Source organism: Arachis stenosperma, chromosome 9 (assembly GCF_014773155.1).
Source record: "Arachis stenosperma cultivar V10309 chromosome 9, arast.V10309.gnm1.PFL2, whole genome shotgun sequence".
NCBI lineage: Eukaryota > Viridiplantae > Streptophyta > Magnoliopsida > Fabales > Fabaceae > Arachis > Arachis stenosperma.
In genome coordinates this window covers 136,199,602-136,271,690 of record NC_080385.1, presented here as the reverse complement: position 1 = coordinate 136,271,690, position 72,089 = coordinate 136,199,602, and the positions used below count along the sequence as shown (strand labels likewise).

General features: G+C 36.1%; 2 protein-coding genes and 1 long non-coding RNA gene across 5 annotated transcripts; all 3 read left to right on the top strand.

The window, feature by feature from the left end:
- The first annotated feature begins 34,187 nt into the window (after positions 1-34,187).
- LOC130947517 (low affinity inorganic phosphate transporter 1-like) lies at positions 34,188-37,800 on the top strand. Of its 3 annotated transcripts, none has more exons than XM_057876211.1 (3): positions 34,188-34,393; positions 35,593-36,025; positions 36,227-37,794. In XM_057876211.1, the coding sequence occupies exons 2-3, from the start codon at positions 35,628-35,630 to the stop codon at positions 37,374-37,376; spliced, it is 1,548 nt and encodes a 515-aa protein (XP_057732194.1). In that variant the 5' UTR covers positions 34,188-34,393; positions 35,593-35,627; the 3' UTR covers positions 37,377-37,794. The 3 variants fall into 3 exon arrangements, with proteins under 3 accessions (XP_057732194.1, XP_057732195.1, XP_057732196.1); XM_057876212.1 differs by having other exon boundaries at positions 34,193-34,393; positions 35,625-36,025; positions 36,227-37,795; XM_057876213.1 differs by having other exon boundaries at positions 34,237-34,393; positions 35,628-36,025; positions 36,227-37,800.
- Positions 37,801-41,758: 3,958 nt separating this feature from the next.
- On the top strand, positions 41,759-42,252 carry LOC130947748 (uncharacterized). Its single transcript, XR_009072788.1, has 3 exons — positions 41,759-41,905; positions 41,998-42,051; positions 42,129-42,252. It is a non-coding gene; the product is annotated as an uncharacterized LOC130947748 (long non-coding RNA).
- A 2,968-nt stretch (positions 42,253-45,220) lies between these two features.
- On the top strand, positions 45,221-45,949 carry LOC130949961 (uncharacterized). Its single transcript, XM_057878547.1, has 2 exons — positions 45,221-45,414; positions 45,520-45,949. Exons 1-2 carry the CDS (start codon positions 45,221-45,223, stop codon positions 45,947-45,949), a joined length of 624 nt encoding a protein of 207 aa, XP_057734530.1.
- Positions 45,950-72,089: the final 26,140 nt, after the last annotated feature.

Sequence of the window (72,089 nt, the reverse complement as noted above, 5' to 3'; positions counted from 1 at the left end):
TCTTGAAGACCCAAATCAACATCTATCTGTTTTTCTGAGGATATGCAATACAGTGAAGACAAATGGAGTGCATCCAGATGTCTACAAGTTGCTGTTATTCCCATTCTCTTTGAGGGACAAAGCCACTCAATGGCTAGATTCATTTCCCAAGGAAAGCCTTAACAATTGGAATGACGTGATGGGCAGATTTCTAGCAAAGTTCTACCCTCCTCAAAGAATCATCAAGTTGAAGACAGAGGTTCAAACTTTCAGGCAAATGGAGGGGGAATCATTGTATGAAGCATGGGAAAGATATAAAGCACTAATGAGAAGATGTCCACTTGACATGTTTAGTGATTGGGTCAAGCTCCAAAACTTCTATGAAGGCTTAAGCTTAGAAGCAAGGAAGGGACTAGACTACTCATCAGGAGGATCACTCAACATGATGAAAACTGCTGAGGAGGCTCAAGACCTCATTGAGATTGTGGCAAACAATCAGTATTATTACTCATCAGAGAGGCAGCATAATCTAACCCCAAAGAAAGGTGTAATGGAGCTTGAAGGTGTTGATGCTATCTTGGCACAAAATAAGTTAATGCACCAACAAATCCAACAACAAATGAAAATGATAACAAAGAGAATAGATGATTTGCAACTTGCATCAGTGAACACAACAAATCAATCATTACTTGAATGGAACCAAGGTGAAGGGACCACTGTTGAACAACCACAAGAACAAGTTCAGTACATGCAGAATACTTCAAATTCTCAGGATGAATTTCATGGCGATACATACAACCCATCTTGGAAAAATCATCCCAATCTAAAGTGGGGTGAAAAACATTGGCAAAAGAATAACAACCACAATCACACCCATAACACAAATAACCAAAATCACCATGCCAACAACACTAATCAATATAGAAAAACACAAAACACATACCAACCACCTCATCTTAATTCACAAACTCACCAAAATAACCTTCCTGCACCAACATCCACTTCACAGAATTACTCACAAAATTTCCACACTATTCGGCCCAATAACTTCCAACAACAATCAATCCCCATCATACCCCCAATTGACCATCATGAGACCAGAATCTCAAATCTTGAAGCAACCTTGCAAGCACTTGCTCAAACCACTCAAGCCTTAGCTAAGGGACAAAAGGAACATGAGGTCACCATGAAGAATATTGAGAGACAAGTGGGACAATTAGCTAAACAAGCCGAGCGACCAACCAATGTTCTCCCAAGTGATACAATACCCAACCCAAGAGAAGAATGTAAAGCTCTGCAGTTAAGGAGTGGCAAGGTAGTTGGTGAAAGTTCGAATAAAGAGGCAATAAAACCCAAAGAGCGAGACACAGTGGAGATACAAGTGGAAAGGCAGGATGAAGAAAAGGATTCAACATCTAACAAAGGCAAAGAGGCTGTCAAGCCACAAGGCAAACCATCCAGTCAAGGAAGCAACCATGATAGCAAGGAGAGTGTGAATCTACAACAAGAAAACAAAAATAAAGGAGTAAAAGCTTATGTACCCAAGCTTCCGTACCCAACTAGGATACATAAAGGAGCAAAGGACCAACAATTCCCAAGGTTCTTAGAAATCTTCAAGAAACTTGAAATCAACATCCCATTGGCAGAAGCTCTGGAACAGATGCCATTATATGCAAAGTTTCTTAAGGAATTGATCACCAAGAAGAGAAGTTGGCAAGAAAAAGAAACAGTGATTCTCACTCAAGAGTGCAGTGCCATCATTCAAAAGGGGCTACCCCCAAAACTCAAAGATCCTGGCAGCTTCCTCATACCCTGCATGATTGGGAGCATGGCCATTGACAAATCACTTTGTGACCTTGGAGCAAGCATTAACCTAATGCCTCTTACCATGATGAAGAAAATGATGATTGAAGAGCTTAAACCCACAAGGATGTCACTCCAACTTGCTGACAGATCCATCAAAATACCAAATGGAGTAGTCGAGAACCTCTTGGTGAAGGTGGGAAACTTCATATTCCCAGCTGATTTTGTGGTCCTAGATATGGATGAAGAGGGAAACAATTCAGTCATTCTTGGTAGACCCTTTTTAGCTACAGCTAGAACAATCATTGATGTGGAAAAGGGGGAGATGATTTTTAGAGTGCATGATGAGCAAATGACCATAAATGTTTTCAAAGCAATGCAACACCCGTTGAGAAAGAAAGTTGCATGAGGATTGATGTAGTGGATTCGTTGGTTGAAGAGGTACTTGACACAAACCATCAAGTGAAACAGGAGGAAGTCCAGAATGTTAAAGGACAAGAAGAGAACAAATTGGAAGCATCAGAGGAACCAAGTGAAGCTATGAAAGAAGAGGCACCACAGCAAGAGTTGAAACCACTACCCCCTCATCTTAAATATGCATTTCTTGGTGAAAAGGACAGCTTCCCAGTGATCATAAATTCTACATTGAGTGCAGAGGAAGAAGAAAAGCTCCTTGTAGTATTGAAAGCTCACAAAGAGGCGTTGGGATGGACCATTGATGACTTGAAAGGCATAAGCCCTGCCGTATGCATGCACAAGATACTTTTAGAGGAGAATTCCAAACCAGTGGTACAACCCCAAAGAAGATTGAATCCCACAATGAAGGAGGTTGTTCAAAAGGAAGTCCTGAAGTTGTGTAAAGCTGGGATCATCTACCCTATATCTGACAGCCCGTGGGTCAGTCCAGTGCAAGTAGTACCTAAGAAAGGGGGGATAACTGTCATTGTTAATGAGAAGAATGAGCTTATTCCAACACGAACAGTGACAGGGTGGAGAATGTGCATAGACTATAGGAGGCTGAATGATGCCACACGAAAAGATCACTTTCCTCTCCCTTTCATTGACCAGATGCTTGAAAGGCTGGCTGGCCATGCCTATTACTGTTTTCTTGATGGATATTCTGGATATAACCAGATAGTGGTTGACCCCATGGATCAAGAGAAGACTTCCTTTACTTGTCCCTTTGGAGTCTTTGCATACAGGAGAATGCCATTTGGACTGTGTAATGCCCCAGCTACCTTTCAAAGATGCATGCTATCAATCTTCTCAGACATGGTAGAAAAATTTATTGAAGTATTCATGGATGATTTCTCTGTTTTTGGTGATTCTTTCAATACTTGCTTGCACCATCTTACCCTAGTCTTGAAAAGGTGCCAAGAAACAAATTTAGTTTTGAATTGGGAGAAATGCCATTTCATGGTACCCGAAGGCATCGTTCTTGGTCACAAAATTTCAAGAAAGGGTATAGAAGTTGACAAGGCAAAAGTAGAAATTATAGAAAAACTTCCTTTGCCAACTAGTGTGAAAGCCGTTAGAAGTTTCTTAGGGCATGCTGGATTCTATAGGAGATTCATCAAAGATTTTTCCAAAATAGCAAAGCCACTAAGCAATTTGCTGGTGGTAGACAATCCTTTTCTCTTTGATGATGAGTGTAAACAGGCTTTTGAAACTCTAAAAGCTAAGCTCACCACAGCACCAATCATCACACCCCCAAGTTGGGGACTACCTTTTGAACTCATGTGTGATGCAAGTAACCTTGCAATTGGTGCTGTGTTGGGGCAGAGGAAGGAAAAGAAGCTTCATGTTATCTACTATGCAAGTAAGGTATTGAATGAAGCTCAAAAAAACTACACCACAACAGAGAAAGAGCTACTAGCTGTGGTATATGCTTTTGATAAGTTTAGACAATATTTGATTGGATCTAAAGTCTTAGTGTATACTGACCATGCTGCTCTTAAGTATCTTATGTCAAAACAGGATGCCAAACCAAGGCTAATCAGATGGGTGCTACTCCTACAAGAGTTTGACATTGAGATAAAAGATAGAAAGGGCAATGAAAATCAAGTTGCTGACCACTTATCAAGGCTACCACAAGATGTATGCCAGGACAACCTTCCATCAATAAATGAAGAATTTCCAGATGAGCATCTCTTGCAAATTCAACATGTTCCTTGGTTTGCAGATATGGCCAACTACAAGACGGGGAGAATCATTCCACAAGAGTACACAAAACAACAAGTTAAGAAGCTGCTACATGAGACTAAGTTCTTCTTCTGGGATGAACCATTCTTGTTCAAAAGATGCCCAGTTGGAATGATAAGAAGATGTGTGTCAGAGGGTGAGATGAAGAACATACTATGGCATTGTCACAACTCTAGTTATGGTGGTCATTTTGGGGCTGAAAGAACGGCTGCAAAGGTCCTTCAAAGTGGTTTCTACTGGCCTTCAATCTTCAAGGATGCTAGAGAGTTTGTGAGCCAATGCAATGAATGTCAAAGAACAGGGGGTTTGTCAAAGAAAAATGAGATGCCTCAAAAGTTCATTTTGGAAGTGGAACTCTTTGATCTGTGGGGAATAGACTTCATGGGACCTTTTCCTCCATCTTACACATTCAAATACATTTTGGTAGCAGTAGAGTATGTCTCCAAATGGGTAGAAACAATAGCCACCACCACATGTGATACCAACGTGGTCTTGCAATTCCTCAAGAAGAACATCTTCACTAGATTTGGAGTGCCCAAAGGACTTATAAGTGATGGGGGAAGCCACTTCTGCAACAAGCAACTAAATTCTTTACTTCACAAATATGGTGTTACTCACAAAGTAGCTACCCCATGTCACCCACAAACCAATGGGCAAGCTGAACTTGCCAACAGAGAGCTAAAAAGGATTTTGGAGAAAACTGTGGGAACAACAAGAAAGGATTGTGTTAGGAAGCTGGATGATGCACTTTGGGCATACAGGACAGCCTTCAAGACACCCATAGGAAAATCTCCATTTCAGCTGGTGTATGGAAAGGCATGCCACCTCCCTGTGGAGCTTGAACATAAGGCCTTTTGGGCCACCAAACTTCTGAATTTAGATGCTCAAGCAGCAGGAGAGAAGAGGTTGCTACAACTCAATGAACTGGAGGAGTTCAGATTGGAGGCATATGAAAATGCCAGAATATACAAAGAGAGAGCAAAGAGATGGCATGATAAGAGGATCTCTCAAAGAACATTCGAACCAGGCCAAAGGGTGTTGTTATTCAACTCAAGATTGAAGATTTTCCCTGGGAAGCTGAGGTCTAGATGGACTGGCCCATACACCATCATCAAAGTATCACCTCATGGCTATGTCGAATTACTTGATGAAGCCTCAAAACAAACCTTCACAGCTAATGGACATAGGGTGAAGCATTATTTTGGTGGTCCCTGGAGCAAGGAAGAAAGTGTGCAAATGCTAACATGAGCAAGGAAGTTGCATTGTCAAGCTAAGGACAATAAACAAGCGCTTTATGGGAGGCAACCCATGCACATGAGTTCTCTTTTATTTGCTTTAGTAGTCAATAAGAGAGTTTATTCTTCAAAAAAAAACCGAGAAAAAGAGATTGAAATAGCACACAATGTAGGTAAGATACTAAGTTTGGTGTGGCCATCTTTGGAGTTAACTCCATAGAACACTTAGTCACAAACTAAGTTTGGTGTCTTTACATACATCAATAATGCTAGAAAAAGTAGAGTAGGGAATCAATTCATAAATTTTAATTTTTGTTTAGTCAACTTTACATAGGAATATCATCATAAGTTGTTAGCTAGTAATGTCACTTTAAGAATCTCAAGATTTTGGAATTTTGTTGCAGGAAAGAAAGAAAGAAGTGATGGGGAATCTTGGAGGGAGGTCACGGATACACAAGGAAGAGAAAGTCACATGAGTCTTGAACTTTGTGCATTGGAAAAAACAACTCAACATGCATTGGGCACAAGGAAGCATGCTCCCCATGCTATGACCGAACCACTAGGACCATGCATCCCACCACGGAAATCACCAAAAACCGTTTTCTCCCCCACCAAACATCACTTTAAATACTTCAACCATATTCATCAAACCTCACTTTCTCCTCACTCATCCTTATACCTCTCCATCACCTCATTTCACCAGCCGAATTCACACTCTACTTCCAACTCCACAAATGTTAACTTTGGACCTAATCTTTACCCAATAACACTCATGATGCACTCCATCTCTCAATCTGACCGAACCACCCCATTCCCCCTCACCATCATTTTCTAGCTTGTCTAATTTACCTTGTCATCATATATCTCACCCCATTCACAGACATTTTCTTTATGCTTGAGGACAAGCATTCAACTAAGTTTGGTGTGGGAGATTCAACCCTTGCAAGTGAATCTCAATGGCCTCATCATCAAGGGATAGGAGGGACAAGCAACTCATAGAAGATGAAGGACAAAACACCTTTGATCAAAGAAGATTCAAATCCAAACGCAATGAGCGCATATTTAGTTGGATGTCAAGCAAAGATGTTATTCCGGAGTTACCTTTCAAGCTAAGGAAAGAGGAATACTCTGAGATACAAAAAATAATCAGGAAAAGGGGATGGGAGCTTCTCTGTAACCAACCTCAAGAAGTGAGCATGCTTCTCATCCATGAGTTCTACACTAATGTGATAAGAGAATTTGATGATGAAGAACCATACATGAGTTATGTAAGAGGTATAACTGTTGATTTTAGTCCGGACACCATCAACAGGGTGCTAAAGGTCAAACCAAAACGGTTCAAACAAGCTAGCTATGAAGAAAGGGTTGAAAATGACCCAAGATATATGGATGTGTTAAGTGACTTATGCAGAGTAGGCACGGATTGGGTGTTGGATTCACATGGACAACCACTCAAACTTCGGAGAGGTGATCTCATACCTCAAGCAAAAGGATGGCATGACATCGTGAGGAGATCATTGATCTCCACTTCAAATAATTCTGAGGTGACAGTGAATAGAGCAATAATGATTCACTGCATAATGAAAGGAGGGGAAATCAATGTTGGAGAAATTATAGCCAAGAACATCATTGACATAGCTCAAAAGGTCAAACAGGACAGCTGGCTAGGATATCCTAGTACTATTCTGCGCTTATGTGAAGAAGCTAGAGTGCCTCTGGAAGAATTTGAAGAAACTGATGTGGTCTCTATTGGAAAACCTCTCACCCGAGAAAGGTTGGAATTTATCACCACAACCCAATTGGAAAGGCAACTTTTAGCAAGAAGGAAGAAAAGGAAAGAAGCAAGACAAGAGGAGGAGCCTCAAGAAATGGAAGAATCCCATACCTTAAACATGAATCAACTCCAAGCCGCCTTGGAAGGAATCTCTGGGCAATACTCACAAATTCAAAGAAGCCAAGAGGAACAAGCTCAACAACAAAGGGACCTTTGGCAGTTGATGGATCAACAAAGAGGGATTCAAGTTCAATGGATGAACCAACAAAATGAATACCAAACACACTTGATGGAACTACAACAAGAACAATATGCCAAGATGCATGAAGCCATCAACAATTCAACTGCTGAATATGAAAGAGCCATGGAGAAAGTAATACAAGAACAAGCTCAACTAAGAAAAGAGCAAGCTCAGCAAAGGGAGCTTCTCCATAGGTTGGATGCTAGACATGATACATTTCACGAAGAGTTCAATGAAAGCAGAATGTTCAGGGAAGCCAGGCATAAGGACAGACTTGACTATGATATATGCATCCAAGAAAAGCTCAGTTACCTTTGTGGAGCACCCCCATTACTCAACCCACAAATTAAAAGTTTTAATGAAGCTCGCAAGATATTTAAAGAGCAGGAACTTGCAAGGGTGAGATTTAATGCTCAGAGGCTAAAGGAAACAATGATAAGCTCAGGAGTATGGCAAAGAGAAGAGGGGGATTCAACAACAAAACAACAAGGAGAACTAAGAAGGAAAAAGAAAGAAGATCCAAAGGGGGACTCAGCAACGAAACAACAAGGAGAGCTGAGAAAGAAAAAGAAAGAAGATTCAAAGGGCAAAGGAAAGCAAGGAGAATCAAGCAAAGAAAAAGGGACATGAAGACTAAAGGTGGTGAAGTTCCTTTGTTTTTCTTTATGTTTTAATAAATAAAGAAGATGTATGTCTGAAATATGGTATACCTTCTAGGATGCATTTTCTTTTGCATTTTCTTTTTGAAGCATTTTCTTTTATGTTGCCCATTCCATGCATCACCACTCACAGGTTTGGAATGGTTGCTTGTCTTAAGTACTTTTACTTGTCAATGGAATAAAAGATGTAGTTTGAGCAAGAACAGAGAGAATTCTAGCTTAAAAAGAATCATGTTGTCCCATAAGAAAAGTGCTAGCATATATACAGTTATTGTGAAAGAATCAAGGCTCAAGAAATTCAAAAGAATGCTTGCTTATACAAGACTAGTCGGTTAAGGGTCACAAGACTTTATAAGTAAAAGCACAAATAACCTTGACAATAAAGAAAACAGAAGACAAAGAATGGAAGGCTAGGCATCAATAACAAAATTTGGATATGTGTCTGTGGTGATTGATGTTAGGAGACATACTTGGGCTAGTAAATCCGAGGGGTGCTTCATCACCCGATAACTTGAGTTAACTAACTCGGGATTATCGACTGAAAACTCACAATCAAGAGTAGCTCTATAACAGAACATTTAGCAACCCAAAGAGGTGCTGGACACCACTATCCAAATAAAATTTCAATGTTATATGCCTGTGATTGAATGTGTTAAGGAGAGAGGTTTGAGTTAGTAAATCTTTAAGAGTGTCTCAACACTTAACAACTTGAACCAACTGGTTTGGGATTGTTGATTGAAAGCTTATGCTAAAGAGCCGCCTTAAGACAAGATTTCGAGCTCATTTGAAATAAGAAGGAATATAAAAAAAAGCATCAAGTAAAGAATGGTTCAAGGGTCATGTGCTACGGTATAGAAAAAGTCTAGTGAAGTTAACCAATTTAGTATTGAAGCAAGCATTTTAATTGAAAAAGTTGAATAGCCGTGTTCAATTACAATAAATTAATGACTACACAAGTGAGGATGACATGCTCAATGAAAAAAAATACTCTCTGGTAAAACATTCAAGTCTTACATCTTAGATTCTTGTGACAAAGTCTTTTATATTTTGCTTGAGGACAAGCAACACTTTAAGTTTGGTGTTGTGATGCAATTGCATATTTACTATATTAGCTAGTTAGTTTAGTTGGTTTTAGCTTTGTTTCATTCATTTTCTCTAAATAAACAAGTCTTTTTATGAGTTTTGTCTTCATGCATGAGAATACCAAGGAACATGTTGATTTTAGCCAAATTCATGCAAATGATTTAAGGAATACATACATGAATGAGTATGAATGAATCTCATGAAATTTATTGCATGAATTGGTAAGACTTTGAAGCTATTTCCCTTGTTGATGATAGGTGATGAAACAAGAAAGCAGGGAAGCAAGAATGAAGCAAACTGGGCAAGAAAAAGAGAAGTTGTTGGCGTTGCCAACTTGGAGAAAAGGTGAGTTGTTGAAGGCAACGCCAAGGCTGCCCTGGAGAGCACACTTGGGCGTTGCCAACGTGGGAAGTATAGGCGTTGTTTAAGGCAACGCTGAGCTAGAGGAACTTGGGCCAGGGAGGAAAGCTTGGCTAGGCACCAAGTCTTGGATCTCCATCCATCGAGCACGTTGCCAACGCCACTCTTCATTGGCGTGTTTGACAACAACTCAAGCCAATGTTGCCAACGCCAGGAACCATAGGCGTGTCCCTAGGCAACGCCACACAAGCAAGGTTTGGTAGGAAGGGTGTGAAGCACATTGCCAACGCCAGGAACCATAGGCGTTATTCAAGGCAACGCCAAGCAATCTTGGGGAGCTAGTTCAGAGCCTCGAGCACGTTGCCAGCCTAGAGATGAGGGGCGTGTTTGAGGACAACGCAGGCAAACAACGCTGAATGGAAAACTTGGCCCAGGAAAGGGAGGTGCACGTTGCCAACGCCAAGTTATGAAGGCGTGTTCCTTGGCAACGTAGCAAGCAACTTTGGCACCATAGGAAAGCTCGAGGACGTTGTTGAGCTGGGAGAGCATGGGCGTGTTCCTTGGCAACGCATGCAAGCTAGGAGTATGGGCACACGAGAGCGTTGCTAACTTGGAAATGAACTGGCGTGTTCATCAACAACGCCAGGGACAAGATTCTGGGCCAACAAATAGGAGCACGTTGCCAACGCCACTTTCAATGGCGTGTTTTAAGGCAACGCCAGGAAGGAATGCTTGGCTAGGCACCAAGTCTTGGATCCCAACCACGTTGCCAACGCCAGGAAGCATAGGCGTGTTCAAGGACAACGCCAAGCAACAAGCATAGAGCCTTGAGGAAGGCTCGAGCACGTTGCCAACGCCAGCTTCCAAAGGCGTGTTTGGGGGCAACGCAGCAAGCAAAGTTAGGCAAGGAAGCTCACATGAAGAAGCACTCGAGCACGTTGCCAACGCCAGCTTCTAAAGGCGTTTTCTAAGGCAACGTGACAAGAAAAATTGAAGGCTAGAGATTAGCCCTGGAGGGAGCACGAGCACGTTGCCAACGTGCTAACAAGGGGGCGTGTTTGGTGACAACGCCAGCCTCATGTCTCTGCCTTGGGAGGCTAGGCACGTTGCCAACGTGGGAGGATAAGTGCGTTTTTGGCAACAACTTGGCAGCTTGACCTTACCTTCTTTGAGGAAGCATAACTTGAGCTAGAAAAGTCCAAATGAGGTGATTCCAGTGGCATTGGAAAGTAGACATCAAGAGCTTTCCAATGATGTATAATAGTCCATATTGAAGCAGAAGATTGACACTCAAATTCTGGGCTACATTTAGCATGAAAGTAGAGTCAAGAAAGAGAAAAGCAAGTTGTTAGCAACAACTTGGGCTAGCAACGCCCAAGTCTGAAAGTTCACTCCCAGGAAAATATGATGCACGTTGCCAACGTGCATTAAGGCTAGCGTTATTGGCAAAAACGCCAAGCCATTGGGCCAGAAGCATGATGAATGAACTCCTCCTTCCAAGTCTAGCAACACTTCTTCCATTGAGCCAAGAATTCAACAAAGAGGAAGCCCATATTACTAACCCAATTAAAGATCTTTGAAGGAGTTTTGGGACTAATATAAATAGAGATTGAGTTTGTACTTTAGGGGAACTTTTTGACACTTAGAATTTGATACTTTTAGCACTTTTACTTGGAGAACTCTCTAGCACTTCCGTGAGGATACCCGGAGAGCTATTTTGGGTTTTTCTTGGAACTTCTCTTCTTCAGTTTTAAGTTTAAGCATTTCCTTATTCTTCTTCTTCTTTTCTTTACACTTAGTTTAGTTTTTGTTGATGGCAATTGTTGTTGAAATTGGAGCTATGATTCACTAAACCCCACTTTCATTAGGGAGAAGAGCTCTGCTTGTTTGAATGCATTGATGAACTCCTCTTTTCCTCCTCAATTCAAGTGGTTAATCCAAAGAGGAAACTCTTGTTCTTCAAAGATTCAACCACCATCGAGAGAGGGGTTAATCTATGTGAATTGTGTGGCGAATTTGAGGAATGAGCCACATAATTCAGTTTAGAGTTCATCCTTTCATGATTTCCTTAATCAATACACCTTGGTTGGTATGTGAGATGTAACTTTCCTTGGTTGAGATTATGGGAGTTGTGTGGCTGGATTAGAATTGAGCTTCATCTCTTCTCATGAACAACTAGATCACGAGAGTGGCAATTGGTTATGTTGAGAGAAATTGAATCACCAAGAGATTGGGATTCAATTACCCACTTGCCATGGATCTATACCCATGATTGAGAAGGATTTGACTAACATCAATTCATGAAAACTTGCATCTCTGATCCCTAATGATCCTCTCCACCATTAATTCTTATTTCTTTTACTTCTAGTTGTTTGACTACCCATAACCCAATTCCCTTCTACATTCTGTCAACTTATTATTCTCGTCATCTACATTCTGTTCCTTTATTTCTTGCTATTTACTCTTATGTTCTTTAAATTTCTGCAACCTTTAATTCCTTGCAATTTATCTTTGATGTCATTTAAGTTTCTTGCATTTTAAGTTTCCGTTATTTACTTTCATTTTGTTTCTCTCTTCTAATTCTTTAAATTCTTGGCCATTTAAATTCTTGCAATTATGTTCAAAAATCACAAATCTCATGAAATCAAAACCATGTCTGCTTGACTAAACTTACCATTTAACTAAAGTTGCTTAATCTACCAATCTTCGTGGGATCGACCTCACTCTTAGTGAGTTTTATTGCTTGATGCGACCCGGTATACTTGCCGGTTGTACGTGAAATCTCATTTTTACGTATCAGTAACTAATCATAATTGCTACGTGCAATATGTATAAATAAGTCCTTGTCCACTATTTCAGATATGAAGTACTAAGCGTACAATTTACACTACTATTAAGAGATTTTCTTTGTTCAAGAGAGTTGAGAATTTCTTACTATTGCTAATTAAGAAATTCTTAGGTTTCATTGTATCCTGGGAGAGTATTGTCATCAACCCTATAGCAACTAAGTGTGGGGACAAATATCTCTCTAAAGAAAGTGATCTAATCGTGCCTTGAAACCACTACACAAATATAAGATTTTGTCATCTTATCATCTTCATATACCCAACAATTTTAGAGAGATACTTCTTGAAGATGGCACAAGATCAAAACACTACGTTCAAGGTCATGAATCAAGAGTTTGTCAAATTAGATCGCTTGGATGGAACAAACTTCAACCGTTGGAAAGACAAGATGATGTTTCTTCTTTCAGTTCTTAATCTTGCATATGTGATTGACCCAAAGACTACACCAATTGCCGATGCCGCTGAAAATTCCACACCGGAAGAGAAAGAAAAGATTGTTCAATTGAAAAAGAAACGTGATGAAGATACTTTTGCATGTCGAGGTCATATTCTCAATACTTTATCCGATCGACTCTATGATCTCTACATGTCAATTCAATCACCATTAGAGATTTGGAAATCTTTGGAAGAAAAGTACAATACCGAACGACAAGGAACAGATAAGTTTATTATGATGAAATATTTTGAATTTATTATGAATGATACTATGCCTGTCATGGATCAAATTCATAAATTACAAATCCTTGTAAGTAGACTTCGTGATCTACAAGTAGTGATCCCTGAATCATTACAAGTTGGAGCAATTATTTCAAAATTGCCTTCATCTTGGAATGGTTATAGGAAGAAACTTTTACATCTTGGTGAGGACTTCGCAATTGAGAAATTACTAAGGCATATACGTATAGAGGAGGAAACTCAAAAATGTGATGCTGTGTATCTTTCTCAAAGTTCTAAAGTGAATCATATTGGTGAAAATAACACCAATAAGAAGAAAAGAAAGTTCTCTAAAGATTCAAAGCAAGATAAGAAGAGACAAAGAGAGTGTTATCATTGTCACAAGAAAGGACACTATATCAAAGAATGTAGACTTCTGAAAAGGGAAGCACCAAAGACCAACTTAGTGGAAGAGAAGGATCTAATTGCTATGGTTGTAGAAAAAGTACAAAACATGCATATTGGCATGGTTACAGAAGTCAACATAGCAACACAAGGAAAATCACTTGAGTGGTGGTTAGATTCTGGGGCTACTGTTCACGTTTGCAATGATCGCAACCAATTCAAAACATATGAAGAAGTGAACAATAGAGAAGTCTTGATGGGTAATGACAACTCAGCCAAAGTTTGTGGTCAAGGAAGTGTGGAATTAAATTTTACATATGGAAAGAACTTAAGTTTAATAAATGTACTTCATGTTCCAGATTTGAGAAAAAATTTAGTTTCTGTTAGTCTCTTGTGTAAGAAAGGATTCAAAGTTGTTATGGAATTCGATAAAGTGATCTTGCTTAAGAATGATGTACTCATAGGAAAAGGATATTGTACTGAAGGCATGTTTAAACTTAGTATTAATAAAGTGAATGTTTCCTTGTATGTTGTTGATTCTTGTGATTTATGGCATAGTAGATTAGCACACTTAAATTACAAATCAATTGAATATATGCAAAAGAATAACTATATTGATCTTAGTAACAAGGATTTTAGTAAGAAATGTGATATTTGCATACAATCTAAAATTACTAAGAAACCTTTTCCTAAGGTTGAAAGAAATACACATTTATTAGAATTGATTCATAGTGATATTTGTGAGCTAAATGGCAATATTACTAGAGGAGGAAAAAGATACTTTATAACCTTCATTGATGATTGTTCTAGATTTACTTATGTGTATTTGCTTAGAAATAAAGATGAAGCTTTTGAAATGTTTAAGAAATATAAAATGGAAGTAGAAAATATGCATGATAAGAAAATAAAAGTTCTTCGTAGTGATCGAGGTGGAGAATATTTTTCTAATGAATTTGATCACTTTTGTGAATTACATGGTATTGTGCATGAATCTTCCGCTCCATATACTCCGCAACAAAATGGTTTGGCGGAAAGAAAGAACTGTACCTTAGTGGATATGGTTAATTCAATGTTACTAAATGCAAAATTGCCTTACAATTTGTGGGGTGAAGCATTATTGACATCATGGCATATCCATAATAGGATACCATCAAGACATAGAAAGGTTTCTCCTTATGAAATTTGGAAAGGAAGGAAACCTAATTTAAATTATCTTAAAGTGTGGGGGTGTTTAGCCTTTTATCGAGTTCCTGATCAAAAGAGAACCAAATTGGGGCCAAGAGCCATAAAAGGCACTTTTATAGGATATGCTCAAAATTCTAAAGCATATAGAATATTAGACTTAGTGTCTAATGTAGTTGTTGAATCAAGAGAAGTAGAATTTATTGAAAATAAATTTATCAATGATTCAACTTCTAATTTAGAGTATCCCCAAAATGATACTAATATTTCACAAGAAATAAATAATCAAAATAATAAACGTCTAAGCGACAAAGAGTTTATTGAACCAAGGAAGAGCTTGAGAGTAAGAAAAGAAAAGGACTTGGGTCCAGATTTTATTTCTTCTCAGGCTATCACCTTTTTGGTAGAAGGAACTAGGAATTTTGTAACAAACAAGATTCCTATTGTTATGAACATAGAGGGTGATCCTCAAACATTCAAAGAGGCTATGGCTTCAAGGGATTCTGCTTTTTGGAAAGAAGCAATAAATGATGAAATGGACTCAATATTATCTAACAATACTTGGGTCTTGGTTGATTTGCCTCCAGGATCAAAGCCTATAGGATGTAAGTGGGTATTTAGAAAAAAGTATAATACTGATGGTTCATTACAAACCTTTAAAGCAATGTTAGTGGTCAAGGGGTTTAGACAACAAGAAGGTCTAGACTATTTTGATACCTACGCACCTGTGGCAAGAATGACTTCTATTAGGGCTCTTATAGCATTAGCATCCATACATAAGCTTCATATACATCAAATGGATGTTAAAACGGCTTTTCTAAATGGAGATCTTAATGAAGAAATTTATATGGAGCAACCAGAAGGCTATGTGCTACCCGAAAATAAAAAGAAAGTTTGCAAATTAATTAAGTCTTTGTATGGGCTAAAACAAGCGCCTAAACAATGGCATGAGAAGTTTGATTCAGTGGTGTTATCAAATGGCTTCTCACATAATAGTGCGGATAAATGTATTTACTCAAAATTTACTAAAGATTATGGAGTAATTATTTGTTTATATGTTGATGATATGTTAATCATCGGAACAAATTTAGAAGGAATTCGTATAACGAAGGAGTATCTAACTTCTAAATTCAAGATGAAGGATTTGAATGAAGTTGATACAATATTAGGCATAAAGGTACATAAGAATGAAGTTGGCTTTACTTTAAGTCAATCTCATTATATTAAAAAGGTATTGGAAAAGTTTGATCATCTCACAATTAAAGAATCTAATACGTCGTATGATCCTAATCTTAAATTAGAAGGAAACATGGGAAGATCTATAGCACAATTAGAATATGCTAGTGCTATAGAAAGTTTAATATATGCAATGCATTGTACTAGACCTGATATAGCATTTGCTGTGTGCAAATTATCAAGGTTTACAGGAAAGCCTAGCAATCAACATTGGAAAGCTATAACAAGAGTTCTTGGTTATCTCAAGAAAACCATAAACTTGGGATTACATTATAGTGATTATCCCGCAGTTTTAGAAGGTTATTCCGACGTAAGTTGGATTACAAATCTTAGTGATAACAAATCCACTTCAGGATGGATTTTCACCATAGGTGGTGGAGCAATAAGTTGGGCCTCAAAGAAACAAACATGTATTACACATTCTACTATGGAGGCTGAGTTTGTAGCTTTATCAGCCGCAGGTAAAGAAGCGGAATGCTTAAGAAATTTATTATATGATATAAAGCTGTGGCCACAGCAGACGACAGCCATTTCAATCTTCTGTGATAGTGAATCAACCATGTCTCGAGCATATAATAAGGTTTATAATGGAAAGTCTAGACATATAAGTTTGAGACATGAATTTGTGAGGCAACTAATAGATGATGGTGTAATTACCATCACTTATGTAAGATCTCAAGAAAATTTAGCAGACCCTTTGACTAAAGGTTTGTCAAGGGATAAAATCAAAGAAACTACTGCTAAAATGGGATTAAAACCTATTATTGCTAAATGATGGGAACCCAACTGGTGGACGAAATTGTGATCCCTAAATAATGGCTCTTTGGCATGTGCCAAAAAGAACTAACTCAACACTTTCTTTTCACAACTCCGTTCAACTTAACCAGCAAGTGTACTGGGTCGTCCAAGTAATAAACCTTACGTGAGTAAGGGTCGATCCCACAGAGATTGTTGGTATGAAGCAAGGTTGGTCACCTTGTACATCTCAGTCAGGCGGATTCAAGTATAATTGGATTATTGGTTTAAATTTGATTAATGGAATAAATAGAAAATAAAGATAAATAAACTAAGATAGAAATACTTATGTAAATCAATAGTGGGAATTTCAGATAGGTGTATGGAGATGCTGCGTTCCTCTTGAAACTCTACTTCACTACTCACTCCTCCTTCAATCCTTCTTACTCCTTTCCATGGCAAGCTGTATGTAGGGCATCACCGTTGTCAATGGCTACATCCCATCCTCTCAGTGAAAACGTTCCTATGCTCTGTCACAGCACGGCTAATCATCTGTCGGTTCTCAATCAGGTTGGAATAGAATCCCTTGATTCTTTTGCGTTTGTCATCACGCCCAGCCTTCAGGAGTTTGAAGCTCGTCACAGTCATTCAATCCTGGAATCCTACTCGGAATACCACAGACAAGGTTTAGACTTTCCGGATTCTCATGAATGCCGCCATCAATTCTAGCTTATACCACGAAGATTCTGTTGGGGAATCTAAGAGATATGCGCCCGGCCTAAGGTAGAACGGAAGTGGTTGTTAGTCACGCGCGTTCATAGGTGAGAATGATGATGAGTGTCACAGGTCATCACATTCATCAAAGTGTTGTGCAACGTATATCTTGGAATAAGAATAAGAGAGAATTGAATGAAAAGTAATAGTAATTGTATTGAAACTTGAGGTACAGCAGAACTCCACACCCTTAATCTATGGTGTGCAGAAACTCCACCGTTGAAAATACATAAGTAAAAGGTTCAGGCATGGCCGAATGGCCAGCCCCTAAATGTGATCACAGGATTCAAAATACAATCCAGGATGAGATTATGATAGTAGAAAGTTCTATTTATAATAAACTAGCTCCTAGGGTTTACATGAGTAAGTAATTGATGCATAAATCAACTTTCGGGGCCCACTTGGTGTATGTTTGGGCTGAGCTTGATCTATCCATGAGCTGAGGCTTCTCTTGGAGTTGAACTCCAAGTTATAACATGTTTTGGGCGTTCAACTCCGGATCATGACGTGTTTCTGGCGTTTAACTCCAGACAGCAGCATGTACTTGGCGTTCAACGCCAAGTTACGTCATCAATTTCCGAATAAAGTATGGACTATTATATATTTCTGGAAAGCTCTGGATGTCTACTTTCCAACGCCGTTGAGAGCGTGCCATTTGGAGTTCTGTAGCTCCAGAAAATTCATTTTGAGTGCAGGGAGGTCAGATTCCAACAGCATCAGCAGTCCTTTTGTCAGCCTTTTTCAGAGTTTTGCTCAAGTCCCTCAATTTCAGCCAGAAATTACCTGAAATCACAGAAAAACACACAAACTCATAGTAAAATCCAGAAATATGAATTTAACATAAAAACTAATGAAAACATCCCTAAAAGTAGCTTAAACTTACTAAAAACTACCTAAAAACAATGCCAAAAAGCGTATAAATTATCCGCTCATCACAACACCAAACTTAAATTGTTGCTTGTCCCCAAGCAACTGAAAATCAATTAGGATAAAAAGAAGAGAATATACTATAAATTTCAAAATATCAATGAATATTAATTCTAATTAGATGAGCGGGACTTGTAGCTTTTTGCTTCTGAACAGTTTTGGCATCTCACTTTTTCCTTTGAAGTTTAGAATGATTGGCTTCTCTAGGAACTTAGAATTTTGGATAGTGTTATTGATTTTCCTAGTTAAGCATGTTGATTCTTTGAACACAGCTACTTATGAGTCTTGGCCGTGGCCCTAAGCATTTTGTTTTCCAGTATTACCACCGGATACACAAATGCCACAGACACATAACTGGGTGAACCTTTTCAGATTGTGACTTAGCTTTGCTAGAGTCCCCAGTTAGAGGTGTCCAGAGCTCTTAAGCACACTCTTTTTGCTTTGGATCACGACTTTAACCACTCAGTCTCAAGCTTTTCACTTGGACCTTCATGACACAAGCACATGGTTAGGGACAGCTTGATTTAGCCGCTTAGGCCTGGATTTTATTTCCTTGGGCCCTCCTATCCATTGATGCTCAAAGCCTTGGATCCTTTTTACCCTTGCCTTTTGGTTTTAAGGGCTATTGGCTTTTTCTTCTTGCTTTTTCTTTTTCTTTCTATTTTTTTTTTCGCCAAAAATTTTTTTTTCGCCATTCACTGCTTTTTCTTGCTTCAAGAATCAATTTCATGATTTTTCAGATCATCAATAACATTTCTCTTTGTTCATCATTCTTTCAAGAGCCAACAGTTTTAACATTCATAAACAACAAGATCAAAAGACATATGCACTGTTCAAGCATTCATTCAGAAAACAAAAAGTATTGTCACCACATCAATATAATTAAATTAAATTCAAGGATAAATTCGAAATTCATGTACTTCTTGTTCTTTTGAATTAAAACATTTTTCATTTAAGAGAGGTGAAGGATTAATGGATTTATTCATAACTTTAAGACATAGTTACTAACTACTAATGATCATGTAATAAAGACACAAGTATAGATAAACATATATAAAAAAAACGAAAAGCAGAAGAAAAAGTTAAGAACAAGGAATGAGTCCACCTTAGTGAGGGTGGCGCTTTCTTAAAGGACCATTGATGTCCTTGAGCTCTACTATGTCTCTGAATTGTTGTAGTTTAGTTTCTCTTAGTTTCCTCTTCAGAGTCCTTTCAGGTTCTGGATCAGCTTCAACAAGAATGCCTTTTTCCTTGTTCCTGCTCATATGAAAGAGAAGAGGAAAAGAAAAGGAAGAGGAATCCTCTATGTCATAGTAAAGAGGATCCTTATTATTAGTAGAAGAAGAAAGGGGATAATGGAAGGAGAGGGATGAATAGTCTATATAAAGAGTAAGGATAGGGGAGGTGATAAGAGATGAAGAGAAGTGTTAGTAAACAATAAATAAATAGAAGAAGATGAGAGAGGGATTTTCGAAAATATTTTTGAAAAGGAGTTAGTAATTTCAAAAATAAAAGATAAGATAGAATTAAAATTAAAACAATTAATTAATTAAAAAGAATTTTTGAAAAAAGAATGAGATATTTTCGAAAATTAGAGAGGGAAAAGTAGTTAGGTGGTTTTGAAAAAAGATAAGAAACAAACAAAAAGTCAAATAGTTAGTTGAAAAAGATATTAAAATCAAATTTGAAAAGATAAGAAGATAAGAAGTTTGATAAGATATTTTAAAGTCAAGTTTTTGAAAAAGATAAAATTTTGAAAAAGATATGATATAAAAGATACGATAAAAAGATATGATAAAAAGATATGATTTTTGAAAAGATAAGATTAGAAAGATATTTTTTTTTTGAAAAGATATGATTTTAAAAGATATGATTTTAAAAAGATATGATTGAAAATAGTTTTGAAAAAGATTTAATTTTTAAAATTAAAATTAATTACTTAACTAACAAGAAACTAAAAGATAGGATTCTAGAATTTTAAAGATTGAACCTTACTTAACAAGAAAGTAACAAACTTCAAATTTTTGAATCAATCACATAAATTGTTAGCTAATTTTCGAAAATATGATGTAAAAGATAAGAAAAATATTTTGAAAATAATTTGAAAAAGATTTTTGAAATTTTCGAAAAAAAAGGAAAAAATGGAAAAGATATGATTTTTGAAAAAGATTTTGAAAGGATAAAATTTTTAAAATTGAAAATTTGACTTGACTTGTAAGAAACAACTAATTTTTAAAATTTTTGACTAAGTCAACTCAAATTTTCGAAAATTAGGAGAGAAAAAAAGGAAAATATATTTTTTTTATTTTTGAATTTTTTTTATGATGAGAGAGAAAAACACAAAAATGACCCAAAACATGAAAATTTTGGATCAAAACACAAGATGCATGCAAGAACACTATGAATGTCAAGATGAACACCAAGAACACTTTTGAAGATCATGATGAACATCAAGAACATAATTTTGAAAAATTTTTGATGCAAAGAAAACATGCAAGACACCAAACTTAGAAATCTTTAATGCATGGACTCTAACAAACGAAAAATGCATATGAAAAACAACAAACAACACAAAACAAGAAATCATCAAGATCAAACAAGAAGACTTGTCAAGAACAACTTGAAGATCATGAAGAACACTATGAATGCATGGAATTTTCGAAAAATGCAAGAAAATTTTTTAAAGCATGCAATTGACACCAAACTTAAAACATGACACAAGACTCAAACAAGAAACACAAAATATTTTTTATTTTTATGATTTTATAATTTTTTTGGATTTTTATTAATTTTTTTCAAAAACAAAGTTGGAAAAAACGAAAATAATAAAAAAAATATTTTTGAAATATTTTTCAAAACTTTTTGAAAAGAAAATTACCTAATCTGAGCAACAAGATGAACCGTCAGTTGTCCATACTCGAACAATCCCCGGCAACGGCGCCAAAAACTTGGTGGACGAAATTGTGATCCCTAAATAATGGCTCTTTGGCATGTGCCAAAAAGAACTAACTCAACACTTTCTTTTCACAACTCCGTTCAACTTAACCAGCAAGTGTACTGGGTCGTCCAAGTAATAAACCTTACGTGAGTAAGGGTCGATCCCACAGAGATTGTTGGTATGAAGCAAGCTTGGTCACCTTGTACATCTCAGTCAGGCGGATTCAAGTATAATTGGATTATTGGTTTAAATTTGATTAATGGAATAAATAGAAAATAAAGATAAATAAACTAAGATAGAAATACTTATGTAAATCAATAGTGGGAATTTCAGATAGGTGTATGGAGATGCTGCGTTCCTCTTGAAACTCTACTTCACTACTCACTCCTCCTTCAATCCTTCTTACTCCTTTCCATGGCAAGCTGTATGTAGGGCATCACCTTGTCAATGGCTACATCCCATCCTCTCAGTGAAAATGTTCCTATGCTCTGTCACAGCACGGCTAATCATCTGTCGGTTCTCAATCAGGTTGGAATAGAATCCCTTGATTCTTTTGCGTTTGTCATCACGCCCAGCCTTCAGGAGTTTGAAGCTCGTCACAGTCATTCAATCCTGGAATCCTACTCGGAATACCACAGACAAGGTTTAGACTTTCCGGATTCTCATGAATGCCGCCATCAATTCTAGCTTATACCACGAAGATTCTGTTGGGGAATCTAAGAGATATGCGCCCGGCCTAAGGTAGAACGGAAGTGGTTGTCAGTCACGCGCGTTCATAGGTGAGAATGATGATGAGTGTCACAGGTCATCACATTCATCAAAGTGTTGTGCAACGTATATCTTGGAATAAGAATAAGAGAGAATTGAATGAAAAGTAATAGTAATTGTATTGAAACTTGAGGTACAGCAGAACTCCACACCCTTAATCTATGGTGTGCAGAAACTCCACCGTTGAAAATACATAAGTAAAAGGTTCAGGCATGGCCGAATGGCCAGCCCCCTAAATGTGATCACAGGATTCAAAATACAATCCAGGATGAGATTATGATAGTAGAAAGTTCTATTTATAATAAACTAGCTCCTAGGGTTTACATGAGTAAGTAATTGATGCATAAATCAACTTTCGGGGCCCACTTGGTGTATGTTTGGGCTGAGCTTGATCTATCCACGAGCTGAGGCTTCTCTTGGAGTTGAACTCCAAGTTATAACATGTTTTGGGCGTTCAACTCCGGATCATGACGTGTTTCTGGCGTTTAACTCCAGACAGCAGCATGTACTTGGCGTTCAACGCCAAGTTACGTCATCAATTTCCGAATAAAGTATGGACTATTATATATTTCTGGAAAGCTCTGGATGTCTACTTTCCAACGCCGTTGAGAGCGTGCCATTTGGAGTTCTGTAGCTCCAGAAAATCCATTTTGAGTGCAGGGAGGTCAGATTCCAACAGCATCAGCAGTCCTTTTGTCAGCCTTTTTCAGAGTTTTGCTCAAGTCCCTCAATTTCAGCCAGAAATTACCTGAAATCACAGAAAAACACACAAACTCATAGTAAAATCCAGAAATATGAATTTAACATAAAAACTAATGAAAACATCCCTAAAAGTAGCTTAAACTTACTAAAAACTACCTAAAAACAATGCCAAAAAGCGTATAAATTATCCGCTCATCACCAACCTTATTCTAGTAGACCACTAGTTTCAAGGTTTAATGGGTAATAACAAGTTATTTAGCAATTGGAGCACTAAGGTATAGGATTTAGTGCTATTTACAATAAATTAGGAGGGTGAGTTTAAACTCTCAATGAAATGATAATATTATCTATCAAAAGATTCTACCTATATGAATATAAGAGTGGTGCCGCTCTAATCGAGAATTTTAGAGGTTTTATTCTCGTAAATATTCATGAAACCAAGATGAGCACAAGGCCATATAAGTGCTTAAAATTGTAAATTCTTGAACTTGGAGGGTATAAGTAATGTGTGTGATTTTTGGTACTAGCATATGGAGTATAGGTTTAATCGATTAGACACCTATTACTTCGTTAGAACTTTAAAATTTACCCTAAAAGAATGTTTAATCTTAGTGACACATTCTTTATGCATATACTTGTATGACATTTAAATTTTGTAAATAGTAGGGGATTGAAGGGTATTTACAAATTTGATTAATTAATATTATTAATATTATTAATATTATTATTAATATTATTATTAATATTATTAATATTAATAAACGGTTACTAACCGTTTTGTACCATTTGGTTGAAGGGACACAACCTTTTAAGGATTGTGTATGTTCAAAACATTGTGTCTATTGGCTAAAGGGACACAACTCTTTAAGAATTGTATATGTTCAAAACATTGTATCTATTGGCAATAGAAATGACACAACCATTTGTATACGTAACTAATCATAATTACTACGTGCAATATGTATAAATAAGTCCTTGTCCACTATTTCAGATATGAAGTACTAAGCGTACAATTTACACTACTATTAAGAGATTTTCTTTGTTCAAGAGAGTTGAGAATTTCTTACTATTGCTAATTAAGAAATTCTTAGGTTTCATTGTATTCTGGGAGAGTATTGTCATCAACCCTATAGCAACTAAGTGTGGGGACAAATATCTCTCTAAAGAAAACGATCTAATCGTGCCTTAAAACCACTACACAAATATAAGATTTTGTCATCTTATCATCTTCATATACCCAACAAACTGTATTCATATAACAAGGAATTAAATATTCTGTTCATGTATAAACTACAAAGAAATATATAATAAATCATCATATTGCAAACGGAAAACGACAACCACTTCTCCCAACTTCAACGGTTATTTTTTTTTAATTATATATATATGAAGTTCTAATCTAATTAAAAAACGTATAATAATTATATTTTTAATAGAATTATAAAATGTTTAAATAAATTTTTTATTTATTTATAAGTTATATATATGTTTTTTAAATAAATTTATTTAAATAAAAGAGTAAATTGATTATTGGACCAACTAAGTTGATTTTCATTTCTCATATTATGTTAGTACGTAATACACCAACCGATCCATTACATTAAATATAGAATAAATAATTTGTTAAAGAACAAACGCACACACTTTCATGAACGGTGTGAGAGTCAATAATGGAGGAATCTCATATATGATATATGGTATACTAACGACTAGCCACAGGAGGACATATTTTGCTACAAATAGTCAAAAGTTAACCATTTTTAGGGTCCATAATATTCGAGGACCACAGTAGAAGACTTTGACTAGCTCACCCTTTCCATTAATGATATAATAATCGACAGATAAAAACTCAGGTGAAGTCGACTTTACGTAAAATTGATATCTAAAAGTCACAACTAGAAAATTGATTAATACAGACAGATTTACAGACAGATTTAGTCTTTATTACAGACAGATTTTTTGTTACCGACGAAATTACTGACGGATTTTGTCCCTCTGTAAAAGCCTTGTCGGAAATTATTTACCGACGGATTTTTTTCCGTCGGAAACTTACCGACGGATTTTTACCACTTACCGACGGATTTTCCCTCTGTAAATTCTCCATCCATTTCCCGCAAGCGACGAACTTTCCGACGGATTTTCCGTCTGTAATTACAGACGGATTTTCAGACGGATTTTCCGTCTGTATTTACAGACGGATTTTTCGACGGATTTTCCGTCTGTAATTATAGACGGATTTTCAGACGGATTTTCCATCTGTAATTACAGACAGATTTTCCGACAGATTTTCCGTCTGTAATTTGAACTTTGGAAAATCATCTCACTCTGATTACAGACAGAAAATCCATCTGTAAATCCGTCAGTAAGATAAAATAGAATTTTTTTAATTTTTCCATTGCAAAATAAATACTTTATGTTTGTTTTCTAAATTTACTCCAACAAACACTGTAAATTGAAAAAAGAAAGCCAAAAATCACATAAATAAACATAATATTCATTACATGATACCAATAAAATTGGATGTTATTTTTCAACATCATTGGCCAATATCTCACTGTCTTAATAAAAAGATACCTAAAAAAAATAAAATGACCATCCTAATGTTACATGAATGTCACAAATTACACTTAGCACTTAAAGATAGAATAATCTAACATATTAATAGATAACTAAATTGCATCAGCAGCATCAAGCTTCACATTGAAAGTTAATCTTGATACCTCCTAACTGAAATAGAATCAAAACCCAAATTGGAATTGGAGTGAATTGGAATGCTTGAATAAAAATAAAGCATATATATTATTTAAAGCATTTTGCACTCCAGAAGTAGTCTCTTTTTGCATGAACAATTTTCTATAAAAGAATCAGTAAATAGAGAATCACATCTCTTCTTAAAAAGCAATAACCATGAGCTTCTTAAAGGAGGGTAAAGGAGGAACTGTAGTAAAATTTGAAGACATAATACCTCATAGTAGCTGAATGCAAGCTTACTAAGTAGTAGCATTATCCAAAATAAAGTATACCTGCCATAACAAAGTACAATCATATACTTTAATACCAAAATATACGAAGAGCTAAACGAAAACTCTCAATTGAACCATTATCAAATAGTGGTTGTATACTTTAATGCCCCGTTATCACTGCCAACTTCACTTCTCTATATTAAATGTACACATGACAAATTTTGCTTCACTCATAAAGGTACCTCTAGAATAATTTATGCCAAAGAATCAAAACAGAGAAAAACAGAGATCAGAACAAAAATAAAATAATTAAAAAGTGGATTAATTAAGACTAGCAAATTTTAAGGCAAACCCTCTACTAGAATAAGCAAAATGTGGATAAGACTAGCACATAGAGAACTTAATGACAACGAAGACTTCTTAATTCAACTTAAGCTTCACTAATTGTTAGTGTCAGTAAAAATTGTGTTTCAGTGTCAGTAAAAGTTGAGAAAGCTTGATTGAACTCCTACAGATGGAAAGAAAGAATAAGAGATTGTGATTGGGGATGGAAAAGAAGAAAGTAAGAGAGAGAGAGTGTTAGAGTATTATTTTTATAAAAAAAACTTCTAGCAGTGAAAAGATAATAAACATTGCATTGGTGTATTAACAAGGGAATGAAAATGGTGATGCAAAGAATTAGCATGAGTTTTGGGAAGATGAGAGCAAAAACACATAGATGAACATCCTGCTTAGTAAATGACATAAATAATAAAAATATAAAGTTCATAAGAAAAAAAAACAAGGTATATGAAGAAAGAAAGAATAGTTACCTCTGTTTTATACTTCCATAGGCATCAACAAACTGGAACTCTCTCAAGCACTCTTCCCTCATTTTCAATAAATTGGCTAGGCCTAATTTCCCATATGCAGCAGGCTCCTCCATCAACCTATTGAATTGATGTGTTAGTTTATTGAAGAGAAGAAAACAAAAGCCAAGTACAGAATAAGCAAATAGATGCCAAATTTTCAATAATGGTACCAAACCATCAAAACATAATAGGAATGTCAGTATTACCGTGCCAAGTGAGTAGAAAATGCTCGAGCAAATGCATCACCCCTTCATTTGGCATCATCTGTTCTGCCTTCACTTGCTACAGCCTATCATATTTTAATCGAGAACTTACAAGCATATACTGCCATGAAAGAAGTTTCACACAATTTGTTTTGAAAATTTACTTCAACCAAGATGGACAACACAATATACCCAAACAATAAAACAAATAAACCAAGGCTCTGATGCACCCCACTGTATGTTCTTCTCAAGAACAATAAGCATTTATATTATGTGGTCCAACCAATGGAAAGGAAAAATATGAAAGCTAAAGTATAAATGAGAATGCTTATCATTAACATTGCAATTAGTCAATAAATTCAGAGACACAGACCAGAAAAAGCTTTTTATTGTGACGTATGTTTTATCCTTAATTGATCTGATCATCACTTCAATTGTCCCCTTCTTACCATATTTGCTACCACTCCTCCTTCAAAATTCTCTTTGTTTCTTCTCTTTGTTTCTTTAACTAGAGAAACTATTCCAATTTTTTAAATACTTTCTCACCTCTCCCTGGAATTAAGTTCATCACCTAAACATAATCTCAAGATAAAATTTTTCTATAATTCTTCCTCTATATAGTGCTTATTGAAGTGGAAGGAAACATCAAAAACACAAGAATGGATTCAGAATATACCATTAGGTTTCAGAATTTCTGTGGCATCATAGGCTGAAAGAGGTGTTCTAGTTACTTCAACCCTGGATCAAGGTAACATAATTCATTATTAAGAATGAAAATTCTATCATTTTTCTAAAGTATATTACTTTTTCTCCTTCATGTATTAATACCCTTATCATTTTAATGAACCAAAATGCTCATAAGATATACATATTTCCGTAGTAGATATGCTGCTGAATTCAGAAGAACAAATAAATACCGATAGCGCTGTTTCTACCTCATCAAGAGTGGAGTTTGGTTCCCCTGTTCAAGTAACTCCGATATTCAGATCTTTGGCACGTTGCATGTGTATCCTTACAGTTCTGAAGGCTGTCAATAACAAGATTCAAAAGAATGAAAGGAAAAAGAAGGGTTAGGCATAAACTAATGCTGGGAAATTTTTGAATGCCCTTTCCTCACCTGCAGCCAATAATAGAAGCTTTAATTTTGCATCTTATCTTTGCTTACTAATATAGTAACAGAGGGAAGAGCAGCAAGGGGAATTTACCATGTAAACTGCATACAAGATTACCAGAAGCTATGCAAGGATTTGATTATGGCTATTCATGGGCTTGGGCTTTGATAATTACTACTAGCACTCAAAAACACAAAAATGCTCGCCATGGTCGTCTTTTACCTGAAGGATACCATTAGTAACATTTAATAAAATTCCATAGAAATAAATTAATATTTAATGAATATGAACCATCTCCTATTGCTTACAGAAGTCCAAATCACGTTTTCAATCAAAGCCATTGTGGCTGCATAGAAGAGTTAGTAAAAATCCGGTCGTCATAAATTTCAGAATAAGAATCCCTTTACACTTTCTTGATATATCATATCAAAGATCGGAGAAGGAAAAATTGAAATGTAATCACAGCATCCTATACTTCCCCTTTTCCTCCTACTCAACCAAGCAGACCCTTATTTCAAAAGTATCTGATTTCCACACTAAGCTAAAAACTAAGCAGAAAGAAAACTTTTTTGTAATCCTTAAAGTGTTAGAAACACCTAAGACAATAGTAAATTCACATTAAAAGCACACACAGAATCCCTCTGATTCTCATTAGCAACATTACCATCAACACGCAACAAGCAACGTCATTCAAAATGGATAACGATAAGTCCAAGTTCGAGTTCAATTCAATATTCACATTGCAATTCCTTTAGCATAAACCTGTAAGAAAGCTACCAAAATATTAGGTTTTTGCATTGACTTGTCAAGTTCTTGTTTTCTCTTTTCATCATTATGCAGAAAATTGTGTTCCTCATCATCTTCTGTGACCCCCTCTTCTTCATCATCATCCTCATCATGATTATAGGCCATGCTATAAGGCAATATTCTATCAGGCTGCATAGACATCCAGATACAGAAGTCATAAAAGTTATATAAAGAATTTTGTTTTGACATTCTTTTAAAATTTTGAACAAAAGATTAAAAAATGATGAAGATAATCAATCTCTCGCCTCATAAAATACTAATGTAGCTACCTTACCTAATCAGAAAATATTTAGTGGTACAGTTCTTGATGCTATATATAATAAGATTCAATTATTCCCCTCTTCTCTTAACTTTAACCTGCAATAAACCACAACAATGAAAAATTTGGCAGCTATTTATAACCTTTCGGCAACTAATTCTAAGATCTATGAACATAATATAATTTATTAATAAAATTTATATTGTAGGATCTACATCCTGGAGAAAATAGGACCCTTAAGAAAATTACCTGTGTATCATGTTCCACACAATGTGCATTGGTTATTAGTTTCCTACCTCCAATCATAAATCCACTGCAAAAAAAGTGGCTTGTAAGATTAAGAATGAATCAATTTTTACTATTCTACTGTTAAGGTTTTCAAAAGATAAAGAGGATAGTTTTATATGATTAATATAATTTATTTAAAATAAAGACCTTTTTTAATATGAAAATATGGCAGTTAAATATTATTAGTTATTAATTTCCGTTATTAGTTATTAGGTCAAACATGAACAATTGTTTGAAGAGAACAGATAATAGTGAACTAGAAAAAGCTGATATATGTTTGAATGAAAATGAATTCCAAATAGAAAGTAAAAGTTACCATGATTATGCCTTTGACATTCTCCTTTGTTAGTGTGATGCAGTTCTGCAAATCATCATCAGATTCATTATTCAACTTATTTCATTAAAAATTACCGTACATATTTTTCCCAAAATTTCATACAAGTTGGCGCCAATCTGCTGAATTTTCTGCAGCAAGCAATTTAACAACTTTATATGCCAAATTTTGCATCAAAGCTTTTAACATTCCTAAAACCACAAGAGCTCAAATTTAAACAACCTGCCAAAATTAAAATGAACAAGGACACGAAAAATCAGCAAAGGCATCACAAGGTGTAAAGTAGTTTCTATTGGTAAGTATTAAGCAAATGAAAAATCAAACTCTTTCACGAATGAAAATAGCAAAGTACCTTTGAAAACAAATCTTCTACTTCTCTTTCACGAATATCACCAGGGAGGTTCCCAACGTAGACTATTCTGCTCCCACGCCTACTCATTTTCAATCTGCGGCAATAAAATAATCGAAAAATAAGGAACAACAATAAAACTGAAAGGTGATTAGAAGACCTAAAATTAAGCTAATTCAGCCAACAATTTCAATTCTCAGCAGAATAAAAACAGAACATCGAAAGGGAGAGAATAAAGAGGAAAATAAAATTGTACAATTGAATTAGAGAGAGGATATAGAGACTGTTGGGGGTGGAGAAGGGTTGAAATGGGCGAAAGGGATTTTATTTTACCTCTGATGATGAGACGAAATTAGGGATCGGTAGGTTTGCAGTGGAAGGCCTCCAGGTTAGGGTTTTTCAATTTTGTTTGGAGGAAGGTGAAGCCACGACGCAGGAGAAAAAGCAGAGCGTTACGGGTTTCAGTCATGGAGGAAGGAGCGACGTTTGAAGGCTTACGACAGAGTGAGCACGACGGAGGTTTTGAGACGAAGGGAGCGTCAATGGAGGGAGCGGCGAAGCAGGGGTTGGAAGCACGACGAAGTTCTGGGATTAGGGTTGGAGGCGCGATGAAGCTCTGGGGTTAGGGTTGGATGCGGTGGCGGAGGGAGCGTACGACGCAAGGGACGATGGAGAGGGATCTGTGACGCCAGCGGCAGAAGAAATTGGTGCGACGGAGAGAAGAAGCAACTCGGTGACGGAGAGAGGATTTGATATGGGTGGAGTGTAAATGGATCGAGTGGATAGAGATAAGATTAGTGTTATCTCAATATTTACAGACGAAAAATTTAAATTACAGACGGATTTTCTGTCTGTAATAATTTAATAAAACGCATCATTTTGTTTATTTAATTACAGACGGATTTTCCGTCTGTAACCATTTCTCACGAAAAAAATTAATTTTTCCGACGGAATTATCGACGGATTTTATTTTCCGTCTGTAATTTATGCTAATCCATTTTTTTTGTTTTCCGACAAAAAATCCCTCTGAAAATCCCTCTGTATTTCAGTGGGATAAAATCCGTCGGAAATATCCGTCTGTAATAACTAGTTTTCTAGTAGTGAGTTATTACATAAAAATTTAGTCAAATTAGTCAAATCATCTAACGACTCTCAAGTATCAACTTCACGTGAAGTCAACTGCACCTAAGTTTCTACCTAATTGACATATTTTTATTGCCATCTTATTATGTTTATGCATATGTTACATATGAGCAATGCTAGGGGACCAGCAACTTTTGTGATTGTTAGCCATCAACTAGCCATCAATAATGATTTGATGGCGTGAGATTGGTGTGAGATTTTATCCAATAACTCATCTTTTTCTACTGGTTACATGCTGGCCAAAATTTATTAAAATTGCTGGCCCTTAGACTTTTTCTATATATTATAAGTAATTTCTTTTTAAGAAAAAAGAAGATAATAAATTAATATTAGACAGGAATTGAAGTGGATGCAAGAAGAATACATGGTTTTTTAGTTTATAATAAATATTACTTTATGATTAAAAAAGGGTTATTGATGATATATATGGTTAAACAAAAAATAAGAAAATTTATAATTCATGCATACTCTTCACGTGAACTTGGGAATGAAGCGAAAGATTTTTTTTTTTTATGGAATAGTAACTCACAAGCTTGATTATCTAAATACTATACGCCACGGTTCTTTGGTCGTCATTGCTTAGATAAAATGGTTTCACAAAGCGTGGAGAAATCAGAAATGTGAGGTCGCCGAAAAATAAATAGAATAAATGGTTAAAATAGTTATTTTTGGAAGATCCTTAAAAAAATACTAATAATTAAATTGATTCCTTTTCTGTTTCATAATAATATATCATAAATAAAATAATTTATGTCATATGTCTAGTTTAAAAGATTAATTTCGCACATAACTTATATTTTTTTTAGCAATTAATTTAAAAAGTCTAACATTTAAATAATTAAATTTTTTCACAGTATTGATTATGAATCATTTTTGCTATTAATCCTAAATATTAATAAGGATATGCCGAATAACCAATTCGCTACCAAAAAAAAAACTAAATGGTTCTAACAAAATTTATTCTACATAATCTAGTTAAAAATGGTATTTCCTGCTGTATTCAAACGTACACTGACGTAGATAAAGACCCAAAAGGAAAATCATATAGTTTTGCTAGCTATATATATTAAACCGAATCTAATGCAAATCAAGTTGGCTAAAATACTTTGAAGCTGTACAAACTATATAGCGAATATACCAAGCCAATAATTAATAATAACCAAAATGACTTTGTATTTTTATTCACAAGTTTCTATTTAAGAAATTGAATTTTTTGGAAAAATATTTTTTTAATGATTTTATATTAAAATGGTTATGAAGATAATAAAATCCAATTTGAATTATAAATTTTTATTTGATACTTAGTTTGCTCGTTTAATTTTATAACTAATAGTACATAATTGCCAATTTTGATTGATCCTCTAATTAATACAAGATTTGGATAACATAATTAATTAAGTATATATGCTTAGTTTTTTTTTGTTTATTTAATTATGATTAGTTTAAGCATAGGGAGAGATGATTCAACAGGGGGTTAATTAATTCAGCCTTTGAGTTTTGGGGTGCATCAAAGGAGGTTCAATAGGTTTAATTAATTTGATGTGGGTATTGATTTTCATGTAGTAATATTAATTCGTTGGTTATTTTGTAGAATTTTATATATTTTGATTTTAAAAGTGTTTGATATAAGAATAAAAGATAGATGGAGGAGCGAAACAGAAGTAAATAAATATATACACTAATTAAGAAATAGTTTTAATATTTTTAATCTTTCTAATAAACACACTTTTAGAGTTGCTTTCCAAATCTCCACATGATAATATTGGATAATAATTTCACAGTGGGTGGAGTAGTATGGGAACAGAAGACATACTAATGACTTTGACTATGCAACTAAAACCATGGAGAAATTAAAATAATTTGAATGCAAAATTTGAATGTTATCACTATATAAATAATTTTGAAATAATTAAAACTAAAATAGCATAACAAATTCAATATATATATATATATATATATATATATATATATATGTTATTAATATTCAAAGAAATAAAATTAATCCTAATAATTTATTAAGATGATTATAATAATATAAAATTTAGCTAATCTATATTTTAAAAACACAAATCAAGATTATTAGTAATAAAAAAAATTTAAATAATGTATTTTAATAAATACTCAACAAATATATTAAAATTTTAAATTTTGCATTTTTTTATAAAAAAAATTTAATCAGTAACTTTATTATGTCCTTTGTACCTTAAAAATATATATTAGCTAAATCCAATATCATATTATTCTGAGTTAGTTCCTATTGTGTATTATCTTTTATAAGTAAAACAATCGAAAAATATTCTATCCAAAAAAAATACCTATGCCCATGGAAAAGTGACCAAAGTAACATATATACAGCAAAAGAAGCACTCAAAATCAACAAAATCATACATTTAAATTCTATAAAACCAATGTGATTTATATGACAAATTTTCATCAACCTTATCATCTAACTTTTATGAATATATTCTAGAAAATCACAAGATTACACAATTTTAAAACATTAACAAAGGAACACTATACTAGAAAATTAAATACCACTAACTATTTATTTTAACTCAAACAAAATCTTTCTTCAATATTGTGAGAGATACTAAAAATTAGGAGACATCTTCAAAATATATTTTTATCTATTTCAATAACTATTTTTACTACTTGCACAAAATAACGTGATTCTAAACATGCACGTTAACATACCTCATCATAACTCTTTGTCCTAAATTATATATATCGAGTGAAAGCTAAGAGAATAAAACTGAAAATTAAACTTTTCAATTAGTAGCCTCTTGTAATATTAGGAAAAAAAAACGCTATTAGCCTACTACTAAGGAGAATACACTCTCGAATATCCAATCTTTCCTTATTATTTTAAACAAATTTTTAAAGTTCAAATCATTGATACTATTTATTCAATTCAGAGAATTCCATTACTAAAGCACCCCACAAAATGGTTAAGTCATCAAATTACTATCACTTTCACTCCTATCAACATTTAGAACTAATAAAATATTTTATGAATATTATTAATTAATTACTAAATATATTATATTTATTTGTATATATTTTATAATTTTTAACTAAAATTATAATTCATTTTTTATAAATATTAAATATATATTATAACATAATAGCTCTTTTTTATTTTTCTGTTATACCGTAATATAATTATCTATCGAAAAAGATAACACTTCTTCAAAAAGAATTAAAATTTAAAATAAAAAGATAAACACATTTTAAAAAAGAATTAAAATTTAAAAATAAACAGAATAAAAGAGAGAATCTGAGAGAGTTAAAGATGTGGTGGGGTGAAGTAGAATATTCTACAGTAAAGATAGATTCTTGATAGTTGTTAATCCAACTTTAACTCTCTTTCTCTGATCACATGACAGAGTCTTTGAGAGTTAAATACTGAACCCCATCACACCACACAACACCACACTTCACATTTTCTTTTATTGTGTTATCCTTTCTCTGTTTGTATTCCTTACGTGTCTCCCTCCTCACTCTTATAAGAACACGAACACCATTCTCATCTTTCTTCATCACTTCTTTTTCCGTCCCCTCATTCACTCTTTACTCATCAGGTACCATCTATATCTCATCAAGTTTTAGATATCTTTTCTTACTTTCTTAGTTAATTTCTTATTATACTTTGTTATTTTTTTTCTTTCATTAGACATGATGAATTAGCTAATTGTTCTTCACAAGTCTTATTTTATTTAAGAGCAAAAGTTTAATAAAAATTTAACTTTTTTATGGTCTAACTTAATTTTGTATGTACGTATTCACATGAAGCTTATGAATTTTGATCCGGTTCCGTATGTATTCTTTGTTTGCTTACGATGCTACCACCTTTCAAACTCGTGCAAGTTGCAATTCGAATTATTTTTAAAAAAAAAGACTTCCCTTTGTCACATGATTTTTGTTTAGCTACAACTTTGGAGATTTTTTCTGTTTCTACTTTTTCTTCTTTCATGTTGGATCTTCTGATTTATTCTATTATGTTTAGTTGTGGAATAGATGTGAATAAATTAAAAATGATAAGAAATTGTATACTAATGTTTTAATCTTCTATTATATACAATAAAAAATATAAGAAATTATATTAATTCTTAACTAGTTAATATTAGTTAGTCTTTTATTATAAAATTATTTTTATTTTTTGAAAATTTGAATTTAAGGTTAAGATTTAAGATATCAAATTTAAAATTTAAGTTTAAAATTTTAAATTTTAAAAAATAAGTTGATATTAATTAAAAAAATGGTTCCGTGATTGAAGTCTATGTGTTAAATAATTAAATATTTATCTTGATATATCTCCCTATTGAAAAACATATACGGAATTGTCTAAAAAAAATTGTAGACAAGCATATCATAACTAGTGGCACTACCAATCATCATGATGATACAAGATTAATACTCATGGCAAAGGTTGCATCATTCAGCTGACCAGTGCCAATGACTCTGTTGAAACCTGTTTTTATCACTTTGGGAACTTATGGCCCCCACAGCCTTGAAAGTTGAAACCTGTTTCTTTCATATTGACTGCATGTTGTGGAAATTGTATCACCCTGTTTTGTCCTATTGTTATTATTATTACCCTATCTCTCTAGTTTTCCATGTTTGTTATTTTTTATTTGAATACTCAATCACTGTTTGATTCTTCGTCCATTTATATATTGATTGGCTGCTAATGCGTGTCACGTGCACATGTTCGTTACTTGTCACCACCCACACCTTGTATATTTATCAATGAGATAAGAAGTGTTATTTAATTTTACAGTTATACATTAAGCCAATCTTTGATATTATCAGAAGATGGCCAAGGAACAATTGCAGGTTCTGAATGCACTTGATGTTGCAAAGACACAATGGTACCACTTTACTGCCATTGTGATCGCCGGGATGGGTTTCTTCACTGATGCTTATGACCTCTTTTGCATCTCCCTGGTCACCAAGCTACTTGGCCGCTTTTACTATTACGATGGCTCTAATAACCCGGGTTCTCTTCCGTCCAACGTCTCTTCTGCCATCAATGGTGTCGCATTCTGCGGCACCCTCGCCGGCCAACTATTCTTCGGTTGGCTGGGCGACAAGATGGGAAGGAAGCGTGTCTACGGAATGACACTCATGCTCATGGTTATTTGTTCCCTTGCCTCTGGACTCTCCTTTGGAAAAGAGCCTAAATCTGTTATGGTCACTCTTTGCTTTTTTAGGTTAGTATCAATAACTTATTATTCTTATACCTTATTTCTTGTTCTTAGTATAAATATGTAAGAACAGATTTTCGTGCAGTTATCAAAATTAGATAATTTAATACATTTAGTTAAATTGTCAACTTGGTACCAAGAAAATGTGCATGCAAGTTTCCAACCATAACTTATTATTATTAGTTGATTTATTTGTCCTCGATTTAGGTTTTGGCTTGGGTTTGGGATCGGCGGCGACTATCCTCTCTCTGCAACCATTATGTCTGAGTACGCCAACAAGAAGACACGTGGAGCATTCATCGCGGCGGTCTTTGCCATGCAGGGATTTGGAATCCTTGCCGGTGGCATGGTTGCAATTATAGTTTCGTCCATTTTCAAGGGACTGCACCCTGCTCCGGCGTTTGAATTCGACCACGTGGGGTCCACAGTTCCGGAAGCCGATTACGTTTGGAGGATAATCTTGATGTTTGGCGCCCTGCCCGCTCTTGCGACGTACTACTGGAGGATGAAGATGCCGGAGACAGCAAGGTACACGGCCTTGGTGGTGAAGAACGCAAAGCAAGCAGCTTCGGACATGTCCAAGGTTCTTGAGGTTGAGATTGAAGCAGAGCAAGAGAAGATTGAGCAGCAAGAAACAGGGGGAGGCAACGATTTTGGATTGTTCTCGAGAGAGTTTGTTAAGCGGCATGGGCTTCACCTTGTTGGAACCGCCACAACTTGGTTCCTTTTGGATATTGCTTACTACAGCCAGAATCTGTTCCAGAAAGATATCTTTAGTGCCATCGGTTGGATCCCACCGGCTAAGACAATGAACGCAATTGAAGAGGTTTACAAGATTGCGAGAGCACAGACTTTGATTGCACTGTGCAGCACTGTTCCCGGTTACTGGTTCACGGTGGCACTCATTGATAGGGTGGGGAGGTTTGCCATCCAGTTGATGGGATTCTTCTTCATGACGGTTTTCATGTTTGCATTGGCAATACCTTATCATCATTGGACCTTGAAGGGAAACCAGATTGGCTTTGTTGTGATGTACTCACTGACGTTTTTCTTCGCCAACTTTGGACCCAATGCCACCACTTTTGTGGTCCCTGCCGAGATCTTCCCTGCTAGGCTTAGATCAACGTGTCATGGCATTTCAGCTGCTGCAGGCAAAGCTGGAGCTATGGTTGGTGCTTTTGGATTTATTTACGCTGAGAAAGGAATTGGTGTCAGGAACACCCTTATAATCTTGGGTGTGGTTAACGTCTGTGGCTTCTTCTTCACATTCTTAGTTCCTGAATCTAAAGGAAAATCACTGGAAGAAATGTCTGGTGAGGCTGAGGACCAACAAGCTGTGGATAATAATGTTGTTTAAGCTTTAATTAATAATTATGACTCTTTATATACATGCATGGTTGATTAGCAATTACTATGTCATTTTAATTCAAGACTATAGTATAGCACATCATGGAGTCTTATTTTAATTATTAATTATTATAGACTTGTAAAAGAGAGTAGACAAAAAAAACACACACACACACATCATGAAAAAAAATTCGAAAAAACATATATTAACTTTCAATATAGACTTGAAAAACCATATATATTAACTTTCAATTTCTTGTTCTCTCAAACCTGTCACCATTAAGAAGCCTAATCATATTGTCCAGCACTTTATTAAAATATATAGAATCAAATATTTGATCTTTTTTTCTTCTTCTTTCCTAAGGCTGTAAATAGCTAGAAAAAAGAATGGTAATAAGTTAATCTGCAGCTAGCTGTCATTGCAGTGCGTGTAGGATAACCTTATACTTTATCATAATATAGAATCAAATTCTTGAGGTCATGTATGTTATGTGTTGTTTTCATCCTCTTGAAGCAATAAGCAACTAATAAAATGAGAAATCGTCCCTTAGCTAAAGTTTGTTCCTATTCGCCGGTGTCTATTTTTTTGCTGATACTTGTATCTTCTTGGTTACCTATACGTGTGAATTGTGTAATTTTGTCTTATTTCTTGAACAAAGTTAGCATACGGTTCGTCAATATATCTATATAAAGATTACTCCATATCTGTGTATTTTGTCACATTCATAAAAAATGCTACGGAATATAATATATTTAATTTAAAATAAAATATACAAAAATATTATGTACATAATGAAAATTAATTATTAAATTACTCATTATGTGTCAGTATATAAATATATTATTTAATTTATTTTTAATATATATTTTATATAAATAATTTAATTTAATTGTTCATTTTTATCATCCACGTAGAATAATTAAAAGGTGAATATTATGGTATCAAAAAGTGGTGCCTATTTACTAAAAAAAAAATTAAAAATTAATATTTAATTTAAAAGATATAAAAATAAATTATTTTTAAAAATTTATAACTTACCACAAAAGGTAAGTTAAGCAAAAGTTAGACAATAATTGATAAATGTTGCGAAATAAATAAATAAGGAAGATAAAATAAAAAAGTGTAAATAAAAGACTCTAGTATTAATATTCACTAATATTAATATCCTACCATAATAACGATAATTTATATACTAATATTGTATTTGTAGTATATGAAGAGAGAAAGAAAAAGAAAAGCTTTATATTGTACATAGAGAGAGAAGAAATGTTTTATTCACTACAAGAGACACGCTGAATAGCGGCGGTTTTAAACCGCCGCGAAACGAAATTCCAGCGGTTCCACAAGCGTTGCCTATTAAGGGGTGGAGATTTGATTTTGCGGCGGTTTTGAAAAAACGCTGGCACAACCGCAATAAATCAAATAATTGATTTCGCAGCGGTTAATAGGTTTTTCTAAAAATATTGCAGCCGTTTGTAAACCGTTGCAATTTTGAAAGTAGTTTAAAAAAATGTATATTGTGGAGGTTTATAACCCCACAATTTGCAAAACTACATTAAAAAAATTAGCTTCATAAAGCTACTCAATTATATTGCTTCTAAATCAAGACAAATACAAAAATAAAAGCAAGCTAAAAATGGCTAAAATATCACAAGTAAAGTAATAACAAATCAGTTGTAAAGCACTCCTTGATCTTTCATTTCCTGTCACAATTATGATCAAATCTAACTTCATAATTTTCTTGTAAACTTTGTTATTATAATAAATGAAAATGTTTAATAAGGATTCTTATCGCATACATGTTTTACATCTAAACAAACACAAAAATAAGAGCAACCTAAAGATGGCTAAAATATCACAAGAATAAAGTAGTAACAAATCACGAGAATGACATCTCCAAAACAAAATACCAGAAGCAAAATGCACATTTTAATAATGGTCTTCCCTAGTGGATAGGTAGCAGAGATTGAGTGCAAAAACTGGAACCCTAAGGAGATATTCCATACTGTCAAATGCTCATAATCAATTATTTGTAGTTCTTGAAAGCACCAGCACTGTCAAATGCTTCATGTATCTCCAAATATAAAAAATGCACAATGTCTACAAGCTTTTTCATTATCTGAAGAGTCCACAATAAGATTTTATATTTCTACAAAAATAAAACATGCTCAATATAAAGTGGTTGAAAAGCCTATGGACCATTCTGTTTTTATTGTAGAAGATGAAAATTATTTCAATATAAAGAGTTAAACTACACTATTGAAAACACCAACCTAAATGAAACTACCAAACAATAAAAGGAAGTCATTATAATTCAAAGGATTCGGGACAGTGCAGCACAAACAAATTCTCAATCTCTATTTTAGATTTTGAGCTCCCATCATAGTAAAACACAAGAATCAGTAAATACACTAGTTTTCTTACCTCCTCCAAAATTCTGGACCACAATAATTTTTTCTTCAAATTTTTCACCAACAGAGTCACTCATGATGCCCCCACAGGCAGCTGTTTCTGGACACCCTATAGATACAAAGTCAGTGTTTAATTTTAACTACATACAGGATACCAAGAGTACTCATCAATGAAGATACAAATAAAGAAAAAAGTATAGCCAACAGCAAATACAATAAGAGTGTCACATTAAAATAAATCTATGCTGAAAAAATTAGGGGCTCAACAGTCTAAAGCTTATTCAATAAAATTCTAAGCTCAATGATAAAATAATCAAATGAAAATGCACTACCTGAGCATCATATGTCACGACCCTCTGGATAGGGATATCCAAATTATAACTTAAATGTGGCCGGCCAGATAAATCCTGGACAAGGTTAGGAAGAAAGATATAAGTATTAAGAGCAAGCAAAATTTATTTGAGAAAAATAAGCTTACAACAAATGGGAATGTAATTCACACTTGAAATTTCTAATTACAATTCAGTAGCCTTGTATGCATTCATTGCTTGAGAATGCATGAGCCTTAATACAAAAGCTAACTTAATTTCAATAGTCCCAAATTATTTTTATGTACATTAATCAGCATGACAATATTAGATTGTTGAATTTTTAAATGTAATACCAAACCTACTCCAATTATCATATACCTAAGCAAGGAAAAAATCACACCTTCTCCCCTAATAATAAGAAACAACTAAACATTGTCCCACTATACGAGATTGATACATGGATTAACATCAATATGTTCTATAATGAAATTCTATTCACACCATTTAAATTTAAACTTTGACTAATGCCTAATGATCATTTCTACAATTGGTATGCAAATTACCAGTGAAACGTGTATTAATGCTTCATCAAGTGAAGCAGAGAAGTCACCAAACTGATTAATATCCTTTCTATCACTAAGAGCCTGTAGCAAAGCCTAAAGATGGAGTAATAGACAAGTAGTTAAATGCAACTATCATTTAAAAAAAAAAAGTGCATAATTATAAATCTAACTATTATTACAAGGTAAGAAACTGTAATTGTTTAAAAGTCTGCAAAATTTAGTAAAAAAAAAAGATAACAAAAAAATCAGTAATTATTTAAGAGTCTGCAAAATATTAACGAAATTGTAATCAGAGTTATGTAGAAGATAGCTAATAATACAATTAAATAGATTGCTATAGATCTTTTATTTCTTGAAAAGTATACTGCAGTCTTCAAATTTGACTAAGCAACCCCTCAAGTGCTCTTAGTTATGAGAATTGTTAAACTATAAATTAATAACCCCATCAAGGACAGAAGCAAAATACTGACTTTATATGCTTTACTTAGACAATAATACGATAAATTATTGAAAATTGAAAATTGAAAATTAAATGGCACATTAGTCATCAGCACTCATGATTTTTGTTACGGTGAAGGGTCTATGTGGTGTCTTCAAGACAAAGAGGAAGTTATTACGGTGAAGGGAACTTGTGATTTTGATGGAACATCTATAGTTACTGCTGAGAATCCTAGTAAGTCTTTGCAGCTTCTTATTTTTTTCATTTTAACTTCCAATCTCATTATCAACCGTATATAACAACAAATGAAGCTATCACATCACAGTTAAGATTAGAAAAATAAGAAGAGATCCAGCCTCTTCTACCAGTTTTATTGGAAAAATAATTAGTGAGGCATAATGTAAACCCCGCTAAAATCTGTAATTAATTAGTTAATAAATTATATTTTAATTAGGAAAGCTAAAAATACAAAACTAATATCAGAATAGGATAGAGCTCATAGAAACGAGAATTTTGATACCAATTTCAAAAATTTGGCCCAAAAATCAAACCGAAAGGACTGAACCGGTTGAACCGATGCCCAAACCGAGCCCGTGGATCCAACCGGACCCATAATATAAAGGAAACAGCAGCCTTCTTCTTCCTCATTAGTTGCTGCAACGCCAAAACAGAATTGGAGAAAAGGGAGAGAAGCTCTCAAACCCTAACCCTTTGATCCACCATAACTCCTCCGTCCAGGCTCCGATCGCCGCACCGTTCGCGGCCACGCGCTCAACGCGTCGAGCTCCACTTTTCTATCCGAACAATTTCACTAGTAAGCCTCCTATTAAGTTCAGAATCCCTATCCCTCTTTCTTTGGTAAACTTAGAAACCTATGGTGAATCTTGTCCAATTTCTATGTACTAGGTTCAAGTTAGCTTCCGGAACTTGTGGGCTCAAGCTATTGAGCATATGGGTATGGTAAGAACACCCTAACCCTAGCTCAATCTTATTTTTGGTAATAGAAAACTGAATTGGAACATATATATGTGTATTAGGTGTAGTTTAAGAGGGTGTTTATGCATTGGACTTGAATTGAGATTACTTGGAGGTTTGTTGGTGACCAAGGCTTGTTTTGGGGCTGTTTGTTTGAGCTTGGAGGGGCTGTAATTTTGAGTTGTGAGGCTGCCTTGGGTGAACTAAGTGATCGGCCAAGGTATGGTTTAAGTTTCGCACGTTTAATATTTACGGTGTTGTGAAAACTTAGGTTAGAGGAACCATAGGATAAGTTGAATTGATTATTGCATTTAATGATTAGTCTTGTGATGATGTTGGCATAAATGGTGGACAAACTTGTATTAGAATTTATGAGGTGTTGAAATTGTTAATTGTGCACTCCTGAAATTGAGTTAGTGATGGAAGTTATGATTATGATTTGCTAGTGTCAAATATGTAAGCTTGAGATCATTAATGAGGGTTGAATTATGTTAATGGAATTTGGTGGTTATGGCTTGTTTAATTGGTTGAAGATGATTTATGATTGGTTATGAATGAATGAAGGGAATGGGTTAATGGATTTTTTTGAATTGGAAGATTATGAATTGTGTTTGTTAATAAGGATATAGAATTGTGTTGTGGCGATATTGCATATGCTATAACTAATTCTGTGATGATTGGAATTGCGTGAAACCAAGTGTTGGTTAAACCTCAGAATATTTGAAACTAAACTGGAGAATTTGAGATCTTTTCGTTAAATATATAATTTATGGTGAATTTTCAAATTGTAGTCGTGGAATCTGATTTTTACTGCATGATTTTTAAAACAGCAGTAATTTGTTGGCTCTGCTGCGAATGTTTTAAGATGAATTTTGAAATAAAACCAATTTTAAATAAAGACTTAGTTCTATTATTTTAACGTCATAAAATTTTAGAATGGTTGGGCTTGTGGTTTTAAAGATATGAATTTTTGAACTACGATGCGTTATACAATAAAAGCCAGATTCTTTTTTCTTAGATAAGTAACTTTGAGAGTTTATAACTTCTGATTATGGATGGATATTCAGATGCAACCAATTGGAGATAAAAATTAATTATGCTTAGCAGTTGTGATTTAAATTTCAGGGCTTTTCATATTTTAATGAGTGAGTTATGGGACTTGGAAGAGGACATGTTCATTGGTTTTTAAAACAGAATTATGTAGAAAGTTACTCAATTTTCAAGTTACATAACTCCTTCATTAAAAATTTTTTTGACCTGAAATCAATTGGAAAAGAAACCTGGATATGTTAAGTTGAACCATGTTAATTTTTAAGGCTATTGGATTTAATTTGAATTTTATATGAAATTTTAGATATCGTATGATGCTGCTGTTTTCTGGTTTCTATGCACTGCAGAGCAGTCAGCGTTTTTCCTTTATTTCTGAGACTAGTTAAATCAGAAAATTATGATTTTTAGTTCGTTAGAAAGTTTATTCCGAGATGAACATCTGGACATAAAGTTTTCCCAATTCCGAGTTCATTTGTTATATTAAAAACAGAAAAGAAAATAGAGTGTCGAGGATGTCTTAGTGATAATCATGGGTCCGAGAAGACAAAGTTTAACGCTAAGGCTTGATATTTGATGATGTATTGATAATAATTACTATGGCTTATGAATAATGATATTTGAGATACGAGTTTCCCTGGGTAAGAACCGTGGCTCGCCACCTCGTGTTCCAGGTTGATTCTCGATACTCTGTTAACCCAACGTCGTAAGGGTGACCGGGCACGTATAAATTCTCGGGTATGGATAACCCTCATTGAGTAATTTATATGATGATTGAATGTGAACTCTATGCATAGACTCTTGGGGATGCGCGACGGGGGACAGTCTAAGATTTTCGGACTTGTCGGGTTGGCTGGATAACCGACAGATGGGTCCCATCAGCCATAGGACAGGCATGCATCATATGCATTTGTTTGTTTTGATTGCTATGTATTTCCTGAGTTTGCCTAATTGATATATATCACCTGCTACCTGTTATACTTGCTCTTTGTACTATCTGCTCATTACCTGTGCGTGAACTTGTTTAGTTGCTTGTTTCTGTTGCATTATGAATGGTGGAGAAAATGAAGGAAATGGAGAAACAATTTGGTGTTAGGTTAGGATTGAACTTGAGTAAGTTAGGTAGATATAGAATACCTACCCCAGTTTATGGCTTCTGTTTAGAACTTAAGTTGGATAACTGAATAACAGAGTTCTAGGATTGCCTATGGCATTCTCAGGACCTTATTTATTATACGCGTGGCACTTTTACCATGCTGAGAACCTCCGGTTCTCATTCCATATTGTATTGTTGTTTTTCAGATGCAGGTCGAGAGGCTCCTCGCTAGGCGTCTGGATCCTGGAAAGCGAAGTAGTCCTTGGGTGTATTTTGGTTTCTATTTGTATATATGTATATATATGTGTAGCTTACTCTCCAAGTAACTTATGTACGCTGCTCCTCTTAGAGGTTGAGGGAGAGATAGGAGTTTACTTTGATATTTTGGTATATTTTGGGGACACTTATGTATGTTTATATGTATATATGTATCCTCCGGCCAGCCTTAGCTTCGCAGGCTGAGTCAGGGGCTAGTTATGCTGTTCTTTGGCTTTTCTTTATCTTTTCGTTTATTGTTTTATCATGTTCCTATTAGGTTTCTTAGCACGCAAGTAATCCTTTCCTGAGCGTTGCGCTTTTTATTTTGCGATTTTATTTTACCTGTTTTTCAAGGCTCCTAGTTAAATAACTTTTTCTTTATTATTATTATATATATATTACTATTCTTAGAGGTCGTAATACCTTACTATCTCAGTCTTATGACTTAAGCATAATACTAAGTATGGTAGGGTGTTACATTATGGTATCACAGCAGTTCGTTCCTATAGAGCCTGAGGACAGACTGAATATGCTATTGTGTATTCTCTGTGTATATGTCTATGTGCTATTAGGATATCTAACTAATATGTGTAGCATACATGTTCGTGATCATGCATTTGGGACTCTTAAGCACTAAACCTGAGATAATGAGACTGATCACCTTAATATCAACTGTTTGGTGTGAACAGGGACCAAATTTTGACTCGCGGATCCGAGTGATGTAACTGGAAGGAAAATCCTAGGACCAAACCAATGCGAGGACCCCGAGATGGAAGCTTGGGTGCTGGTACGAGCAACACAGGTCGATACTATAGGTCCATGACTCTTACTGATTTCCTCAAGAGTGGTCCACCCCAGTTTAATGGAAACGCTAATGCGCTAGAGGCTGATTTGTGGTTTCGAGAGGCGGAGAGATTCTTATACACTCAGCACATACCGGAAGTACAGTCGGTGGAGATAGTGACTTACATGTTGGAGGGAGATGCTCAGGAATGGTGGTAGGAGTTATATCACACCTTGCAAATAGAGTTAACAGATATTCTTTGGAGTAGATTCAAGACGGAATTCTACGGAAAATATTTCTTACATGCTATTCGCATTGCAAAAGAATTGGAGTTAATGCAACTGAAGCAAGAAGATATGTCGGTTGCTGACTATACCCGCGAATTCGACAATTTGTGTCGTCTCTCAAGAGTTTGTCAAGGAAATCCAGCCGACTTTGAGGCGTGGAAGTGTGTTCAGTATGAGAAAGGACTTAGAAGAGACATCTTCAACTGCGTGAGTCGGCAAAGGTTAACAAATTTTCCTGAATTGGTTATGAAAAGTCAATTCGCAGAACGTTACTCCATGAAGTCAGCAATGTTACAGGAAGGTTATGGAGAGACTACTTCAGAAGAGCCGCACGGAGCCGGACTAGGCGTATGTTACAAGTGCGGGAAGCCGAGGCATGTAGCTCGAGACTGTCCACACAAGAAATGCTAGGATATAGTCGAATCCGATCTTCAGACCCGAGATAACCTTAAGCTAGCAGTTGAGTTTTTAACTACCTTGCGTATCATTAATATATGTATGATCCAATTATGAAGCACGACAAATTTTGATGATCGTGGAGTCCGAACCGATGATTAGTCGAAGTCTACTAGTTGTCGAGACAGAGCGATACTTAGCTAACTTAGATGAATGGTTAGGTTCTTGGAAGATAGGGATCCGAATGATGAGGTGGAAGCCAGGTGAATTATATCTAAGGAATTGGAACCGTTGAGAGCTTTGCGGAGTTACCGTTTGAAATCCATTGACATTAAGATTTCAATGAGAAAGAAATAGAGCGAGTTCAACCTTTAGTTGTAAATTGATCACGAGACAAGTGGAGGTGAGACCAAATTCCTATACGAGAGAGTTTCCAAGACCGTTCTTGAAAATGTACCAGAATTTCCACCTTAGAGAGAGCGTGAGTTTGTCATAGACGTAGTGTCAAGAATTGGATCAGTGTTGATTGCACCACAAGTGAAGATATTATTAGAATCAGTAGAGTTCAAGACCGAGTTAAAGAGAATACTGGGAGAGAAGATCGTCCAACTAGGTGTTTCTTTGTGAGAGCGTGCCAACTAATCTTTACGACTTAATCTAACCTTTCTCTTGTAGCCTACATTCAAAGTCCTACCTTGAACCTTCTTCTGTAAAATCCCATTGTTCTTTCGATCGTGTTCCCTACTCGTACAAGATTGTCTCTTTTGAATTTAACTTGAACTCATCCTAATATAATCATGTAATTTTTGAATCCTAGTGATCTGCGGTGCGTGAAATTGCTCCCTTGTGGGAACTCGCATTCCTTTTAAGCCAACTAGAACCTATACAATCCAACATGCCTTATTCTTTCTATTTAAGCTTTGATTTGAACTTCTTTTTTGAAATGCAACTAGATTTCTCTTCTTGTGCTTCCCATTGATTCTGTACAACTCCGGTTAACTGTATATAAGACTTTTTTTTGAATTCTTATGAACACCGTTCATGCTATTCGTTCATTCCCTTGAACATAATTTTTCTTTGAAAAATAAACTCGTATTAGATTTTGCGTCATGCATAACCCTTAGATGCAATTATTAGAGTGTCAATCCTTTAAAGCAAGACTTTGGAACATGAAAGTAAACCAGCGACATTATGAGAGAATTCAAAACCCTAATCCTCACCGATCGTATCGCTTGTGACTAAATAGATGCAACGAGGTGTACCGTGTGAATGAAATACCAGGATATGCTGGAAGTCTTCAAGCCATGGAAAGAAGATTGATCTTTATGCCAATTCTTGTATCACTTAAGCATAAAAAACCATTTAAGAAATTACTACCATGCATTATTGGGGGACTTGAGAAGCGTGCTAATGCGACATCATGAGGTTGTAGTAGATGCCCTAAGCAAGAAGTTTATAAGGGATTCTTGGACGTTAATTTCAAAGGAGAAAATGTTAGATGATTTGAAGTTCTACGTTGGAGAATGTGAGTGTAGAGTGAAAATATCAGACTAAGTCCATTACCAGTTTACAACATGGTATCGACGAGATGCGGGACGCATAGCGAGACAATAAGGAGCCGCTAAAGATATCAAGGCTCGGTAAACAAAGAAGAATTAAAAAGAGATTTATATGCCTAACGCAAATGCCGAAATAGAGATCGTAGGATTAAGGGCTTAGGGAGTGCAATAGTAGTGATAAGGAGCTACTAGAAGTACTAAAACCTGTTGAATCAAGAAGATACCGAGAAGGATGTTAAGTGTTTAAATCAGAAGTTAAGACAAGGAATTATTGTCTGAAACTCATGAGAAAGGATTTTCAAAGTTACCATGAAGCTGCCAAGACGTACCATGAATCAAAGAAGATGTTTTTGGGTTATTAGAAATAAAGAATAAAGTGGCAATGTATTTATGGCGTTTTAAAGCATGAAGAAGTAAAGGAGGACCACTAGAAACTATTCGGAATGCTGCAACCATTGAAGATTTTACATCGGAAGTAAGGAAGAGTAATTATCGGTTTCGTATTAGATTATCGAGGACTAGCGGAGAAGATGGAGCTTCACAGAGCGCTAAATACTACTGCATTGATAAAAACTAGAGCATCAAATACCTTAGTTCCTGAATTTAATAGCCGAGGCAGCAGAGAAGAGTTACGCAAATTCGAGTTAACAATCTTACTATAAAAAGCCGACAAAAGGATTACATGAACCAAGGAAGTCCTAAACTTGAGAAGGTTACTTTAACAAGTTGAAATCAGTGAGTGAGTCAAGATGAAGGTATTAAAACCAAAGTGTTTTGGGATCTAGGGTAATGACAAGGACGGACTTGTCAGATTCTGAAGAGAATTAGACCAGTGGCATATCAGATAACCATATCCTATATCTTCCAAACTGGTACCATGTAACACATCTCAACTTCAGGAGTACACTTCTAATATCAATCACGTATTAGAACTTGTATCAATGCTACTGAGGAAGGATCTCACGCTTCGAGTAACCTCGGTTAGGACATATAATAAGATACCATGGCCAAGCAGCCAGGCAGAGTAGAAGTTATGTACTATAGAATGTAAAAAGTGAAGCTGGAAGTGGGTAACGAACTCAAGAAACTCCGAATATGCCGAAGGACTACCCACAACTCTTTTCAGATAACTGAAGCTGAATTTTGAGGACAAAATTCCTAATTAGGTGGGTAGGATGTAAACCCCGCTAAAATCGGTAATTAATTAGTTAATAAATTGCATTTTATTTAGGAAAGCTAAAAATGCAAAACTAATATCAGAATAGGATAGAGCTCGTCGAAACGAGAATTTTGATACCAATTTCGAAAATTTGGCCCAAAAATCGGACCAGAAGGGCTGAACTGGTTGAACCGGGGCCCAAGCTGAGCCCGTGGGTCCAACCGGACCCATAATATAAAGGACACAGCAGCCTTCTTCTTCCTCATTAGTTGCTGCAATGCCAAAACAGAATTGGAGGAAAGGGAGAAAAGCTCTCAAACCCCAACCCTTTGATCCACCATAACTCCTCCGTCCGGGCTCTGATCGTCGCACCGTTCGTGGCCACGCGCTCAACGCGTCGAGCTCCACCTTTTTATCTGAACAATTTTACTGGTAAGCCTCCTATTAAGTTCAGAATCCCTATCCCTCTTTCTTTGGTAAACTTGGAAACCTATGGTGAATCTTGTCCAATTTCTATGTTCTAGGTTCAAGTTAGCTTCTGGAACTTGTGGGCTCAAGCTATTGAGCATATGGGTATGGTAAGAACACCCTAACCCTAGCTCAATCTTATTTTTGGTAATAGAAAACTGAATTGGAACATATATATGTGTATTAGGTGTAGTTTAAGAGGGTGTTTATGCATTGGACTTGAATTGGGATTACTTGGAGGTTTGTTGGTGACCAAGGCTTGTTTTGGGGCTGTTTGATTGAGCTTGGAGGGGCTGTAATTTTGAGTTGTGAGGCTGCCTTGGGTGAACTAAGTGATCGGCCAAGGTATGGTTTAAGTTTCTGATGACATGTCACCATGTCATGTTTTTCTATACTTTTTCATACAAGAAATTTATGATTAGTGCTTAAATATTGCATTCTTTGGTGCTTAAATGGTACATTTCTTTGATCTTTTGATTTGATAAACTTTGTAGGAAATAAGAAGAAAAAGAAGCAAAAAGAGCACAAAATAAGCTAAAAAGAAGAAAAGAGAAATTTTGGGCACACTTTGAAATTAGAGCACACTTTGGAGGCTTAGGCCACGCTTCTAAAAGCGTGACCCATGACCAAATCAAGGAAAGAAAAGTGTGGCCCAAAGGAAGAAAAGCGTGGCTCAAAACAAGGAGGAAGAGAGGACAAAAAGTTTTGGGTGAAAAGTTAGCCTTGAAGTTAGCCCCCTAACTTGGAGGCTAACGTTGGAAGCTGAAAAACACTCCCAGGGGCTACTCACATTTGCGCCAACGTTAGCCCCCTAACTTGGAGGCTAACGTTGGCATGAAAAATTTCTTCCCAGGGCCACCCACGTTTGCGCCAACGTTAGTCCCCTAACTTTTGGGCTAACGTTGGCACATGAAGATGTAAAGGAATGAGCAAAAGTTTGCGCCAACGTTAGCCCCCTAACTTTTGGGCTAACGTTGGCGCCACACACCACAACAGCTTGAAGGGGTATACTTCCAACAAGAATAACTTGAGCTACAGAGCTCCAAATGAGGTGATTCAAGAAGCATTGGAAAGTAGGAATCAAGAGCTTTCCAAGCATATATGGCACTGCATGGTGGACACTAAAATTGAGGGAGAAAACTGCCCCGCAATGTGCATAAACGAACATGGTGGCAACCTGCAGTGTGGCCAACTGACCTCTGCACCTTCAACAGAGTATAACTCGAGCTGTAGAGCTCCAATTGATGCGCTTCCAACGGCAATGGAAAGTAGACATTCAGGGCTTTCTAACAATGTATAATAGTATGGGGTGGACAATACGTTTGGGCCTCCAGAACTGGCGTTTTCGCTAACGTTTGAGGCAAACTTTACCTCAAACGCTGCACACCAAAGCCAGCAACCATGCCCTCTTCAAATGATCATAACGTGAGTTGTAGATGTCTAATTGAAGTGATTCCAAGTGGGTTAGAAAGCTGACATTTAGAGCTTTCCAACCATATATGATAGTCTATATTGGGCATAAAATTGGCAACATGACAAGAGGACAAAGTTAGCGCCACAAGCACACAAGGCAAGGCCAACGTTAGGGTCAAAGTTAGACCCCTAACGTTGGCACCAACGTGAGTAGCAGCAAAATGATGCTAGCTGCTATGAAAAGTTGGGGCCAAAGTTAGACCCCTAACTTTGGCTCAAACTTTTACTCCAACTTTTGCAAATTCAAACCCGGTTCACTTCGGTTCCTCCTCAAACTCCAAGAGCAATCAACCAAGGCCTCTATCAACCCAATTCCCTCAAGAGCAAGGGCCCATGATCATCACTCAAAGGCACAAGAAATAGATAAAATAGGAATTTTATTTAATTGTAATTTGTTTTTAATTTCATTTTCATTTCCATTTTGTAAAGCCTATATAAGGCATCATTTTCATATTTGTGAAGGGGGCTGGCTCCACTAGGGAGCACTAGGAGTAGTAGTAGAGAGCTCTCTCTTTAATTTGTTCTTTTTTTGAGTCTTGGGTTGGAGAATTGAAGGAATTCTGTTTCAATCTCATCCTAAGATCTCTCTGCTTCATTTACTGCACACTTGAATTTCAATTTCGGTTAATTGCTTCTTCATCTACTCCTTCTGCACTTTACATTTCTTTAATTTCTTTGCAATTGCTCTTGTTGGATCTAGGAAGGCATTGAGATCTAGACTTGGTTATCTAGTCTCTTGGGTCCTGAGATCTGAATTCCAATTTCACATTCTCTGTTTAATGCTTTTCATGTTTATTTACGTTTCTGTTTTTTGATCCGATTCAATCAAGTTATATTCCAATCTTCTAATTGTTGCAATTTACTTTTCCTTGTTTAAATTCTGCAAATCCAATTCCCAATTCCCTTTACAATTTCATGCAATTTATAATTCTTGCAATTTAAGATTCTTGCAATTTACATTTCTTGTCATTTAAGCTTCTGTCCATTTGAGTTTCTGTCCAATTTAGCTTCTGCACCTTTAATTCTTGCAATTTACTTTCTGTCGGTCACTCTTCACACAATTCACCAATGTTAGCTTGACTAAACTAATCACCCACTAAAGTTGCTTGATCCATCAATCCCTGTGGAATCGACCTCACTCCCGTGAGTTTTTATTACTTGATGCGACCCGGTGCACTTGCCGGTGAGTTTTGTGTCGGATCGTTTTCCGCTCATCAAGTTTTTGGCGCTGTTGCCGGGGATTGATTAGATCAACAATGATTAAGTGGGTGAGAAGTCTAGATTAAGCATTTTCTTTATTTTTGTTCTCTGTTCTAAGTTGAAACCATGGTGTTTGAGTTATTGCCTCACTAAGAAATTCATCTCTGAGATATGAATTTCAATTTTTCTTGGTGTTGTGTTTTACAAAATTCAAATGGAGTTTAACTCATTTTATGATCAAACAAATTTTATGGGATATTACCCACCATCACCAATCTCTAATGGTGGTTGGGAATATCACCAAGAAACCTCAAATTTTGGGCACTCCAATTCATGGAGCTATGCTTCAGAAACACAAGATGAGCAAGAAAATCATATGGGATACCAACCACCACCACAAAATGATTCAAGTCATTATTCTAATGGTGGCTGGGAGTATCACCAAGGAATGAAAGAGCATTCACCCTCACGTCCCAGTTTCTCAATTGACAATTCTTCATCACCTAAATATGCCTCAACACAAACCTCCACGAGCCAAAGACTCTCAAAACTTGAGTCCAGGTTTAACAGGATGGTGGAGGAAGGTCAACAATCTTGAAGGGAACTAGAAATCCTTTCTCAGGAGATAGATAAGCAATTGGAGGACACAGATAAACGCTTAGAACTACTAAGCAAGGGAAATAAAGACCAATTGACAGATGTGAAGGATAAAGTGGAAGAGCAAGATAAGGAGGCCACTGCATCAAGTGAACTTTCAAGGAAGAATGAGGTGGTTGAACCTGAAACTGCACTTGAGATAACAAGAGAACATGAAGACTCACAGCTCTCACAAACTCCCCTGGACCAAAACGCCTCAACACTTGACTCCATGATTGAAAGGTTTGAAGAGGAGATGAAGAGATGTTGGGAAAATCGACAAACCTCCCCCATGATAGAGCTATTAAAACAAAAGTTGGATGCAAGGAAAGGAGTGGAGGAGCATGAAAGTGAGGAAGTCATTTCAGAGAATTCACACTCAAGTGAAGCAGAAAATCACATGAAGGAAAGGCTCGTGAAACCACCAATACAAGAGGCCCTTAATGAAGAAATCACTCCAATAATCACACAGCAACCATGTCTTGACATCCAAGAAGTGAAGGCAATTGACAAAAGCACCAAGAAGAGGATTGTGACCAAGATACCAAGGACAACATTCATGAGAAGGTCAACTGCAAACAATCCTCCCCCTGATCCAGCAAGCAAGATCAATCAAGCCAATTTCACAAGGGAGCTTGTTGAAAGAAGACCAAGACGGGGGACAATAACTGAAACTTCTCCCCTCTTGAAGTCATTCCTCTTAACAAACTGGAAGAAGAGGAAGAAAGTAAACAACATGTCAACAGTAGGTACAAATTCTCTTCTCTGCTTTGCTTTAGTTCTTTGTTTTGTTTCAAATTCAATAAATTGGCATATGGTTACATTCTAAGTTTGGTGTTGCCTTGCAACAAATTGTTTTCAATCTTTTTGGATGATTGCATCAAATCAAAAATGAAAGCGACACACCAAGATTCTAAGTTTGGTGTGCCACCTATTTTTCTATGTAAATCATTCAGCAACACCACTTGTCTGCATACCCATAATGTCTTTGCAGTGTTAATTTTCTTTTGGTTTGATATTTTGTTATTCTGTTTACTTTAGTTAATTCTTTGTTTTTAATGCTTTCATTTTAGTCTGCTTATTTGCTGTGTTTATTAATACATCACCAAGAGAGCTTTATTAATGACAGATTCTTGGCTTAGTGATCGTATTTAATAAAGAACAGTTTCATTTGCCTGGTTTTAATTCAAATAAATGGACATAGGATTGCATTTTAAGTTTGGTGTTGCTATGCAACACAATTTGCTTCAAATCTTTACTGGATACTTGCATTGATTCCAAGTGAAAGTGTCACACTAAGTTTGTTGTGCCACTTATTCTTTATGCAAAGTATTATGCTCACCTTCTTAAGCTTGCAATCACAATGTCTCTGTCTCTTGTGCCTTGATTATTATCTTTAATTTTGCTTGCTTGAAACACATGTACTACTAACATTTCTTGTGTAAGACATTCATGATCCATCTTAGCCCCATAGCCACGGTTCTAATAGTTGCTTGAGGATGAGCAAGCATTCTGAGTTTGGTATGGGAAGGAGGAGAATGGGAGGAAAATGACAACAATAGAGAAGATGAACTACAAGGTTGTAAAGTTCCTTTTCCTCTCATTTGTTTCAAGCACTATAAACTGCATGATTGTCTTTACCTTCTCTGTATGTATGTGTGTATGAAAAGGCATAGTTTGATTTCTAAATTGCAACATGGTGCTATGTCATTATGATTACCAACTTGAGTTTTGTGAATTCAAAAGCAACAAAGTATCATGATCATAAACAAACAAGGCATTAAAGAAGATTTTAGCATGTGCATAAAAGTATTGGAAAGCTAGTATGTTTGATTGTTGCTTAATTGCATTGGATTTTATTTAATTGAAGTTTTCATCTAGGACATTTTGTGAAATCTTTTAAAATCATGAAAACCTTGAAAGCAAATGCAAAATAAAGCAAGAAAAGAAAAAGGGAAAGAATGAGAAAGCTGAAGGCTCTGAGTACCAATGGCAATTTATTTGTTAAGTACTTGTGGTGTTTATGTATCAAGCCAAATGCTTGAAAACAAAACACTTAGAAGTCAAGGCTAGGCTCAAAGTGCAAAAGCACTCCCTCAAAGCTCAAGGCTCTGAGCATCAATGATTAGAGAGTCAAGAAAAGAAAAGAAAAATGAGCTTAATGAAGTCCTCTAATCAAATGCTTGTGGTGCTTATGTATCAAGTGGTAATACTTGAAAACAAAGCATTTAGAAGTCGTAGCTTTGTTATCAACTCATGGGGCAAAGCACCCAAAAGGAGAAGCTAAATAAGAAAATCAAAAGCTTGCTTCAAGGAAGAAATATAAAAGAAAGATTTCATAAATTGAGCTAGATGGAAGCATCAATCATTTACATTTCGTTTGTGATTGTAGCATGCGTAGAAAACTAGCTTACCATGAACATTGAGTTGCTATTCTTCTTGCCTTGGATTGTCAATCTTTATTGCATGATTCTTTTCTTGCTTGGGGACAAGCAAGGTTTAAGTTTGGTGTTGTGATGACATGTCACCATGTCATGTTTTTCTATGCTTTTTCATACAAGAAATTTATGATTAGTGCTTAAATATTGCATTCTTTGGTGCTTAAATGGTACATTTCTTTGATCTTTTGATTTGATAAACTTTGTAGGAAATAAGAAGAAAAAGAAGAAAAAAGAGCACAAAATAAGCTAAAAAGAAGAAAAGAGAAATTTTGGGCACACTTTGAAATTGGAGCACACTTTGGAGGCTTAGGCCACGCTTCTAAAAGCGTGACCCATGACCAAATCAAGGAAAGAAAAGCGTGGCCCAAAGGAAGAAAAGCGTGGCTCAAAACAAGGAGGAAGAGAGGACAAAAAGTTTTGGGTGAAAAGTTAGCCTTGAAGTTAGCCCCCTAACTTGGAGGCTAACGTTGGAAGCTGAAAAACACTCCCAGGGGCTACTCACGTTTGCGCCAACGTTAGCCCCCTAACTTGGAGGCTAACGTTGGCATGAAAAATTTCTTCCCAGGGCCACCTACGTTTGCGCCAACGTTAGCCCCCTAACTTTTGGGCTAACGTTGGCGCCACACACCACAACAGCTTGAAGGGGTATACTTCCAACAAGAATAACTTGAGCTACAGAGCTCCAAGTGAGGTGATTCAAGAAGCATTGGAAAGTAGGAATCAAGAGCTTTCCAAGCATATATGGCACTGCATGGTGGACACTAAAATTGAGGGAGAAAACTGCCCCGCAATGTGCATAAACGAACATGGTGGCAACCTGCAGTGTGGCCAACTGACCTCTGCACCTTCAACGGAGTATAACTCGAGCTGTAGAGCTCCAATTGATGCGCTTCCAACGGCAATGGAAATTAGACATTCAGGGCTTTCCAACAATGTATAATAGTATGGGGTGGACAATACGTTTGGGCCTCCAGAACTGGCGTTTTCGCTAACGTTTGAGGCAAACTTTACCTCAAACGCTGCACACCAAAGCCAGCAACCATGCCCTCTTCAAATGATCATAACTTGAGTTGTAGATGTCCAATTGAAGTGATTCCAAGTGGGTTAGAAAGCTGACATTTAGAGCTTTCCAACCATATATGATAGTCTATATTGGGCATAAAATTGGCAACATGACAAGAGGACAAAGTTGGCGCCACAAGCACACAAGGCAAGGCCAACGTTAGGGTCAAAGTTAGACCCCTAACGTTGGCACCAACGTGAGTAGCAGCAAAATGATGCTAGCTGCTATGAAAAGTTGGGGCCAAAGTTAGACCCCTAACTTTGGCTCAAACTTTTACTCCAACTTTTGCAAATTCAAACCCGGTTCACTTCGGTTCCTCCTCAAACTCCAAGAGCAATCAACCAAGGCCTCTATCAACCCAATTCCCTCAAGAGCAAGGGCCCATGATCATCACTCAAAGGCACAAGAAATAGATAAAATAGGAATTTCATTTAATTGTAATTTGTTTTTAATTTCATTTTTATTTCCATTTTGTAAAGCCTATATAAGGCATCATTTTCATATTTGTGAAGGGGGCTGGCTCCACTAGGGAGCACTAGGAGTAGTAGTAGAGAGCTCTCTCTTTAATTTGTTCTTTTTTTGAGTCTTGGGTTGGAGAATTGAAGGAATTCTGTTTCAATCTCATCCTAAGATCTCTCTGCTTCATTTACTGCACACTTGAATTTCAATTTCGGTTAATTGCTTCTTCATCTACTCCTTCTGCACTTTACATTTCTTTAATTTCTTTGCAATTGCTCTTGTTGGATCTAGGAAGGCATTGAGATCTAGACTTGGTTATCTAGTCTCTTGGGTCCTGAGATCTGAATTCCAATTTCACATTCTCTGTTTAATGCTTTTCATGTTTATTTACGTTTCTGTTTTTTGATCCGATTCAATCAAGTTATATTCCAATCTTCTAATTGTTGCAATTTACTTTTCCTTGTTTAAATTCTGCAAATCCAATTCCCAATTCCCTTTACAATTTCATGCAATTTATAATTCTTGCAATTTAAGATTCTTGCAATTTATATTTCTTGTCATTTAAGCTTCTGTCCATTTGAGTTTCTGTCCAATTTAGCTTCTGCACCTTTAATTCTTGCAATTTACTTTCTGTCGGTCACTCTTCACACAATTCACCAATGTTAGCTTGACTAAACTAATCACCCACTAAAGTTGCTTGATCCATCAATCCCTGTGGGATCGACCTCACTCCCGTGAGTTTTTATTACTTGATGCGACCCGGTGCACTTGCCGGTGAGTTTTGTGTCGGATCGTTTTCCGCTCATCAGTTTCGCACGTTTAATATTTACGGTGTTGTGAAAACTTAGGTTAGAGGAACCATAGGATAAGTTGAATTGATTATTGTATTTAATGATTAGTCTTGTGATGATGTTGGCATAAATGGTGGATGAACTTGTATTAGAATTTATGAGGTGTTGAAATTGTTAATTGTGCACTCTTGAAATTGAGTTAGTGATGGAAGTTATGATTATGATTTGCTAGTGTCAAATATGTAAGCTTGAGATCATTAATGAGGGTTGAATTATGTTAATGGAATTTGGTGGTTATGGCTTGTTTAATTGGTTGAAGTTGATTTATGATTGGTTATTAATGAATGAAGGGAATGGGTTAATGGATTTTTTTGAATTGGAAGATTATGAATGGTGTTTGTTAATAAGGATATAGAATTGTGTTGTGGCGGTATTACATATGCTATAACTAATTTTGTGATGATTGGAATTGCGTGAAACCAAGTGTTGGTTAAACCTCGGAATATTTGGAACTAAACTGAAGAGTTTGGGATCTTTTCGTTAAATATATGATTTATGGTGAATTTTCAAATTGTAGTCGTGGAATCTGGTTTTTACTGCATGATTTTTAAAACAGCAGTAACTTGTTGGCTCTGCTGTGAATGTTTCAAGATGAATTTTGAAATGAAACCAATTTTAAATAAACCTTTAGTCCTATTATTTTAATGTCATAAAATTTTAGAATGGTTGGGCTTGTGGTTTTAAAGATATGAATTTTTGAACTTCGATGCGTTATACAATAAAAGCCAGATTCTGTTTTCTTAGATCAGCAACTTTGAGAGTTTATAAGTTCTGATTATGGATGGATCTTCAGGTGCAACCAATTGGAGATAAAAATTAATTATGCTTAGCAGTTGTGATTTAAATTGCAGGGCTGTTCATGTTTTAATGAGTGAGTTATGGGACTTGGAAGATGACATGTTCATTGGTTTTTAAAACAGAATTCTGCAGAAAGTTACTCAACTTCCAAGTTACATAACTCCTTCATTAAAAATGTTTTTGGCCTGAAATTAATTGGAAAAGAAACCTGGATATGTTAAGTTAAACCATATTAATTTTTAAGGCTATTGGATTTAATTTGAATTTTATATGAAATTTTAGATATCGTATGCTGCTGCTGTTTTCTGGTTTCTATGCACTGCAGAGCAGTCAGTGTTTTTCCTCTATTTCTGAAGCTAGTTAAATAAGAAAATTATGATTTTTAGTTCGTTAGAAAGTTTATTCCGAGATGAACCTCTGGACATAAAGTTTTCCCAATTCTGAGTTCATTTGTTATATTAAAAACAGAAAAGAATATAGAGTGTCGAGGATGTCTTAGTGATAATCATAGGTCCGAGAAGACAAAGTTTAACGCTAAGGCTTGATATTTGATGATGTATTGATAATAATTACTATGGCTTATGAATAATGATATCTGAGATACGAGTTTTCCTGGGTAAGAACCGTGGCTCGCCACCTCGTGTTCCAGGTTGATTCTCGATACTTTGTTAACCCTACGTCGTAAGGGTGACCGGGCACGTATAAATTCTCGGGTATGGATAACCCCCATTGAGTGATTTATACGATGATTGAATGTGAACTCTATGCATAGACTCTTGGGAATGCGCGACGGGGGACAGTCTAAGGTTTTCGGACATGTCAGGTTGGCTGGATAACCGACAGATGGGCCCCATCAGCCATAGGACAGGCATGCATCATATGCATTTGTTTGTTTTGATTGCTATGTATTTCCTGGTTTGCCTAATTGATATATATCACCTGTTACCTGTTATACTTGTTGTTTGTACTATCTGCTCATTACCTGTGCGTGAACTTGTTTGGTTCCTTGTTTCTGTTGCATTATGAATGGTGGAGAAAATGGAGGAAATGGAGAAACAGTTTGGTGTTAGGTTAGGATTGAACTTGAGTAAGTTAGGTAGATATAGAATACCTACCCCAGTTTATGGCTTCTGTTTAGAACTTAAGTTGGATAACTGAATAACGGAGTTCTAGGATTGCCTATGGCATTCTCAGGACCTTATTTATTATACGCGTGGCACTTTTACCATGCTGAGAACCTCCGGTTCTCATTCCATATTGTATTGTTATTTTTCAGATGCAGGTCGAGAGGCTCCTCGCTAGGCGTCTGGATCCTGGAAAGCGAAGTAGTCCTTGGGTGTATTTTGATTTCTATTTGTATATATGTATATATATGTGTAGCTTACCCTCCAAGTAACTTATGTACGCTGCTCCTCTTAGAGGTTGAGGGAGAGATAGGAGTTTACTTTGATATTTTGGTATATTTTGGGGACACTTATGTATGTTTATATGTATATATGTATCCTCCGGCCAGCCTTAGCTTCGCAGGCTGAGTCAGGGGCTAGTTATGTTGTTCTTTGACTTTTCTTTATCCTTTCGTTTATTGTTTTATCATGTTCCTATTAGGTTTCTTAGCATGCAAGTAATCCTTTCCTGAGCGTTGCGCTTTTGATTTTGTAATTTTATTTTACCCGTTTTTCAAGGCTCCTAGTTAAATAACTTTTTCTTTATTATTATTATATATACATTACTATTCTTAGAGGTCGTAATACCTTACTATCTCAGTCTTATGACTTAAGCATAATACTAAGTATGGTAGGGTGTTACACATAAAGATCAGCATACAATCAGTTTCTATGACTATGATACAAAAAGACAATAGATATCAAGATGTTTTAAAACATTACTTGGCAACCAATAAGTCTATGTAGCAGCTGCTGCAGAGCAAGCAACTACTCCAAGAGCTCCTCATTATCTAAATCCCTGGTCTTGTTGTATCCCTACTTGAAAATGAATAAACATAAATGATAATCAAAGACTTAAGAGTTGAACATCTTACAACAAAATTATTCTTAAAAGGAGCAAATACTTAACTATTAGCAAGTCTAACAAAATACATTATCATATCTACAAACAGAGAAAACAAATACATCCACAAACAGCCATTATGTCGTAGACTTCTACAATATCAATCAGCAATAGAAAAATAAGTTCTGAATACATCATAATACAATGCACATAATAGAAGAAAAACTATGTGAGATATACGAAATAGCATTGTGCCATTTGCATTAATCCAATTAATTACCTCAATATACTATTACGTACCCTCACAAAGGTGGGAGCAAAAAAGAAGATTCTATTGAGGCAGCAACAGGGGCCAATGGAATTCCTCTTTATAATAATAATAATAATAATAATAATAATAATAATAATAATAATAATAATAATAATAACGATTTCAAAAACGGTAGTAGTAAAGGTGCACAATTGTGGAATAGGAACAGAAATGGGAATGGTTATCACAATGAATGCATTAAAATTTGAAGAACCGAGTTGAATTACCATGGATGAAGCAAAGCAATTATTGGGTATAAAAAAATGAGCAAAGCCAATTTCAAAATGCATAAAAAGAGAGTTTAGAACAAATTAAATTAAACCAAAAAGAACAAACCAGAAGTAATGAGCAGAGCAAAAGGAAAGAGGCACCAATAGCAAGCAAAAGCAAGAACAGAGGCACGCGGAGTCTGAATATGCAGCTCCAAAGTCGAGAGGCTCGTCCAACGTGAAGCTTTGGCAGAGGATCTGAATCAGAAGAAGCAGACATGAAAAAGTAGCTAGAACAGATCTGAACCTGTGATGGGTGCGTCGATGAAGGTTGGAGGTGACGGAGGCAGAAATCTATCGCCGATGGTATCTCGTAGAAGAAGGTTAGGGTTAGCAGGATTTGGGGATATTTTTGCAAAGAGAGGAGAGAGGGAGAAAGGTGTGTCTGATAAATGGGATTATGGGACTAGGAGAATGGGAGATTGAAATACGGTCAAGATAGATTGACGGCGGTTTTATTAAATTCGCAGCAAAACTGAATCAAATGGCTGCTCTTCCGGCGTTCACCATTAAAATCGCTGGAAAACCATCAGATAGCGGCTATTGTCAAAATAGCTACTAACTATCCGCCACTATCTTCCATTTTTGTGGTAGTGATTGATGTATGTATATGGCTTGAGATCATGTCCTATTTATACATGTATGAAGGGTTTATTTTTCAACCTTTATTTAATGAGATTCTCTTGGTAACATGATCATTTTATCATGGAAAAGGTTGAACAGTTCAATCACTACCAAAAACATCACTTTTAGCGGCTATTTATTTTGCTTTTAGTGGCAATAAAAATTGCCGCTAATACATTTACAGGCAATTAGACATTAGCCGTCTTATGCTTTGCCGCTAAAAGGTTTTAGTGGCAATTATAACATTTGCCGGTAAAGACCTTTTTAATGGCCGCAAAAAGTATATAATTTTTAGTGGCCATTTTTTTAGCAATTTATATGGCCACCAAAAGTAATTATAAGATTTCAATTTTATTCACTTTTATTAGCCATTACTATTGCCACCAAAACTCATTTTACCGGCAATTTATATGACCACTAAAAATAATTTTAAAATTGTAATATTATTCACTTTTAGTTGCCATTACTATTGCCGCTAAAATCTTAAGTTTTTTTTTAATTACACTCACTCTTTTAGAAATAACCACCTATCTTTTAGAAATATCCGTTTCTGAGTCTGGGACTGGTACAGAGCATAGATCAGGATATCCATTTCTAATCTAAAACATGTTTATTGCGTAGTTAGGTGCCGCTGGAGAATGGATTTTCCCAATTTTATTTCTCAGTTAAATCTGATCTTTTATTTTACACTTTTTAAAATTTGACAAAAAAATGTGAGAGAAGATGTAAATGGTAAAAAATTAGACAGCAACAAAAATAGGATAGCATACCTGACATGTTTGGCGCAACAGAAAACCAAAGACAGTTTTAACTCTTAAAACGAAGAAATCAAATTTGTAGCAGAGCAAACATTTTCATTATTTCCAGCTCCAGAGATCACTACAAACCAAATCAAATGTATGAATTGCATTTAAAATACACAAGACTAACACATTTCATTTTTCTTAAAGATGAACATCTAATATATGATCAAGGCAGCTAAACAAGTTATGGTATTGAAAGCCACAGAATATCACACATCTCTACATATTGCCTAAACTGCAGAAATCAAACACAAGCCTTAAAAATTTCTTAGTTCGATAAAATAGCACAAATAGATCACCTTTGAGCAAATTTTTCAGCATTAGTCGCAGCATAAAAAATAGAAGGATCATTCGACGGCGAGGAATTATTCAATTCAACCATTACTTCAGAAATTCAGTATCTCATAAGAAGTAAAAATTAACACACTCAAACAGAAATAAAAAAAAGCTAGAAACTCGTATTATTAACAAAAATACAAAACAAGCAAAATTAAATTAAAGCAGCAGTGCTCACCAGCAGAGAAGGAGGAATGCAGGTGACGGCGACAGAGGAATCAGAATTGACGGCAACAGAGGAAGTGAAGTGAGCTCGGAAGAGAGCGACTGAGAGCTCGAAGATACATGTTGACCTCAGACACACACATACAGAGAGAGAGAGAGAGAGAGAGAGAGAGAGAGAGAGAGAGAGAGGGGGGGGGGGGAGAAACCTTCGCGATGGCGACTCCACGGTGTCAACCCTTCCTTCGTGCGACGGCGACGAGAAGAGGAACGATGAGAACTGAGAAGAGTTCAGCAATGAGAAGAGTGCAACGGCACCCACGGTCTATCCCCGCCGGCAGCGACAACACCCTCTATTGGAGGAGAAGAGTTTGGTGATGAGGGATGGTGATGGTGGTTTAGGGTTAGATTTCTCAGAGAGAAAGAGAAAGGGGGTGAGGTGGGTGTTCGTGGCCTTTGGGTTCTTTTTTCAACTAATTATTATAAAAATATATTTTTATAAAAATAATACGAGCTAGAGTATAATGGCTACTAAAAATTTTTCATTAAGGGTAGTTTTTCTTATATTTTAATAAAAATAATACTAGCCATAGTATTATGGCCACTAAATTTTTCATTAAAAGTAATTTTTTTAATATTTTTAGTGGCAATAATAATAATTGCCATTATAATATATAGTATTAATGGAAAATATATAATAGCCACAAAAGCATAACTTAAATAAAAAGAATAACGGCCATTATATTATTTCCACTAAAAGTTTGTCGCTAAAACTAATTATTCTTGTAGTGAATGGACGTCCACTTTTGTTCTTATCACAACACTCCCCCTTAGATGTCCATTTAGGATTATTGCCTCGTTAAAACCTTACTAAAAAAATTCAATGGGAAAAAACTTTAGTGAAGGAAAAAGAGTATAATATCCTTTGTGATGAGGACTACCTCATTAAAAACCTTGTCAAGAAAAACCCAATGAAAAAAACCTGACCAAGGAAAAAAGAGTACAGTCTCCCCCTCTTGTCAACATCATTTAATGTCTCGAAATTGGCGTATCCCAATCTCATGTACCAATCTTTCAAAGGAGGATTTTGTGAGTAACTTTGTGAATAAATCTACCAGATTGTCACTTGCATAGATCTGTTGAACATCAATTGTCCCTTGATTTTGAAGATCATGAGTGAAGAAGAATTTGGGAGAAATATGCTTTGTTCTATCACCTTTGATGTATCCACCCTTATGTTGAGCAATGCATGCTGTATTATCTTCAAATAGGACAGTTGGGGCTATCTTATGATCGATCAACCCACATGATGATAGAATATATTGAATCAAACTCCTCAACCAAAAACACTCACGACTAGCTTCATGAATCGCTAGTATTTCAGTATGATTAGAGGAGGTTGCTGCTATCGTCTGTTTCGTGGACCTCCATGATATAGCTGTACTACCATATGTGAACAGATATCCTGTTTGAGATCTCCCTTTATGTGGATCAGACAAATATCCTGCATCTGCATAGCCAACTAATTGTGACTTGGATCTATAGGGATAAAATAATCCCATATCAACCATTCCCTGGAGATATCGAAAGATTTGCTTGATTCCACTCCAATGTCTTCTGGTTAGAGAGGAACTATACCTTGCTAGTAAATTCACCGTGAATGATATATCAGGTCGTGTATTATTAGCAAGATATATTAGCGCTCCAATGGCACTAAGATATGGTATTTCAGGACCAAGGATATCTTCATTTTCTTCTTTAGAACGGAATTGATCATTTTCCACATCCAAAGATCTTACGATCATTGGGGTACTTAATAGATGTGACTTATCCATATAAAATCTTTTCAAGATCTTCTTTGTGTATGTTGTTTGATGAATAAAGATCCTATTTTTTGTATGCTCGATCTGCAGGCTGAGACAAAATGTAGCCTTTCCAAGATCTTTCATCTCAAACTCTTCTTTTAGAGTTTTTATAATTGTTGGAATTTCTTCAGGAGTTCCAATGATATTTAAATCATTAACGTACACAACAATTATAATGAATCCAGATGCAGATTTCTTTATGAAAATACATGGACAGATATCATCATTCTTGAATCCATTTTTGGCTAGATACTCAGTAAGATGATTATACCACATTCGTCTATATTGCTTTAGGCCATATAAAGATCTTTACAATTTGACTGAGTATAACCCTTGCGAATATTCATCGGATCGTTTAGATATCTTTAGTCCTTCAGGGACTTTCATATAGATATCACGATCTAATGAGCCGTATAAGTAGGCTGTTACCACATCCATTAAAATGCATATGCAGTTTATGATATGCAGATAAACTGACCAAATAACGCAATGTTATCGCATCCACTACAGGGGAATACGTTTCTTCATAATCTATACCGGGCCTTTGTGAAAAACCTTGTGCCACAAGTCGGGTGATGCGTGAGCATCTTGTCTATCTTTTCCTAGTGAATTTGCATCTAATTTGTTGAGTTTAATTAAGAATTAATTATATTTTAGCCACTATGGATGCTATTTTGAGTTTTGTGTAATTTTATTTATTTCAGGTAGCATTCGGCGGAATTTATTTGTTGTTTCTGCAACACAAGAATCAAAGGAGATGGATGTGAGGAGCGACGCGCATGCGTGCCTGACGCGTGCGCGTGATCTGGAAGTATCCATGGCGACGCGTACGCGTGACTGACGTGCACGCGTGAATTGAAGATTTTCTCAGCGACGTGTCCGCGTGACCGACGCGTCCGCGTGACTTGCGAAGAAGACCAGCGATCGTGCGCGATTTGCAAAAGTTACAGAAATCGCTGGCATGAATTTTGGGCTGCGTTTTGACCCAATTTCTGGCCTAGAAAACACAGATTGGAAGCTACAGAATGGACAATCAAGCGGTCCCCACCCATCAGATGAAGACTTGTTAATTAATTCGAATTTAAATTCAAATCTTATCTTTTAGGAAAAGATATTATTTTTAGTTTTAGATAATTAGATTTTAAATTTATTAGGAGTAGTTATAATTAGGAACTCTGTACATTTAGACACGTAACCAATTGTTACCAGAACCCTTATTTTTCTTTTCTGAACCATGAGCAACTAATCCTTCATTGTTAAGGTGAGGAGCTCTGTCTACTTTCATGGATTGATTCATTTGATCTTTTTTTATTTAATTCATGTCTTGATTTCTATTTCAATAATTGTTTTTGTTCTTTATTTTATGAATATGGGTGGAACAGAAGTATGACCCATGTTCTAATTGAGTTCTTGTAAAACTTGGAAAAGCTCTTTACTTAAACAACAGCTTGAAAACATATTATACTGAATTTTTAATTGTTTGTATTTAAAGGGATACGTGACATATAATCCCCTTATTTGTGGATAATTAGGATTCTTTTGGCATATAAACTAGAAATTGATCATCACCCTCTAATTGGAATTAATTGATCAAGGAATTGGCAATTAATGAATTTTAGAGGAGACTAGGAAGGTCTAAGGAATTAGGGTCTAGTCACATATAGTTTACCATGAAATTAAATCTTGCATGATTAAATTAATTAGTAATAAAAGTTAATCCAGAAATTAGATAACTCTGAAACCTTAACTGCTTTCTCAAATAATTTATTCCCAACTCATTGCTGCTTGTTTTCTGAAAATTTTAAAGTACTGTTTAATGCTCTTTGAATATTTCAAAACCATTTTCTGCTTGCCTAACTAAACCAATCACTCAATCATTGTTGCTTAGTCCATCAATCCTCGTGTGATCGACCCTTACTCACGTAAGTTATTACTTGGTACGACCCGGTGCACTTGCCAGTTAGTTTGTGGGTTGTAAAATACCATACCAAGTTTTTGGCGCCGTTTCCGGAGATTGACTATGATTAACAAGTATTAGTTGTTTGATTGCTTAGATTAGGCGTTTTATTTTTAATTTTATTAAAATCTACTTTTAAAAGTTTTTCGAAAAAAAAAATCTTTTTCTTTACGTTTATATATATATATATATATATATATATATATATATATATATTTTCTGTTACACTTCCTTTTTTTTCTTTCGTTCCCCACTCCCCTGTTACGTTTTTCTTTTTTCTATTATTATAAAAAAATAAAAAAATAAAAAAAATAAATTAATTTTTTAATAGCACTAATATCTTTCTTAATTTCTGAAATTAAGTTTGGTGTTACGTATTTATTATTTTTTTCTATTTATTTATTTGTTTTATTCAATATTTTTATCTCTTTACACAGGTTACCTCACTGAGAATTCTCTACACTCTGACGTAGAGATTCCCATTCCTTCTTGTTTGTTGTTTGTTTATGCACAGGAACAGAGACAAAGAACATCTCTTAGACTTTGATCCTAAACCTGAAAGGACTTTCAGGCGGTGTTTACAACAAGCAAGACTTTACAAGGCTGCAGAATCCACTATGGATCCGACTAATACTGAGAATGTCAATGCAGCAAATCCGAATGGTAATGAACAACAAAGAAGAGTAATTGGTTCTTTCTCTACTCCTATAGTGGATCTGTATGGAAAGAGCATTGTGGTGCCTCCCATTGTTGCGAACAACTTTGAGTTGAAGCCTCAACTGGTCACTCTGGTGCAACAAAAACTGCCAGTATCACGGTCTTCCCCACGAGGATCCAAATCAATTTATTTCTAGTTTTCTACAAATTTATAATATTGTGAAGACAAATGGAGTAAACCCAGATGTGTACAAAATCATGCTCTTTCCGTTTGCTCTGAGGGGCGGAGCAAAGCTATGGCTAAATTCCCAACCCAAGGAGAATTTGGACACTTGGAACAAGGTGGTTACTGAGTTTCTCACTAAATTTTTCTCACCAAAGAAGCTGACTAAGCATAGAGTGGAGGTTCAGACCTTCAGGCAGAAGGATGGTGAAACTCTGTATGAAGCTTGGGAGAGATACAAGCTACTGACTAGGCAATGCCCTCCGGACATGTTCTCCAAATGGACCCAACTGGATATCTTTTATGAAGGCTTAGGTGAAATGTCCAAGATGTGCTTAGACAATTCTGTAGGAGGTTCATTGCATAAGAAGAAGACACCGGAGGAGACTATTGAGCTGATTGAATTGGTTGCAAGCAACCAATATTTATACTCCTCTAATAGGAGCCATGTGAATTCTGAAACCCCTCAGAAGAGAGGCGTGTTGGAAGTAGATGCTATTAATGCTCTTCTTGCTCAAAACAAGCTGATGTCTCAGCAAATAAATCTACTTACTCAACAGATGGGTGGCATGCAAGTCTCAGCTATCAACACCTAAAATCCACCGCAGGAAGTCTCCTATGACATGGCAGGTAATTTTGTGCAAAATGATAATTATGATTATGCTCAACCTTCTTTTGAACAGGTGAATTACATGGGGAGTGGTCCTAAGAATCCCAACAATGACCCATATTCTAAGACATACAACCAGGGATGGAGGAATCACCCAAATTTTGGATAGAGGGATCAACCTCAGAGACCTCAGAACTTCAACAATAATTCTCAAGGCAGTTTCCATTAGAACAATGATCTGGAAGCAATATTGACAGGTTTTAGACAGGAAACCAGAGCATCCATCAAGAACCTAGAGATTCAAATGGGTCAAATAGCCACCAGAGTTAATGAAATTGATTAGAGGACCACTAATAGCCTTCCTAGTAACACAATTCCAAATCCAAGAGAGGAATGCAAGGCTATCTCCGTGATAAGTGGACAATTGGCAAGTACGGAAGCACAAGTTATGCAGAAAACCAGAGCCTCCATTAGAAATTTAGAGGTGCTAGTGGGCCAACTGAGCAAGCAAATACTTAAGAGGTCTACAAGTGCATTTCAAGGTGATACAATGGTGAATCCAGGAGAAGATTGCAAGGTTATTCAATTGAGAAGTGGTAAAATAGCTGGCTTTGAGACCAAGGTCAATGAAGAGCTAGTTGAAAAGGAAGCTCCAGAGGAGAAGAAGGGAGAATTGGAGCACGCCCCTCCAAAGCGTGCGAACAATCCATTCCCAGACTCTCTTGACACTTATCCTATATTGCCAAAGGCTCCTGAGTACAAGCCTAAGATGCCATATCCTCAGAGACTTAAAAAGGAGACCAAGGACAAGCAGTTCTCAAAGTTTTTGGAAATTTTCAGAAAGTTACAAATCAATATTCCTTTTGCTGAGGTTTTGGAGCAAATGCCTATCTATGTCAAGTTCATGAAGGAGCTGTTGTCAAAGAAAAAGCGTTTAAAGGGAGATGAGATAGTAGTCCTGACTAAGGAATGTAGTGCTGTAATTCAAAATAACTTGCCAAGGAAGATGCCAAATCCAGGGAGCTTTCAAATTCCATGCACCATCGGGAGCACAACTTTTGAGAAAGTCCTATGCGATCTGGGGGCAAGCATAAATCTAATGCCCTTAACCGTAATGAAGAAGATGCAAATCCAAGAGGCACAACCCACAAAAATAGCATTACAGATGGCAGACAAGTCTATGAAGTCTGCATACGGATTAGTGGAAAATATCTTGGTCAAAGTGGGTAAGTTCTTCCTCCCAGCAGACTTTGTGATTCTTGACACGGGGGAGGATGAGAATGCCTCTATAATTCTAGGAAGACCATTCCTAGCCATTAGAAGAGCTCTGATTGATGTAGAAGTGGGTGAATTAGTGCTTATAGTGCATAATGAGCAACTAGTCTTTCATGTCTTCAAAGATATACATCCAACAGGTGAAGAAGAGAGGTGCATGCAGGCTGAGCTTATTGATCCAAACCCTCAAAAATCCCCTGATGATACACAGCAGAATCTGCAGCTCAAACCTCCCTTGGCAACAATCAATAAAATTCCTCCTGACATCAAACCTAAGTTTGGTGTTGGGAATGCATCATCTACCAAGGAGGAGGCTCCCAAAAAGAAGAAAGTACCCAGAGGATAGAGAAACAAAAAGATCTCCACTGAAGGTTTCTCCCAAGGAATGAAGGTGGTGTTGACCAGCAACCCAGCATGGGTTTATACAGTAATCAGAATCCTCTCTCTGGAGCATATTGAATTACGTTATGGAGACACCGAAAAGAAGTTCAAAGTAAGGGGTAAAGAGCTAAGCCCCTATGATCCTCCTCCTTAGAGGAGCCGACCGTCAAGCTAGTGACGATAAAGAAGCGCTTGTCGGGAGGCAACCCGATAAATTCGTATCCTTAGCTATTTTTCGTAGTAGTAGTTTTCTTAGTTATTTTATTGAGTTCTTACTAATTTTTTGATCATGCAGCTATTTTATCACAGGAACCGAACACCTCAAGCTAAAAAAGAGAGAGAGAGAGAGAGAGAGAGAGCACACGACGCGCAAGTCTCACTGACGCGAACGCGTCAATCATGTGTGCGTGAAAAACAATAATTGACAGAGAGTTGTGCGTCCGCGTGGTTGGCTTCGCACGAATTGCACAAAATTTAAGGCACGCGGACGCGTGCCTGACGCTAACACGTCATTATAAAGAATGCGCAACCCACGCGTACGCGTGCCATACGCGCACCCGTCGCTTGCGCCGCCCAGTTTTCTTTCTCTTTCTCCCCCAATCCCTATTCTCTCTTATTCTTTTATCCTTTTCTTTTTCTCTCCTTATAATATTTGTTTCTTCTATTTTCAGTTCTTCTTTGCTTGAGGACAAGCAAACCTTTAAGTTTGGTATTGTTGGACGCTGCGCTTATTGGTTTTCTGGCACAAAAGGGAGGCGAATCATCTTCATTAAGGAGCACAACCTGAAGGATAAAACGACCACTCAGATAACTAAGGTGGTTGAGTTCCTTTCATTTTTATTCCTCTCCTCTTCTTCTATGTTATGTTCCGGTTTTCTGCTATTTTGCTTTGTTTGTTGTATGATCCTTTATTAGTTAGAATCCTAGGACTAGTTTAGTTTTCTTTTAATTGCTATTAATGCTGAAAAGATGTTTCATATACCACTCACTGAACTTGAATCTAAAAGGAAAAGAAAAAAGAAGTGATGTATTTGGTGCACGAAATTGCAATCACACTTTTGCAATCCCGCACAACTAACCAGCAAGTGCACTGGGTCGTCCAAGTAATACCTTACGTGAGTAAGGGTCGATCCCACGGAGATTGTCGGCTTGAAGCAAGCTATGGTTATCTTGTAAATCTTAGTCAGGATATCATAAATTATCAGGATTGATTGTGAAAAGCAAAAGAACATGAAATAAGTACTTGTTTTGCAGTAATGGAGAATAGGTTGAGGCTTTGGAGATGCTCGGCCTTCTGAATCTCTGCTTTCCTACTGTCTTCTTCCTCAAACACGCAAGGCTCCTTCCATGGCAAGCTGTATGCAAGGGTTTCACCGTTGTCAGTGGCTACCTCCCATCCTCTCAGTGGAAATGTTCAACGCACCCTGTCACGGCACGGCTATCCATCTGTCGGTTCTCAATCAGGCCGGAATAGAATTCAGTGATTCTTTTGCGTCTGTCACTAATGCCCCGCCCTCAGGAGTTTGAAGCTCGTCACAGTCATTCAATCATTGAATCCTACTCAGAATGCCACAGACAAGGCTTAGACCTTCCGGATTCTCTTGAATGCCGCCATCAGTTCTAGCTTATACCACGAAGATTCTGATTAAAGAATCCAAGAGACATCTACTTAATCTAAGGTAGAACAGAGGTGGTTGTCAGGCACACGTTCATAGATGAGAATGATGATGAGTGTCACGGATCATCACATTCATCCGGTTTAAGAACAAGTAATATCTTAGAATGGAAACAAGCATGATTGAATGAAAAACAGTAGTAATTGCATTAATCCATCAAGACACAGCAGAGCTCCTCACCCCCAACCATGGGGTTTAGAGACTCATGCCGTGGAAGGTACACAAAGAAACGTGTAAAGTGTCATGAGGTACCGATACAATGTCAAAAGATCCTATTAATAGTGAACTAGTAACCTAAGGTTTACAGAAATGAGTAAATGACAGAAAAATCCACTTCTGGGCCCACTTGGTGTGTGCTTGGGCTGAGCATTGAAGCTTTCATGTGTAGAGACCTTTTCTGGAGTTAAACGCCAGCTTTCATGCCAGTTTGGGCGTTTTTAACTCCAATTTTTATGCCAGTTCCAGCGTTAAACGCTGGAAATTCTGAGGCTGATTTGCAACGCCGGTTTGGGCCATCAAATCTCGGGCAAAGTATGGACTATTATACATTGCTGGAAAGCCCAGGATGTCTACTTTCCAACGTCGTTGAGAGCGCGCCAATTGGGCTTCTGTAGCTCCAGAAAATCCTCTTCGAGTGCAGGGAGGTCAGAATCCAACAGCATCTGCAGTCCTTTTCAGCCTCTAAATCAGATTTTTGCTCAGATCCCTTAATTTCAGCCAGAAAATACCTGAAATCACAGAAAAACACACAAACCCATAGTAAAGTCCAGAAAAGTGAATTTTAGCTAAAAACTAATAAAAATCTACTAAAAACTAACTAAATCATACTAAAAACAATGCCAAAAAGCGTATAAATTATCCGCTCATCACAACACCAAACTTAAATTGTTGCT

Bases quoted from the DNA above. Each gene is read 5' to 3' on its own strand.
- LOC130949961 (XM_057878547.1), top strand. From the start codon at position 45,221: ATGCGAGGACCCCGAGATGGAAGCTTGGGTGCTGGTACGAGCAACACA. The intron at 45,415-45,519 runs GTCGGTGGAGAT...TCTTTGGAGTAG, and splicing joins CAGCACATACCGGAAGTACA to ATTCAAGACGGAATTCTACG.
- LOC130947517 (XM_057876213.1), top strand. From the start codon at position 35,628: ATGGCCAAGGAACAATTGCAGGTTCTGAATGCACTTGATGTTGCAAAG. The intron at 36,026-36,226 runs GTTAGTATCAAT...TCCTCGATTTAG, and splicing joins GTCACTCTTTGCTTTTTTAG to GTTTTGGCTTGGGTTTGGGA.